General features: G+C 43.9%; 1 protein-coding gene across 2 annotated transcripts; it reads right to left on the reverse strand.

Annotated features, from left to right (window-relative positions):
- Window positions 1–2,942: 2,942 nt before the first annotated feature.
- LOC147703686 (perforin-1-like) lies at window positions 2,943–58,748 on the reverse strand. 2 transcript variants are annotated; one of them, XM_086932044.1, is made up of 4 exons: window positions 58,630–58,719; window positions 56,775–56,854; window positions 15,227–15,821; window positions 2,943–6,083 (listed from the first exon to the last, which is right to left on the reverse strand). In XM_086932044.1, the coding sequence occupies exons 3-4, from the start codon at window positions 15,748–15,750 to the stop codon at window positions 4,961–4,963; spliced, it is 1,647 nt and encodes a 548-aa protein (XP_086788170.1). In that variant the 5' UTR covers window positions 15,751–15,821; window positions 56,775–56,854; window positions 58,630–58,719; the 3' UTR covers window positions 2,943–4,960. The 2 variants fall into 2 exon arrangements, with proteins under 2 accessions (XP_086788170.1, XP_086788169.1); XM_086932043.1 differs by lacking the exon at window positions 56,775–56,854 and having other exon boundaries at window positions 58,630–58,748.
- Between the last annotated feature and the right edge of the window lie 13,341 nt (window positions 58,749–72,089).

The raw sequence follows: 72,089 nt of genomic DNA on the forward strand, positions 1-72,089 counted from the left end.
TATGAATCTAGATCTCATGTTTTGTTTACACTCCACAAAGTCCTCATCTTTGCTACAATTACGTCTTGCTCGAGTAAATTCTCCATATGGAATGGATTGAATTTGATGTCTTGGATGGGAGCTACCAGCATGTAAAAGGGAATTACATGATATCGGTTTTCTGAAAAGTCTGCTATGTATTTTGTTATCTTCAATAAACAGTGATAGGTCTAGGAATTCTATTTGAGTAGTACTAATAGAGTGAGTCAATTGGATACCCATCAGATTTGAATTTAAATAATCACAGAATTCTGTTAGATTATTCATGTCTCCAGCCCAAATCCCTTCTTGTGATTGACCTTGTTTCTGGAGAGCCAGGACGTCTGTTTCAAGATTCTCGGTGCGTTGTTCGACCGAGGCCATTCTATCTGAAATTTCCAAACATGTTTGGCCTACTTTACTGATAGCCCCTTGTAGTTTCTTGTTGTCAGCTTTAACATCTAGTTGAAACTTCTTTATTGAATTAAATACGTCTACCAGGGATGGTTCACTAACCATCATGTCGTCGCCTATTGATTTTGGTTTTGTTTTTGAATGTAGCTTGGTCGTAGTGCGTGGGGAAGTGTTCCTGTGTTTTTGATCAAGCTGATAGACTAGTTCTACGTTACTTCCTTGGACTGTTGTATCTTCGTCCAACAATTTGTTTTGTCTCCTTTGTCTTCTTTTTTTCTTTCTTGTTTTTTTTTTAATAGCACTGTTATCTTTAGGAGAGTTGTTCTGTTTTTTGGAGCTAGAGTTGGAGTTAGATAAATCAATAGAGTCTGTGTGGATTTCTTCATATCGTAATCCAGGAGGTTCGCTTGAGGTTGACATCCCTGTCTCATAGATTTTGGACTCTGATATTGATTCAGGCTCAGATTCCGGGTCTGTTCCCGGCTTGTTTATATTAGAGATGTTTGAGTTTGGGTTTGGCTTAGAATTTAGGTTTGAGTCACTTGCATCTTCTATATGTGCTAGGCTATTTGTCGCTATACTGCTCGCATTTATCGATGATAATGCGTCGGGGGCACAATAATCGGCAGACGAGTCATCTTCTTCGTCCACTTGTTTGCCCTCTTCGAAGGTTTCTGTTTTATCTTTAGAATCTGAGAGTCTGACACTCGTAGTACAATTTGGGGTGCACAGAGATCCATTCTTGATACCCGCCTCTGAAGTGCCCTGATGCTCACTTGAAATATCTATATTCCTCTGGGTTTTAGATATATTGCTTTCGTTGGTATCTATTTCTACCGGGTTCTCTTGGTAGGCGGGCTCTTTAGAAACGGGACAGAAGATTGTTGAAATCCGCAGCTGGGAATCCTGTGACAACCCACTTGACTTCGCAGCCGATTTTAGGTTTCTAATTGCCTGCAATCACTTTGTTTTTTTGCCTGTAGTTCCAGTTTGGCCTGCGTCAGTTGGATTTCCAGACCATTTTCTTGTTCGTCGTCTTTATGTTTACTTTTTTCTTTTTCTTTGCCTCTTTCACTGGCTTTTTCCTTTTCCTATTCTTTATCTTTCGGTCTATCTTTCGGTCGATCTTTTTCCTTCTCTTTCTCCTTTATTTTCTCCCGGTTTTTGTCCTTTTCTTCTTTGCTTTTTGCTTGTATTATTGGATTTTTAATAGTTCCGTCATTGTCTAATTCTGTTTGCCCTCATGAGGGCTGTTATTTTTATACTGTATTATTTTTTTAACATGTGCTTTCATTTGTTTTTAATGCTTGAATACAGCATGTATTTAGGATGCCTTGAAGAAGGTACCAGTAAGTGAGGTTATTACTTAGACTGGGAGGTGTAAAGGGAGGGGGTGTTCTTCACAGGGTGAGTGCAAGACCAGGCACATACTCAAGGACCTTTCAGAAGGTAAACAACATTTACCAATAAACTTTTTCCCCGCATGGAATCAAAACAAGGTAATTACAACGACTGTGTTTTAATTCCGCATACCATTTCTCAGCAAGTCGGAACAACGACTTGCTGAGGGGGGAAGGTGTTGGATTTAAAATCCAACACCTTTCCTACTGTCCACACAGACTGGTGGGTAAAAAGACTGCGGGATAACGACACACATTCCTTTTAGAATACTTAATGATTGGCAGAGGGGGTAATTTCAACAACTGGAGTAAGAACGATTGTCCTTAGAATGTTGGTGGTTTGGTGGTGCAAGGCAAGGACATATCAGAGTACAGAGTTCAGTATAACATAGGATCCTCTTCAGCTTCAGGGCGCTGGCCAGGCATCTATAAAATTCACCCTCAAAATGTGTTGAATTTGGCAGCCAGAAGAGTTGTCTCATCTTTCCTTGCTCAGTCGTGAAATATTTCAACACATGTATCCCTAAAAACAAGCATTTCTTCCCTCTGGATCACTATATCTCCAGGTTTCCTCAAAGAATTCATGTGTTTCCCCCTAAAGTCTCAATCTCTTTAGCGACATCATCAGGTGATTGGTGAAGTAAGTATGGAAACACTATTACTAAAACTCTGCACAGAACTCATATAGGTATCTCCATGTCTTCCTTGATGACAAGCAACTCAGTTCTCTGCTGCAGGGTGGAGCCCTCCACCACTGAAAACATGCAAGTTCTTTCAGGCGGCACTCATTTTGGGGCCAGGCACTTACTGTTCATTATCACTTGAACCTAAAGTAAGAGAGAAGAGGACAGAAAGGGGAGAAAGAAGGATGAAGAGAAAGATAGGAAAAATGGGAATAAAAATAACCCCCAGGAATGTAATAAAGAGAAAAATAATGTGAGTGTGGTGAAGGAAAGATTTATGACATGGAATCAAAATTAGGCAGCTTTGGTACTCAGGCATACAGCTGTGCAGGCGGCAGACTCCTAAGAAAAACTGGGCGGAATTTAAATTCATTTTAAAAAGGAAAGAAAAGGTTGCATGGAAGAAAATGGAAGCAACTGAGTCTTTCCTAATCTTTATTGGGAACTTGAAACTGCAACATGTGAATAAACAGTACTTGATAACATATAAACAATAGGAAAAAGACAAGGCAAATTTTTAAAAGATGAATGATTAAGGGGTGCATAAGAAAAGTTCGTAATATTTGCCTTTCACAAAGGTTGCAAAGGTTCCTAGTTTTCCTTCACCAGCTTTAAAAAGTGTCCTCAGCACAACAAGATACTTCCACACTAACTGAAGGCATCGCAGCCCAAAAAGGCCCTTGGAGTGCAAGTCAGTTTATTTGCGAATTTGTGACTTAATGACATTTAGGGAAATGCATGCAATATTTGTCTTCGCACATTTACATTTTACTGAGCCTTTCTATGCAGTGGGGCATTTCGGCCGCGAAGAACATGTAACCCCTACTTATGAGTGACATGAAGGAATTGGAGATAATTATTGCCCCTGATTATATCTGATACCCCAGGGTTGGGTATTTATTGGGTGTGTTAATTATTACACTTCGGCATCCCGTCCAAGGGTAAGAAGCACTACACAATTGCAAGCCAAATTAACACCCATAACGAGTTTGGCCATTCAAAATGGATTATAACAAGCACATTTTTGTGCTTTCTTTATCAAAATGTACATTATATGTTTTACAAGCCCCTTTTCAACCATTAAACAAAAAGTGCATACAAATGAAATGTTTATAGAAATGAATTTGATAATCAAAGAAAATAAAACTAGGTTAAAACAAGCTTTCAGGCACACATAGTGAATTATGCTTTTTACATATGGCACTTGAAATGCATTTTAAAGCCTTTCAGTCCCCATTGTAACATATTAACCAAACATAGGGCCCCATTGCGATGGCGGTCTGATCACCGTTCCTGCCCACGGTCTGATCACTGTGGGCAGGAACTGTCCGGCAATGAGTCGGCGGTCCGGTCCTCCCTATTATGATACAACCGCTGTGCAGGCAGCCACAAAAGGCTTTTTTATAGGAAGGCTTTTGTTGCAGCACAGGAAAAGAATGTGGGCACATCAATGCACTGTGTGTCAGATGTGTAGGGGGCACTACGTGTGCCACCCAGGCCACTAAGCAGTGGCCCACAGGGGACGGCCCTGCTTCGGGCCCACAAAGACTCTTTCCGTAGGCAGCCCTAAAGAGATATCCTAATCCCTACGGTGGTGCCTGCGCAGGCACCATCTCCATTGTAGGGATTATAGTCTGGGCACTGCCCGAAGCCTGTCCCCCCGACATAATCGCTCCGACCACAGGTATTGTAGCCTGTCCCCCGACTGCCATCGCAGTGCCCGACAATGAGTCAGTGATCCCATCCACCCAATTAGGATGATACCGCTGTGCGTCTGGCCACTGCCCGAAGCCTGTCCCCCCGACATAATCGCTCCGACCACAGGTATTGTAGCCTGTCCCCCGACTGCCAGCGCAGTGCCCGACAATGAGTCAGTGATCCCATCCACCCAATTAGGATGATATCGCTGTGCTGGTGGTCATAAAGTGCTTTCTTCTATTGTGACTTGTGCTGCATTCCAGGAAAAGGGCCACAGCACAAGCCGTAGTAGAAAAAAGCACTTTGTGCACATTCATGCACTGTGTACCAGTTGACCGTCACATGGTGCATGGACGTGTGGGGGGCACTACATGTGCCCCATGGCCACTTAGCAGTGTCCGATGGGTGACAGTGGCCCTGCTACGGGCCCCCAAAGTCTGTTTCCCACTCCTATTTCATGCCGGTCGGACCACCATGAAAAAGGCAGTCAGAAAGGCACATCCTAATCCCTATGGCAATGCCTGCACAGAGACTGTCTCCATTAAAGGGACAGATTTCCGTCTGCCGCCCGAGGCGATCTTGGATCATGCCGGAGGTGGTGGTCTTTTCCCTCTGTCAGTGGCAGTCCCACCTACATCATAATTAGGCCCATTGTTTGGAAACTGTGTTCTGGTTCATTCTAAAGAAGGCCTTAGGTCTTCCTTTTCTTTACACTAAGTAATGGTCTCTTCTTCCTCACACTGTCCCTTATGGGGGCGACAACTCGCTGCACTTGGAACCACCTAAGCCTGGATAACACTCTATCTTGTATTCATAGCGAATGTGCCCGCCTTTTTTGACGTAGCATATTTGTGAGATAAATCCAGTAGACGCACGGTCTAGTTTTATTTTACATTCTCCAGTGTTGCGGGACCAGAACCAGTCCTGGTCATACACGATCAGCTTCATCTCCAGATAACTAAAGAGGCTAACCGTACCAAAGTGCATTCTGTAATACCATCGGGGGTTGTTATTGTTGTCAATTGTTGGGGTACGTTGGCCAGATTTACCCGTTACATATACGACAACATAGGCATCAGAATGACCATTCCAAAACCAATTACTGTCTCCACGGAGACCATTCCCCTCTCTAACATACACGGTTAGCTCCCCCAGGCCTTTTTTCAATGGACAGCACTCGCTGTTCATGAAGCTGCTGCTTGGACAGCTGCAGGTGCACTGGCGGCCTCGTCGTGTGACACGACTTCCTCGAGGACAACTGGGGCATTTATCCCTAGTATGTTTTTCTAGAATGTACTCTGAGATGGCTGCTTTGAGGTTTTCCCTGACTGGACCTTGGGAACACATCACCAGGTGTAGGGGTGACAGGGTGTATTCTACGACATCTGGGTTCCCTTTCAAACTTGTAATCCACCTCTGAATACTTTGCTTCCGGTTGCCGCCATTTTGATTTGGAAACAAGAGATCTCCGTTCTTATCCCCACTGCCACCAATCACTTCAGAAAACCTCTCCTGGAACACCTCTGAAAATGTGTTCCTGTGGAACCGACTCCTGGCCAGAGACTGGCAGCGTGACACAATGCTGCTTGTACCAAATGAAAACTTGCCAGCCCTGCTCGCACTGGCCTCAGCATTCAGGCAGTCTTTAACGTCACTTTTCGTGACTCCACTTAAGGTCACTTCGCACGTCTTGATTGCAGTCACATCCTTGATTCTTCCTCCCAAGGTCACCTGCTTGATGTGATGAGTCCCGTAGACGTTTATGAACTGACGGAAGGCTGCCTTTGTGTAAGAGTTGTACCTGCTCGGCAGAGATTTCAGCGTTTTGTTAAATTCATCTGTGACCTCAGGGCAACTTTTTATCCGGTATCTAGAACAAACAGAGAATGGTTTTAATATATGTAGAGTTTTTTGGTTTGCAAAACTATGGAAGTTCTTTCGAAACAAAACATGAGTTGGGGCCCGCAATACAATACAAAACTCATATTTCGAACCATGGGAAGAATTTTTTGTTTTAATAAAATGCAGCCATAAAATGCTACAGTTTCACAATGCCAAGTGCACTGCAACTGGAATATTAGCAACTGGGCTAGAGTGTAAATAGTGCTTCATGTGTGCTGGTGGATGCAGGTGGTGCACATCAGCGCTCATTTTTGGAGACTGGGGCATATTGGATGTCATCATATGCGCAAGAGAATGAAAGGTAGGAAAGTGAGGAAGAAGAGAAAGAAAGGAAAACAATGACAAAGAGAGAAAGCAAGGTATAGTGACGTATTGGAAAAAAGATTCTTGAGGTGGAATCAAGACTGGGCATCGCTCTTTTTCAGTAACACTGGCATCCGCTGGCAGGCTCCCAAGAAGAAAGGTCTTAGCGCTTACTTATTTGCTTATTTATTTAATAATTCGTTCTTTAATTCATATAAATTAAGCACTAGGGCGACATAACTCCAAAATTAGTAATGTCCATAACAATAGTATGGGGTGAAGTGCTGAAAAGGTAATTATTATTTCAAAAGTTGTAATGCACGTCTCAACTGCCATTGCAATATTGCAAAATTAATACAGTTAACCTGGACTCGGCTTTTTGTTCGGTCGTTCAGGTAGTTGGACAAAATATTGAGTTGTGAATATCTAGAGACAGAAATATCAGAAAAAATATTGCATTATAAAAATATCATGATGCAGAAATATTGTTGTCAGGAATATCATTTTTTTCAGGTAATATCGTTGTTAAGAACATTTTCAAAAATAAAGTTGTACAAAATATAGACTTTTAAAATGATTTTACTGTGTTTTATTTTGTCTATTAATTTATGTGTTACTGTTGTCTGTATAATTATTATTTTTTGTAACTATAATTTGTAATTTTAAGTGATTTTGAATTTTTTATTTAATTGCTAATAGTTATTGTGTCGCAGCAGGTTGTTATGTATGTAGGGGAATAGGGTGGGAAGATAATTAGGTACAAATTATTTATTAATTAATTAATAATTTTCAAATAAGTATGTGATTGATATTATTGATGTATGTTATATGTAATACTGATTTATTTTACTTATATTTTAGGTGTGGGTTACTATGTTTGTAGGGGTATAGAGTGGGAAGTTAATTAGGTAGTAATGTATTAAAATTAATTATTAATTATTTAACTGATTATTAATAATAACAATTGTGGAATAATCATATAATGCAGTTATATTTTTGGTACGGGCTGCAGGCTTTGTAGGGGTATAGGGTGAGAAGTTAAGTAATAATTAATTATTACCTTATTATTAATTATTGAGTTGAGTATTAATTATATACATTTAGGGTTTAATTACGATACAGTAGGAATGGTCGGATTCCTTTCCAACCGACTCCATTACAATGGGTCGGTTGGAAAGGAATGCGAACGGTCATTCTGACTGGCTTCTGACGGGCTTGGAGTGCATGCTCCCATTGCCAAGTATACGAGTGCGACCGAACAGTGTTCGGTCACATCCTAATTAGTCGGTCAGGACCTCTGACCGGGTGTCGGTCAGTCTCTTGACCGAGACGATGTCAGGTGGAGGAAAGTCCGCCCGACATCGAAATGATGCCCTAAGTAATACTGATTTATTTGAGCTATATTATAGTTGTGTATTGCTAGGTTTGTAGGGCTATGGGGTGAAAAGTGAATTAAGTAATAATTAAATACAAATATTTATTCATGTATAATTCAATATTCAATTGATCATCAATTATGTAAATTGTGTTATATATTTTAGTTATATTTTAGGTGTGGGCTGCTGTGTTTGTAGGGTTATAGGTGGGAAGTAAATTGAGTAATAATTCATTAAAAAATAAATATTAATTGTTCACTAATTAGGTTATTATCAATTATGTAAATTGTTTTGTACTTATTTATTTTACTTATATGGTAGGTGTGAATTACTAGGTTGTTAGGGATAAAGGTTGCCAAGGTAATTGAGCAATACTTAAAGAACCATTTAAATTAATTGAAAATTAATTATTGCATTGTTTGTATTTTGTAAATTAATTGTTTTTTTATCTCTTTTACGTATTTATATATAAATATTATATTAAGATAAGTAATAATATATATTATGTTAACTAATAATGTTTATATTAAGAGTTTTATATTTGTATCTAAATGAATGGGTTATTCAAATATGTAATGTGTTTGAAGTGAAGTAGTTTGCCTACTGCCGCTTTAATTGGATTGGGAATAGTAAACTTAGCCCCTCCGAAGTCCAACACTTTCCCTACTATTGCACAGACTGGAGTGCGAATAGTAAATGTAACCGCTCCCAAATCTAATGCTTTCCCTACTGTTGCTTAGACTTGAGTGGGAATAGTAAATGGGGTGAATAACTCCAAACCTACTGGAAAGATTAATCCAAATTACAAACATGCACTATTTCTGGACCAAAACATAGCTTTCTGCCAAATTTGGTGTAATTCCGTCCAGAGGTTCAGGCTGTAGTGTGTTTAAAATCCCTATGGGAAATTGAAAGGGGCAAATTATTTTTTACCCCCCCCCCCCCTTTCTTGGCCCCCACTGGACAAATCACCTGACAGTTTCCAAATAGCTGCTGAAGTGAGTGGGAAACAAGTTTTGAATAATGTGTGACGATTTGGTAAACTGTACCAAAGTTATTAGCTAAACAGCAAATGCTAGGAAACCAGGTCCTAACTATAACTACCTACTGGCAACCGTATATGCACCGCAAAGAGCTTGATTATATACCAGGTAGAGAGAATTTGTTTCATTTTACTAGAAAATGGAAATTGAAATATTGATAAAACACCACAAATTATCAAGTGGTGGACAGTAAAGATATGGTACATGGGATATCTAATGTGATGTTTAGTGACCTTAAGAAATGACATACTCTTGCAGAAGTTAATCTAATTCGGAAGGTGTAATTGACCCTAATTGAATTTGGCAAAGTTGGGCTGCAAATAGATCTTAGATGCCCCAATGAGTGCAAACCCAAGTCAGTGTTTCTTTTGCTGTACAACACAATCCCATCAATGTTTTTGAGAAGGGGGTAATCACAGAATTGAAAAGATTAAGGTATATGAGGTCAGAGGGCAGACATAACTTGACGTATGACCAACAAAGAACAGTAAGGCAACTTATGGTGAATGTTAGCATTGTAATCCAAAATTGGGACAAGGAAGGCAATGTGATGTCAATAGGTACAGATATGGGTGTGGCATTCTGTCCAGGAGGGGGGTGTTAGACCCCTCAGACGTCTAACCCTTTCCTTACTGTTGCTTAGGCTGGAGTGGGAATAGCAAATCTTACCCCTCCAAAGTCCAATGTTTACCCTACTGTTCAAGATACTGGAATGAGAATATTAAATATTACCTCTCCAAAATCCAACATTTTCCCAACTATTGTACTGTTTAGAGTGGGACTAGTAAATCTAACCCCTGCAAAAACCTTTTCCTTTATTGTGCTGTTTGGATTGAGAATAGTAAATTGAATCCCTTCACAGTGCAATACTGTATTACTGTGGCCCAGGTTACAGTGGGAATAGTAAATCTAATCCCTGTGAAACTCAACACTTTCCCTACTGTTGCACTGTTTGGAGTGGGAATAATATATTTAAACCCTCTGAAGTCCTACACTTTATCTACTGCTGTGAAACTTAAGTAGAAATAGTATATCTATTACTCCCAGACTCCAATTCTTTTCCTAATATTGGATAAATATATGTATTATTAATATTTCTTTATAATTGAAATTTTATATTTTTATTTGTCTTTATAAACAGTGTAATTTTTTTGTAAATCTCTGGTTTTTGGCTATTAATTTTTTTATACTCTATGTGCTTGGTAATTTATGAATTTATTTAATGTTTTGAAATTAAATTGTTAATATATTTTAGTTGTGGGCTTCTGAGTTTGAGTTTGTAGGGATATAGGGTGGGGAGTTAATTAAGTAATAATTCCTTTTTTGTAATTGGGTAATTGATTATCATTTATGTAAATTCAGTTGTACTTATTTATTTTAAGTATATTTTAGGTGTGGTTACTAGGTTTGTAGGGATATTTATTGGTAAGCTAAACAAGTAATATTATTGCATTGTTTATGAATTTTGTAAATTGGTTAATTGTTTTTTATTATTTTAATTAGAAATATATTTTATGTTAAGTAATAATGTTTATATTAAAAATATTATATTTTTTCTACATTAAAAGGTTATTGATATATGTAATGTGTTTGAAGAGAAGTAGTTTACCTTCTGCTGCTTATACTGTAGTAGGAATTGTACATGCAACCTATCCAAAGTCTAACGCTTTCCCCACTGTTGCACAGACTGGAGTAGGAATAGTCAATTTAACCCCTCTGAAATCCAACGCTTTCCCTACTGGTGCACGGACCGGAGTGGGAATAGTAAATCTTACCTCCCCCCCCCCCAAGTTCTACACTTTTACTAATATTGCATTGCTTGGAGTGGGTATAGTAAATCTAACCCCTCCGAAGTCCAATGCTTTCCCTACTGTTTCACTAATTGACATGGGATTAGTAAATGTCACCACTTCAAAATCTAATGCTTTCTCTACTGTTGCTTATACTTGAGTGGGAATAGTAAACCCCACAGAAGTCTAACTTTTCCCCCCCTGTTTCATAGATTGGAGGGGGAATAGTAAATCTTACCCCTCTGAAATCCAATGTTTCCCATACTGTTGAACATACTGCAATGGGAAGAGTAAATATTACCACTATGAAATCCAACACTTTCCCAACTGTTGTACAATTTGGAGTGGGAATACTATATTTAACTCATCCGAAGTCCTACATTTTCTGTACTGTTGCAGAAATTGGAGTCTGGGTAGTATACCTATTATTCCCGGACTCCAATACTTTTCCTAATATTGGTCAGATATATTTATTATTAATATTTCTTTACAATTTATCTTTTTATTTGTTCAAAAAGAATTACAATATTTTTTGTTAATGTCTTTTTTGTTTATGTAATTTGCTTAGTAATTTATTAATTTATTTAATGTTTTAAAATTAAATTGTTAATATATTTGAGGTTTGGGCTGCTAGGTTTGTACGGTTATAGGGTGGGAAGTTTATTAAGTAATAATTCATTCACAATAAAATATGAATTGTTAACTAATTAGGTAATTTATGATCGATTATGTAATTTGTGTTGTGCCTGTCTATTTTAGTTTTATTTTAAGTGTAGGTTACTAGGTTTAGGTTTATAGGGATATAGGGTAGCAAGTTAACTAAGTAATAATTAAATAACCATTATTTACAAATTAAAAATGAATTAATACATTGTTTATGAAATCTGTAAATTGGTTAATAGTTTTTTTAGTTTTTATTTATAAATATATATATTTTATGTTAAGTAATAATGTTTATATTAGGAGTTTTAGATTTTTTCTAAATTAATAGGGTTATTCAAATATGTAATGTATTTGAAGGGAAGTAGTTTACCTATTGCCGCTTAGACTTGAGTGGGAATACTAAGCTTCCAAAAGTCAAACGTTTTCCCTACTGTTGCACAGACTGGAGTGGGAATAGTAAATCTTACCCCACCGAAGTTCAACACTTTTCCAAATATTACGTTGTTTCGAGTGGGAATAGTAAATCTAACCACTGGGTAGTTCAACGCTTTCCCTACTGTTGTGCAGTTTGGAGTGGGAATAGTAAATCAAACCCCTATGAAATCTAATTCTTTCCCTACAATTGTACTAACTGGAGTGGCAATAGTAACTGTAACTGCTTCAAAATCTAATGCTTTCTTTACTGTTGCTTGGATTTGAGTGGGAATAATACATTTAACCCCTCAGAGGTCCAAACTTTTCCTTACTATTGCATAGACTGGAGTGGGAATAGTAAATCCTATCCCTCCGAAGTCCAGTGCTTACCTTATGTTGCACAGGCTGGAGTGGAGTTTTGAAAATACTGGAATGGAAATAGTAAATATTACCTCTCCAAATCCAACACTTTTCCTACCCTTGCGCTGTTTGCAGTAGGAATAGTAAATCTAAAACCTCCAAAGTTCACCCCTTCCCCTACTGCTTGCCTGTTTGGAGTGGGAATAATAAATTGAATCCCTCGATGTCCAACACTTTGACTAATGTTGCCCTGGTTGCAGTGGGAATAGTAAATCCAGTCCCTCCGAAACCCAACACTTTACCCACTGATGCGTAGTTTGGAGTGGGAATAATGGGCCTGATTTTCAAAGGTAAACGTACCCATTTGTGTAAGTGTATGATTGTTTGCCATTCGCAAAGGGATTTCTGAATAATATCTTTGCTAGTGCGAAGTCTTCGTACATCAAACAATAGGACTTTTTATGTGCAGAGACTCTGCACTCGTAAGGATACTACTTGTAAATCTCTTTGTTAATAGCAAACAATCGTAAGCTGCTACAAAAGTGTAAGTATACCTTTGTTAATCAGTCCCAATATATTTAACCCCTTCAAAGTCCTACACTTTCTCTACTGTTGCATAAAGTGGAGTGGGAATAGTAAATCTATTATTCCCAGACTACAATACGTTTCCTAATATTGGTTAAATGTATTTATTATTAATATTTGTTTATAGTTATCACTTGTACAAAGCCAGAGAAATTTAGCAGTTAGAGCTATCTGAGCTAACTAAAACTTACACCCCTGCAATGCACTGCTTATGACATCATTGATGTCATCTCAAATGGCATCACGTATACAGTTACTGAGACAAGCACTTACAGTATGTGCTTGTCTCAGTAACTGTTTAAATGAGTGAGTACATATGTTAATATATCTATTAGTAAGCAAGTGGGTGTGTGAGTGACTGTACGGGTGAATGAGTAGGTTTGTGAGAATCTGTATAGGTGACTGATTCAGTATGAGAATGGCTGTATGGGTGTATGAATGGGTGTGTAAGAGTCTGCATGTCTGTATGTGTGGATGTGTGAATAGCTGTGTAGGTCAGTGAGTAGCTGCATGAGTGGCTATATATGTGAGTTAGTGGTTGTATTTGTGGCTGTATAGGTGAGTTGATGTGCTAGTGGCTCTGTGGCTCAGGGAGTAAGTGTATAACTGTTTATATGGGTCTGCGAATGGGAACGTCAGAGGTTGTGTGGGAGTGGGTGTATGAGATGTTGTATGGGGTGTAACTGGGTGTGTGGCAGGTTCTGTGGATGATGTCATCAAGTAATGTAATTTGAGATGTCATCAGTGATGTCATTTCAGATGTCATCAGTGATGTCATGAGTGATGAAATATGTGAGGTTATAAGCAGTGCATTGCGGGGGATGAGTTATAGTTAGCTCAGCTGACTCTAACTGCTGAATTTCTCTGCTTTTGTACAAGTGAAACGAGCCTAACTATACCGTTCCTGTGGCCTTTGTTTTTTATCAGTGAATTTCTAAGGTTTTTTAAATTCTATTTCATAACTCTAACGTCCCTGTAACCTTTGTTGTTTTCAGTTCATTCTATGTTTTTTTAAATTCTATTTCCTATCTAGTGGAGAAAGGGGGGCAGGCTTTCAATGACATCTCGACAATTCCAGTGAGTGGGGTTTACTGGAGGTAACAGGAGGGGTTCTTGGCCCCCAAGGACGTTCAGCATCCAAGGAGGCTTCATCCCCCAATTAGTAGTGCACCTAGAGTATCTTTTCAGAGTAGTGGAGAAAAGGGGCAAGGCCTCTGATGAATTCTCAGCAATCCCACTGTGTGGGACTTCCATGGACGTAACAGGAGGGGTGGTTGGCCTCCAAGGATCATCAGAAATCAAGGGAACTTCACCCCCCAACCAGTAGTGCGCCGGTAGGCACGTTTGGGTGAAAGGGGCGGGCCTTCTGCAAATTGCTGGGCTGGCTTTAAACATTTTTATAATTTTTATATCAGGGTAGGGGGCGATGTAACCCCCCTTCCCTGGTCTGATTCCTGGCCTTTTTGGAATGGGCAGAGGGCCCGCACGACCCCCTCCAAAGGCGGATTTCAACTCTGGAGACCCCATTGCCCTGCCTTTTTCTTTTTTCTTTCTTACAGTAGGGGAGGGGGGCCGCTCTGCCCCCTGGGCGGATTTTAGCCCTGGGGATCCCACCCCCCATGGCCTGGCTTTTTATTTATCGATTTTTTTACAGTAGGGGAGGGGGCCATGCAGCCCACCTCCCAGGCCGATTTTGGACCCAGGCACCCAATCCCCAGGGGCCCGGCCTCCTGCCCTGGTGTCCATGGAGGGAGCCATGGTCCCATGTAGGGCGGCTTCAGCTTAATGGGCATGGAGCATCCGTACATCCATCCAATAAGCAAAGAAATTCTGAAGACAAGTTCAAAGTTCCTAATGTTTTATTTTCAACAATAAAAGTGACAGCGTGCAAATCATTCATAATCCTGATGCATTTCAGCTCTAACACGAGCCTTGGTCACAGGTGTAGCAGGTCTCTGAATTAGGTACCCATATGCTTTTAAATGAAGGCTGTGGTATGCCTGTAGTCCTGAAATACTACATCAACCAGCATGCACTAGTTCAATACTGAAGGTCATACCATTTTCACGGTGAAACGCATCAGGATTACGAACAATTTGCATGCTGCCATTTTTATTCTTGAAAAAATACAGTAGGGACTTTGAAATTGGCTTCAGCATTTCTTCGGTTGATATATGTATGTATGTATATAAGTATATGCGCTCATATAAGTTTTTTATAGATATATGTAAAATTTAAAATTAGTGATATTTATTGAATTAACCCTCTATTAATGGTATATATTTAAATATTTAAGAAGTACTACTTTAAATTAAGAAACAATATTTTGCATGCTTTTTAACAATATTAGCCTGAAGCAATATTTGTTCCCTATATTTCTGTACTTACCATTCTAAGGATAGGGACACAATATTTTTATTAATGATATTTGTGACACAATATTTGTGTATACACACCATGGTTGATTTTGATATTGTGCTACTGATTCATCTTTCAGAAACACAGCATGCCCGCCTTTACTTCGTTCCCTCAGCCATAACAATTGCACTCCACAATATGGATGAACTCCCATCTCACCTGTAATGTGTGCAGGACACTTCCTGGCTGATAAAGCTGTACCTGGCAGAGTTTGATTTCCTCTCTGCAAATTTTGACAAGCGGGAAACGGAACCTGCCATTGCAGTGTAGCTCACTGAGAGTCCAATTTTCCAATTATTGTTAATGATTTCAGTTTGCGATTGTTTTAGTGAGGTGCTGGAATCATGAGGTTTGGATATAGTTTTGATGCTGTGCTTGCTGATGATGCGCCAATCAGCAACTTGCTTGGGTATCTTCTGGTATCTGTTGCCTTGCAGTGGGTTCTTGCACAGTTTACAGCCTGCGCTTCTGTTTCCTGTATCCATTTTGATAACATAGGCTCCCTTCCTTTGCAGTTTGGTGACGTCAAACCCTTCGCCGCCTAGGTTGTGCCCAGGCACAAAGGGAGCTGTTTCACATTCCTTAGTATTGCCATGACGGCAGCCAGCCTCCACTCTAGACAACTTAGGAGATGTCAGGCCGAGCATCCAGCAACACAGGAGCAATCCAAAATGGCTTTTCATGGTGAAAACAGTGCAGAGCGCTGCCTCTCTGGGAGGAGCTTCGAGCTTCAGCAGAGTGCTCTGTATGTCTCCTGTTGGTGCACATAGAAATGTATCATTAGAAATCATGGCTACATTAAAAAAGATATCTATATATTTATAGGCAGCCAAAGACATGTATAATATTCACTACAAGTATTACAAGAACCGGCCAAGTCAGTAGGACTTGCTCACATTTTGAGTCCTGACTACAACTAGAAAAAAATATTGCTGCAATGGAAAATGAAGCAAAATGTATTGCTTTCTGTGTATGATTCACTCACCTTCACAAACATCTATCCACTCAAAAAATAACAGCAGGAACCTCCTTTCTGGCTTAGCCTATCTCTAAGAGCATGCCCATGGGCATGACTCTGTGGTGTTAAAAGGACTCTCACCCACTGGGATTCCAAATGACATACTTCATCATAGAGTCCTCATCCAGATACTTAGGGCCCCATTAGGAAGTCGGGCGGATCGCCACCGCCATCCGCCGGACATCCGCCCTCGCCTCCACCCATTTCCCTCCCGCCATATTACTATGGTGGGAGGGACCACGGTGGACGGAAAGACCTTCTGCCGCTTTTCCGCCCAGTCAACAAGTTGACCGGGCGGAAAAGAGTTTAATATGGTGGCGGTATCAGTTAGACACCACCAACCATATTATGATGGGGGGCTGACACATGCGGGAATCACTTGCGGGGGCCAGTTGTGGGCCCATAGGGATTTTGGGGGGTGGGGGGGTGCACATGGGGGGGTACCCCCTTGCATTTCAATATATAAAGTGGCAGGCACCGCGTGGTGCTTGTCACGTTGTACATTGAACTACTTGACGTGCATGTTTAGAATTGAGGCGGGCGGTGCTCTCAGCACCGCCCGCCGCAATGTTAAAAATACGGGATGCGAACAGAGCCGCCCGCCATCCTAATGTGCCCCTTAGTGTATTTGGACAGGCTCAACTTTGGTAGCCAAGGGAGCTCTTTAGTTATTGGATAGGATCCTAGATTCGCAATAGTCAAGGGTGTCCTGAGGGTTAATTTTCTCATTAATTATCTCTTTCTTTCTCATATCGAAAGAGACCACATAGATCGGTATGTAAGGCATGTATGAGTATAGTGAAAGTTTTGCAAATGAATGCACACAAATAGGATACTAATGGAATCCCTGTGAGGTCTTGGTGAAAGCCAACTAACCGGATGAGGCACTGGTCTGATGACAGAAACATTTTGGCCCAGGGATACAGAGGATACTGATTACCTTAGTGCATCCCCACCTGTTTGTAATTCCGTAAGGGTGCCCCTTGAAAATAAAATTAATCCTGAGGACACACTAGACCATTTTTAATGTAGGATCCCTCCCGATGACCATTGATCTCCCTTGGCACACAGGTTGAGCCCATCCAGATACACTAAGGGGCCCATTAGGATCATGGGCGGATCGCCAACGCCTGCATGACGGTGGTGATCTGTCCGAGATCCGTCCCCGCCCGCCATCCATTTCCCCCGCCATATTACTAAGGGGGGTGTCCGCGGCAAACTGAAAGACCGTCCGCCGCTTTTACGCCTGGTCAACAAGTTGAAAAGAGTTTCATATGGTGGCAGTGTCTGTTAGACAACGACAGCATTATTACTATGGGGGCGGAAACACGCCTTACCGTGGCGGCCACAGAAAGGCATGTGGGAATCGCTTGCAGGGGCCCAATGAGGGCCCCCAGGGACTCTGGGGGTGGGGGGTGCACATGGGGTGTACCTATGGTACCCCCTGCAGTTCCATGCACAATATGGCAGGAACCGCGCATTGTGACATTGTGGCGGGCGGTGCTGAGTGTAACACCCGACACAATGTCAGGAATGCAGAATGTGCCCGCCACTGTGGTGGGCACATCCTAATGGCCCCTACGGAACCCCCTCCCTTATGGCGGGCGGTCCCATTTCACGATAGGATGGCGGGCGGACAAAGTCGGCCCGCCATCCTAATGACCCCCTAGGTATATGGAAAAGACTCTATGAAGAAGCATGCCACTTGGAATCTCAGTGGGTGAGGGTCCTTTTAACACCACAGGGTGAGACCCTTGGGTTGACACAGAGAGATAGGCTAAGCACAAAAGGGGTTCCCGTCTGTTATTTTTGCATCTTTAAGATAAACATTCTACCATACATTTGAGATGTACAGTTATCTGTTGTGTATTTTATTGGCAGAACTCCTTGAGATGGAATATTACAGCAAACTGTCAATACTGTGAAATACGATGGACAAATTCCTCTGGGAGGAAACAATGCTTAATTTGTAAAAGAATAAGTGCTGGGGCACCAGGTTTTGCACTGAAGCCTCTGGCTGGCAGTACAGATTGCAAGGGGTAACAAATACCAAGGCTGCGTAGTACAGGTTCCACCTCATACCTCTTTCATCCACCACCAGACACTGACTCCCGCTTTATTTGACTCTTGCAGGATCTTTTGCATCCCTGCTGTCTCCCTTTTTAAATGTTTTTTCCATTTTCTTTGTTCTTTTCACCCTTTGTGTTTTTCTCTCTCTTGCTCTTGGTTAAAGTCTGATGTGGAACGATATGTGGCATTCCCCAGTAATGAGTTCCAGAGGCCCCCACCCGCAACCAATGTCTCAAATTAAGCACTGGGAGCAGGAAAAGCCAACATTATGTATATTTTAAAGAGTCAGTAATCATAGGTTCTGCAGGCAGTTGTGCTGTGAAAGCAGACCTAGAAACAAATTGTGAAGGCTAGACTTGACTAAACAAAGAGATCATTCAAAACCAAAGATGAATAATGGACAACTGAAAACTAGGTAGACCAAGGTCAGGATCATTTACAGGGCAATCTGGCTGTGCTGAAAGGGCTGGTCTGATAGGTTAGTGTGGACTGATTATTTTGATTTTTTGTGGGACTGTTTTATGGTCTGGTGAACTGATTTGTCCTAATGATTTCCCTGATATTACCACAAACATTGCCTGTAGCAAGCACAAATGAATGCAGCCTCCCATACCATGCAAAACAGTTATACAGTGTGTCTTTACAAATTCACAAGTATCCTGATTTGTAAATGTGCACCACTTTTTGATCTATTTGATTTGCTAATGGGGGCCACTTTTATTTTAGTGCCCGGGCCAATTTTCTGCCCCAGTCCAACCCTGAGACTGGCTACATGAAGAGAGAATACCTGGCTAAGAGTTGTAACCCCTCTTCCACACACTAACTGCGACAACCAGTCAAAGTACCAGTTACGCAGAAGACTTCCCATTAACATCTTGTGTAGCCCAAATTTCACTTGACCCAAATGGAATGAAAAATACGATTTTGCAAGAAGTCAACTAGAATTTCCAGTAGGGTTATGCAGTCTGCATAACCCTTGAGGTAGCATGGCAGTTTCTGCAACAACAATCAATTACATTTGTCATAAACAGTAAAGCATGAGGTGTGGTGAGAAACTAGAAGCTACTCACCATGTGGACTTTGGAGGATTCTTCAATAGTCAATGAGGAGAGGACTGTCTGACTGTTTTGCTACACTCTCACTGCCAAGCATGACAGTAGAAGTGCAGCGGAGTGTGTGCAGACAGGACAGACTGGCACTGCCGAACATAACAGTTCTTCCAAGGCTGAGGGAGATATATTGATTCTCTATGAGCTCAAAAGGAAAATGAGCTCAGGCCCCAGCATCCTGCCCCTTCTCTCTTTGACCACTCAGTGAGTTAGCCAACGAAAGCAGAAAGGCCTCCAGGGGAAGAGATGCTATGTGTTTTCAAACCTCAATGCTGCCTTCCATCTCCACTTGCGTATCCACTCAGCCTTCCCCTGCAGCCTCCAATCTGTTTGCTTTCAGACCTAGACCTGATCAGCGGTGATTACTCCTTTAGGGTGGAGGGGCATCGCCTCCCTTCCCACTGAAAGTGTAGAAAGCACGAAATATAAAATGATAATGAAGATATTTTATTTTTCAATTGAGCCAAGCAGAGTGGCAGTGCTGGGTGGGCCATATTTGTTGATTGGCATCAAGGAGAAGTGTTGCTGCTTCAGTTTGAACTGTGCATGTCACTTTGGCCGGCTATCTTGTGATAGCCAGCCTGAGATGCCAATTTTAAACCTCTCCACTCAGCTGTCTTAGACTGCTCTGTGGAGAGCAGACACAGGCTGCCACTGCCTGATGGAGCGTCGAGGCATCCCGCTCCATGCCAATGTCGGTCCTTCCATCATGATGCCTAACATTATCAGCAGCATGAGAGCAGCACCAGGATTAGTTAGGAGAGTGGCTCAGAGACTCCTTGCTGCCTTGGAGATTTGGACTGCAGCAGGACCGAAGAGGAACAAGAGGAAAAGGTAGTGGGTCAGTCCTCTATTTAATTTTTTAATAAAAGTGCTTTCATTTCCACTTGCAGGTAGTGTGAGAAACTCAAACTTCCTTGGTTCATACTCAACAACCATAGCTCTCAATCATAATCCATTGTAAACACTGTTTATAACAGAGCACAATTGAGAGATGTGCGGGTTTCTTACAGTGCCTCTAAAAAAAAAAAGTTTGTCTTGCCATTTTATAACGTAAGCTACTGGGCCTGGTCATGGCTCAAGAGGTGGAGCTTAGCGATGCACTGGATGTCTCTATATGGAACTCTGAGTGAACATTTCTCTATCTCCAGAGCGCTGTGGAGGCCTAAAACCATGTGGTTACGAGCTGAAGCAAGCAGTTTCCCCTTATACTGCCACCAGCTGCTGTTGCGTGCTTATCTAGGTTCCTGATCGATACTGTGACCTTATGCCCCTATTCTGCTATAAATCCATTTATTCCCTATATTGGCATAACCGTTCAAGTGCGATTTTCAGAAAGTCATCTCTGGCCTCACACGAACAGAGCCACATTCCAGCATAGTTCTCTGCCACTTCCTTTGCAACCAATTAGTGCAATGACAGAGCAGAAGTCACTATCTGATATTCCTAGATTAACACTCCGAGTTCTTCAACAAGATAAAAACTCAGCAAACCTGGAAATCCCCGCTTGCTGTGTTTTGATTAGTAATGGAACTCTAATGAGCAACTGATAGCTATCACTTCCTAGTGACATCTTTAATTGACGTCTTATATCCAGCAAACTTGCGTCAAACCCGGCACCTGTCAGGTATAAATACTACCAACGTTGCCTTAAGCAATTGCTGTTGTGCTGTCGTGCACCCTGTTGTGCATCCCATTGCTGTTGTATGCTGTATGCAGTACGCTGCTGCTGCTGTCCCCTTGGTGGTGAAGCTACTGATACCATTATCGCTGCTAAAGCGCGAATGATGGTGTGGTGAGCTTAGGAGCTGAACAGCCGTCCCTCTGCGAAGAGCCCAGCAGATTCCAGCTGCCGCGGACGCTGTCCCCCGCCTCCTCCTCCCGACGCGCTGAGAAGAGAGCCGCTGCCTTTCTCCTGCAGAGAAATCCAGCTCCAGCGTTTCCGGTCTGCCCTCGCGGGTGACTGGGATATTGAGTGCCCCTGAAGGAAATACCAGACTTCCATCATTCTATTCAGAGGTATGGTGTTGACTAAACCCTTAGATGAGAATTCTTGAAGCAAACCTTGGCAAAACCAACTAAACTTAAAGCTACTTACTTACTCCCCTTCCACGTGTTAGGCTTAGGTCAGGCACACTGGGGTAGGCTTAGTTAGAAGCACCAGTTGAGTATGTTAGCCTAATGTATATATGAATGTATATATGTTTTATTACTTTTAAACCATTGTATGGCTAAGAAACCATATCAATGCTTTTACAGTTTTATTTCGCAATTCTTATCTTACTGTACGTACTTTTTATAATAACAAGTCTTGCAATTGTGGCAATACATTTCTCTTGTACGAGAAGAAAGACTGTTCAATAAATGTTAACCCTTTATTGACAAACGCCCGTCTCTCTATTCTCTACATATCGTGAAAGTAAACTGCACTAATCTGACTGAGTGAAATACATGTCTATTGTTTCACACGACCCTAGAGATTGACTCTTGATCTGAGGAGCAAAGTTGTCATGTTGCACGGTTGTTGGAAAACTGAATCCCTTCTTGTCTGTGCCAGGGAAGCTGATCACTTCCTATGCAGAGAAGAAAGTTTCCAGTGACCTCTGAGCTAGTTGGTAACACACCCAATTAAGTTTAGCATAGTCAGTGGAGGCCTGGAATATCCGCAGTTCCACGTCAATACTACTGTTTATGTTATTCCAATGCGCAGGGCCTAGTGGGAAACTAGGAACTACACTACATGGCGCCCAAACGTTTGGTAAGGCGATAAACTAACGCAAGACGTTAGAGTAACTCGGTCGTGCATATTTCACACCCCTTTCTCCCGTAAATACTCCAATAGACGTCTGGAGTGGGTGAAAGGTTAAAATCCGCCCGACCTTAGTAGGAAGAGATTCTTATGTAAAGCTCTGGTTTATTCAACGTTGAAGGATACAGTGTTCCAAAATATTGTGCACCTAATCTTTGTCTCCTTGGAGACCTACTCTGCAAAGCCTGCATTTATAAAAATGACAGACAGTGAAGAAGAAAGGGAAACAGTTAGACTGGCATCCCTACTAATTGAGGAGGACTCGAGTCTCCTACAGACAGACCCGGATGCTATTATCATCCCACTTAAGAAAATCTATAACTTTAAAACTTATAGAGAACGGACTGACACCACAAGGTGGTACAGTAATTTTCGTGATAGAGGCTCACGAGTATCGGCAGACAGAGGTATTCTATTCATGGATAAACTTTCCAGCGGCAAACGCTAGAACAAAAGAGTTTCACTATTACAAAATAGAGAAACCTCCGGAAGAGTACGCTCCTTTCGAGGAGATTGAAATTCCACTTAAATTTCAAGAGCACCTGCTCTGGTTTAATGGCGCCCTAAAACACAATGATCACATTACCAGGCTCGGTCCACTAGGTAGACCAGGAGCAACGTGGCCGGTTCTAGCCAGCTACACACCACATCCGGACATTGTAAAAATGTCTAGAGAAGAGCTGTTAGTACAGCTAAACACATTAATAAAAATACATAGGCAATTAGTCCAATATGTAATGCGGACTGCAACAGTCCAGCCAGCTGTTAATGTACCACAGCTGACCCCTCATCAGGGGAACACTAATAAAATTACACCACAGAACATACAGTCATGTCTTGGTAAAACACCCGTAAAACGGGAACAAATTCCTTTCTGGTTAGCACAGAAAATCACTCAAATAGAGGCAGTATTTCCTGATACTACCCCTATAGAGAAACACAGAATCTTGACCATCTGCCTTCCTATGGGAATCGCACCACACGTGGAGGACTGCGACACTTGGGGTACAGTCTTTGCTTCCATCTACACAAAAACACACGGTGTTCCATCTATGGCGGTAATACCAGAAGTGCTAAAACAGATTCAAAATGAATACGGTCCAGAGCCCGCTTTAACTCTAGGTATGAAATTACTGAAAGACTTCAAGCAGGTCTCGGCTATATTATTAGCCAACATAAAAGGAGAAGCAGCATCTGTGGCGATTCGCCAGAAGTTGAAGGAAACAGATATAAAAGATCCTGTTGAGCTTGCAAAAATCATAGAAAAATGCTATGAAGAATTAGGTAGAGACAGCTTGGGTGGGAAACCAGTAAAGCCCCAACTGCTCGAAAATCCTGAAAAATTATTTACTAAAAATAATTTAAACACTCCTAAAAAGAGCTGGGATGGAAATAAACAATCCACTCCCAAGGAAAAAGTTTTCCAGTCCAGAGGAAGGTCTCCTCGACGGAGGGAAAGAACTCCGACTCGAGAACACCAGTCTCCCCAGAGGGAGCCCTCTGAGAAAAGATATAACCTAAGAAATAGGGATAATCTGCAAAAACCTGATAGATATCAAAGTATTGATACACGTCCCTCTCGATCTTTTCCACAGAATTCGGAAAGAAGAGGACGGTCAGACCCAGGAGAGCACACCAAGTCCAAAGACAAGGAACCGGCTCAGAGTAAAAAATCTCAATTTCAGAAAAAGAAGGTAGCCAGTATTAGAGTTATCAACCATGCCGAGAATACTGAGGACACAGTTGAAAAACGGGGAGTGGGCATTGACAATGTTGGACAGTGCAGCAGAAATCAGTATAGCGCGCAAGATCTTGATGAGTCATCTGGAGACAGTGGACACGAATGAATACATTCAGGTTGAAACTGCCGACACCAGACTTAGCGAGCCCCATAAAATATACGAAATAACATTGCGTATAGAGGGTGATAAGACTAGGAAAATAAAGGGTCTATTTTGGGATAAGCTCTCAAAGGGCTATGATATTCTGTTAGCTGAAAAAGATTGGCCCCCAGAATTTGTCAGGGAGTGCCCTCGTGGTGAAGAAGTGATTATGCCTGCCTTCTCGAATCACATTCCGATTCACAAAAAATATACTTATGCAAGGAAATGGGCAGTAGCCCAGGCACCTGCATTATATAAAAATCATGTAGGATGGGATGAGGATTCACCTCCTCACAAAATCCAATTAAAAAGTGAACCAACTGCCCAACGGCAGTATCCCATAAAGCAAGAAGCTAAAAAACAAGTCAGGGAGATCTTAGATCAACTTGAATACCAGGGGGTGATTGAAACATGCACCTCTCAAATGAACAATCCTTTGTTTCCTGTCTCCAAGCCAGACAATTCATATCGTCTAGTTTTGGACTACAGACATCTTAATGCATGTTGCAAAACTTTTGCAGTACAAAACTCGCATAGTGCAGCCCTAATGAATAACATAGTTAGGAAAAGATATAAAACGACATTAGACATATCTAATGGTTTCTTTTGTCAAAACATTGCACCAGAAAGCAGATATTTGACCGCTTTCTCTGCATTTGGGTCGCAGAAAAAATTCTGTCGACTCCCACAGAGGTTCAAGAACAGCCCAGGACTATTCTCAGCTAGAGTAACAGAGTTACTACAAATATATGATGATGAAGCATTATCTTACGTAGATGATATTTATCTCACAGACGACGACTTGGATACTCACTTGAAAAGAGTGAACACCATCATACTTGGGTTCGCAGCAGAGGGTTACAAATTCAACTTTAAAAAGTCTCGAATTGCCCATCTGACAGTACTATTTTTAGGGTACGAATTATCAAGTGAAGGGAAAAGCCTAGCGGACAACTTCTTAGAGAAGTGCGCTGTACTCCAAGCTCCAAAAACGCTGAAGAATTTACAATCCATTCTAGGTTTTCTGAATTTCGGAAGAACTTACATTCTAAATTACGCAGAGAGGGTTAAACCTCTCTACGAACTAATAAAACCTGATTTTAAACAAATCAATTGGACTCAAAAACACACAGAAATTTTGAGATCACTGCAAACAGACATGTTAGCAAAAACAAAATTAGATACACGTGACAATACACGCGATCTTGTAATCCGAGTCATCCCAGGAAGATGCGGATTCACGTACCTAACCTCTAATGAGGGAGAAAAGGTACCAATTTCAATTAAATCTCACTTGTACACACAAGCAGAGGAAACATTCAGTCACACAGAAAGAACTGTGAAAGCCGTGCAAATCGCATTAGCAAATGAGCGAGAACTAGCACACGGCAAACGGATTAATATCCTTACAGCGGAATCCGCCTTCGAAGCGCTATTCAGCCCAGTAAACCTGCCTACTGTGTCACTGGATCCGAAATGGATACAGTGTATAGATTCTCTAGGAGCGGAAGATGTGAAATACTATTTCGCCCCACAATTCGAAGAACTGAATGATTTAGAATATGAAGAAGAATATCCTCTGCCAATCGAAATTCTGCCTCTCCCACAATACGCCTGTATAATCTATACAGATAGTTTTGTACAGCATTTCAACGTAGAGAGCAAATCCTACAATACAGCATGTGCGATTATTAAAGGTCGTTGGCTGTGCGGTAAATTCAGACCGAAAGTAACAAAAACTGAATATGTAAGAAACTGTTCGGTTCAGAGAACTGAAATCAGATGTTTAAAGATGGCGCTCGAAAATGCAGAACGTGAATTCCCGACACTTATCTTGTGCGATTCTCATTTTTGCGTCAACTCTTACAACAATAAACTGCAGAGTTGGATTGAAAACGACTACAAAGATGACACAGGTGCCACAATAAAGCATAAATTGCTCTGGAAACAGGTAGCTCTTTTACACAAAGAACTACAAAAGACTCACGTGATTCACGCACAGAGTCTTCAACGTGATGGCGTTCACGTTGCAGGGAATTCATTGGCTAATACAGCCACAGCTGAAGCAACTAAACCGGCTTCCGTAGCCACAAAAAAGCGTACAGATAAATACATAGACGGGGAAACCATGCTGGCAGTAAAAACGACCGTAAAAGGCGACTGTGCAGCGCTACCCGTAAACTATCCACTCAATTATGCATACGTAATCGATGCAAACTCCGTTCCTTTTGCTCGAATCCCTGGAGTGGGGGACAGAGTAATTCCAAACATGAACAGGAGAATATTTTTAATAGCAGACGCACAAATGGGTTTGGGTCCTAGGCACAGAGAGATCAAGGAATCACTGACTGAATTACAACCAGTATTCTGGTGGCCGGGAATGAGTGTAGAACACCAAATATATGCAAAAAACTGTGAAAACTGTAATAGGGATCGCAGTAGCGAACCTTGCTACCGGCTACCAATCAGAAAGAGCGTAACGCTGCCTACACCCCATCCTGCGTCCTATTAATAGTTAAGGCTAAACACACTTAAAAAATGTGGCTCCAGCGCTCGGCTGACGCTAGAACGGTTATAAAAGATTTGCGAGTCTTTATCGGCACATACGCAATTACCACGTTCCATTCTGACCAGGGTCCTGCTTTCAGCTCTCGAGCTTATAGGGAGGCCATGGCTAGCATGGGAATTGGGTTGCGGTATTCTTGTCCGTCGCACCCCGAAGGGAAGAGTGTGGTAGAAAGAAAAAAACGTGACATAAAGCAATCTATAACAGCGAAGGTATTAGGTTCAGGCGCTGGGTGGGTCAAACATTTAATAAGTGTCCAGACTAGTCTTAATAACATGCCAAGAAATTCTCTAAAAGGTTTCAGCCCATACGAACTATTGTTCGGAATTAGAATGCGTATTCAGGACCTCGATAGTCAGATGTCAGTGGTACAAGAAGAAACAACGCACTTTGATGTAAAGGATCGTTTGGCTGTTTTACAGGAACTGAATGAAACAAGAAAATCCTTAAGCAACATAAAGTTAAAGCAACAGCCAACTACCACTGACGAGGCACCACCAGCAACAGCCCCAGCAAGGCCTGTCTGGATTCCAAAGATTGGGGATCTAGTCAGAGAAAGATCGCGGTAAAGAAGGAATTTGGGCCTTCTTACAGAAAAGCAGTACCTGTCTTGGCGGTCACTGGAACAAGATCAGTAGTACTACCGCCCCTTGCTGGTAAAAAGGAGAACAGAGTCGTGTCCATCGACCTGGTAAAACCACAAGCATGTGGCCTATAATCAACAGTAGGCCCAGTGGACTCCCAAGAAACAACAGAATACCCAAACTTGCAACAATCCAAGAGGTTCAAACTGAAAGACTAATCACATTCGATCAGCCTGCAGTGCACAATGAAGGACTATGCAATAATGCCATGGAACTCGTGCCTCTTGAAACACAGATTGAAACAGTTCGTCAAGAAACAACACCAGTCTACACTAATGTGGCATCAGAAAGTGCTACCGAGAGACAGATTGAAAGAACAATCCCATCAATTGACAGAACTGCCTCTGGTTATTTCATCAACTTCGACAACTTCTCTGAAGATCAAAACGACCCCGAAGTGATGCCAGAAACAAAAAAGTATTCTAAAGAAAAAGCAGCAGAACTCTTTCATCAACTAAAAGAAATCTACCTTATTTCCCCTTGGCTAGAGTTCTGGTTCGGTCTAGGTGTGTTTTTCCTCCTGCTTTGGCTCATCATGGTACTGTGTTTGGGAAAATTCATTGAGGGAAAATATATTACAATGGACACAGCAAGTCAGAACATCAACCTAGTCCTCAAACCACACAGATCATCCCACGTGAAGAAAAGAGAACTGTCAACAGTAAATGTCACAGCAATTCCAATACCTGGTGGGGTAGTATGGGAGAAAACTGACTATGAGATCTATGGTCCGGTCGAAATCCTGAAGTATCCTCATCAACTGAAGGTTTCCTTAAGTGACTTTGTAAAACCGAGTACATTCTCTGATGATTGGGACTTTAACAGTATTAATGACATGATGTCTGATTTAGTAATGTCAGCTAGATTCACAGATCATGATTATTTACAAGGTTCATCTAGTTATGAGCAGTTATTCTGTTACACACACTATGGTGATCATTACTTGCATAAATCTGCACAGCCTAGAAATGTTTTTATGTATAATCAATGGGAACATTGTGCTACACCACCTAAAAGCAGTTCTAAAGCATTTTTTGAGAAATTCAAATACTTCTCAGGGTTTAACACCAGTGATGCAGAAACGTTTTATTACAAACTGTTAGATAAAACAGGAATGAAAACAATGCTTACCAATTCAAAATTGATATATTCAGAAGCATTTTATGACAAAATGATGAAATTTGGTTTTGATTATTGGAAAAATAATATTGAAACGAAAACAATTTGGGGTACAAAAGATTGGCAGGTACAAGGCATTGAAGCACTATTTAGAACCTGCATGATACCAGAACAAATGTTGTTTTTAAATGACACAATACACCAAACATCTTGTCTTGGCCTAGCTAAGATCAAAGACCTTAAAAAGCCAATACCTGAAAATGCAACTGCAGATATTGAGTTAGACGTGTCACAAATTTTAAATTTTAACAGAACACATCCTGATTGGAAAAAGTGGTTAATCTGGCCTACTGACACAAACAGCTGTCAAGATAGATTCCTGAATAAAACACAGGGGTTAAAAATGACCAGATTAGACCCGAGATACTCCCAGAGACAACATCCAGGGATAATAACAACATACAGTGTAGGGAAACTCTGCCTTGAATGGCTAACATAATCCACACTGGCTGAAATTAAGCAACACTTGTCTTTACTAAAAGATGGTGCTGATTTGCGCGATTTCATTCTTGGACCACGGAAACGGCGTCAGAAGCATATCATAGCGACCAGTATCTATGCTGCTTACAACGAGGCTTGGAAAGTCAAACAAATTGAAACTGCTGAAAAAATACGAGAAATTGATCGTATTAATTTGGAAAAATCACTTTCTGTAGTAGACAATGGGTTAATGACTCTGTCTTCCAGAATATATTCGTTGGACAAAATTGTATCCTCTGCCTTTGATGTGATAGATAGAGACTTGCTAATGTTACAACATGGCCAGTCGCAATTGCGTTCTATTATAGAATTAGGCTGGACGCTGCAAAATCTTTGTTCAGGCTATGTGCCTTGGCGTTTAATCAACACAACGTCATTATTTTCCATTTTTAACCTTACTGATAAACAGACTATACAATCCTGAGCATCGAAAAACTTGAGAGATTACCATTGACAATGTCAGAGAGTCCTGTCATTGAATGGATAATACACGGAATTATCACAATTCCGATAACAACTTTCCGATTTAAAAAGTACCTTGAGTACATACCTGCTGACCAGTATGAACAATTGGGTAAAGGATATGTAAAATCAGAATGGAAATTACCATACACACATTCTTGCTATAGTGACAGCGACAAAAATGTATTTCTTAGTGGTGACAACTGTAAACATTCACTAAGTGGTATACTTTTGTGTCAGGGTATTAATTTACACGGAGCATGTGATGGAAATTCTAACAACCTTTCATGCCACCAGCTAGTCACACCTGCAACTCAGATAGAGCCCTTCTTTATGCAACTTGCAAACGGGAGTTACATTCTTAGAACGGATCACAGATGTTGTGGCCTTGTGCCAGGGAAAAGTTATCTAGTAAGCGTAACATCCATGGTCAAATGCTGTATGCAAGCATTGTTCCCGAGTGGGCCTGCAGACACAGTGACTCCCATCTGGCCTCGTCTGAATCTCTATTCTATACGAATTGATACTTTAAGCAAAATGAAATCTGTACTTTTACAGACAACAGTGCCTATAACGTCATCAAAAGAGACGTATGATCTTCTAGTTGCAAGGACAGCTACTGAAGTTCATGACCTTTTATCAACAAATTGCCCCGTGCATTTCGTACAAATACTTAGCCAACTCCTTAACATGTCTAGTGCCACAAGCATCCCAGGCATATTTAAGACAGTCTTTACGGGACTGCTAACACCCTTCCAGGCAATTTTGGGAATCGTTCCTAATTTTGTACACTCTGTTTTTGGCGGCATACCATTATTTTTGGGACTTGTAGCAGGGATTTTATTTTTGACCCTCCTGCTTCGTTATGGCAAGCCAAAGCTCAGACATAGCTCCCATGGAAATGGAAGAGACAATCCTAGCAATGCGCTACCGGGACAGGATAACTAACGTCCTTGGATTGGCCAGGCTGAGAGATCTAAACATGACCTGGTTCCTTTCATTCAGACCTATATGGCAGAACTGTATCTTACCGGTACTTCGATGTATGCTATGCGGAGATGAGTGCGTGTTGGACATCTGTCTTTCACTTCCATCAGCAGTACCAATGGACGTCGATACTTTGCTCAGTCCGATAAAGGCTCACGCATTGTGTTGTCCCCAGCGGCTACCAATCCTGATGACGGCATTTGTTGAGACTCCTGTGCTACGACTAGGTGGTATCAGTGGAGCAAGTGACAAAAGCAACATCACCCAGGTACGACGATCTGTGAGCATTGCTGCTCCTGACTATGATGACAGCAATCATTCTCACACCTGCCAAGTTACAGCACTATCGAATTTGGTTGAACTGTCACCTGATTTTGTAGACCAATTCTTTGAGAGCCTGTCTGATACGATGTTCTCACCCGTACAGAAACAATAACTTTTGAGAAGCTTTCCGACACACAGCGTTCCCATGAACTCTGAATTCGGCCTTCAGTTTTGATCAACAAAAACTGCTAACAGCATTGGAACTCTACTTCCCCGTTCAAGCAATAATTCTTTTGAATTGAACATTTTTTTAATATTAACCCTTTTTTGGCACGAACAATTCTTTGCTTAAGGTAAAAACTATTCTTAGAGAACAGAAGCTTCACACTTCTATTTCTAAACACATCTAGAGACATAACAACCTTACATCAGCCTCTAGCACATGTTATTGCAATGCATTTATATGTGATGATTTATCTCGCCCTTCTTCTGTCAGAGATACTTCATGTGTAATTCTTTTTGCATAATCGTTCATTGATTTCATATGCAATAATTTTTGAATGATTTCTATGCTTCAAAAAACGTACAGTACCTAAATTTCACGTATTACAAATACGCCTATTTCGAATGCATTTATGTATTTTGGGGTGGGCAATGTTACACATGCATCTAATTGCTCTAGTTTTAGTAATTTGATGGACATGAAAACGTGGAGTGGGTGTTGCGTGTTTATCTAGGTTCCTGATCGATACTGTGACCTTATGCCCCTATTCGGCTATTAATCCATTTATTCCCTATATTGGCATAACCGTTCAAGTGCGATTTTCAGAAAGTCATCTCTGGCCTCACACGAACAGAGCCACATTCCAGCATAGTTCTCTGCCACTTCCTTTGCAACCAATTAGTGCAATGACAGAGCAGAAGTCACTATCTGATACTCCTAGATTAACACTCCGAGTTCTTCAACAAGATAAAAACTCAGCAAACCTGGAAATCCCCGCTTGCTGTGTTTTGATTAGTAATGGAACTCTAATGAGCAACTGATAGCTATCACTTCCTAGTGACATCTTTAATTGACGTCTTATGTCCAGCAAACGTGCGTCAAACCCGGCACCTGTCAGGTATAAATACTACCAACGTTGCCTTAAGCAATTGCTGTCGTGCTGTCGTGCACCCTGTTGTGCATCCCATTGCTGTTGTATGCTGTATGCAGTACGCTGCTGCTGCTGTCCCCTTGGTGGTGAAGCTACTGATACCATTATCGCTGCTAAAGCGCGAACGATGGTGTGGTGAGATTAGGAGCTGAACAGCCGTCCCTCTGCGAAGAGCCCAGCAGATTCCAGCTGCCACGGACGCTGTCCCCCGCCTCCTCCTCCCGACGCGCTGAGAAGAGAGCCGCTGCCTTTCTCCTGCAGAGAAATCCAGCTCCAGCGTTTCCGGTCTGCCCTCGCGGGTGACTGGGATATTGAGTGCCCCCTGAAGGAAATACCAGACTTCCATCATTCTATTCAGAGGTATGGTGTTGAATAAACCCTTAGATGAGAATTCTTGAAGCAAAGCTTGGCAAAACCAACTTAACTTAAAGCTACTTACTTACTCCCCTTCCACGTGTTAGGCTTAGGTCAGGCACACTGGGGTAGGCTTAGTTAGAAGCACCAGTTGAGTATGTTAGCCTAATGTATATATGAATGTATATATGTTTTATTACTTTTAAACCAGTGTATGGCTAAGAAACCATCTGCCAGATTCATGAAGCTACCATTTTGCGATTAGCAAATAGCCAAAAATTGCGTATCGCTATTTGAGAATTGCAAAATGGCATTCATGATAGAAAGCGCGGAAAAAATGCGATTCGCATTCGATCGCAATTGGCGATTGCGATGTAGCCGCAAACGCCAAATAATCGCAGTTTCAGCTATTTTCCATGCCGAAATAGCGACATCGCAAATAGCGATATCGCAATTAGCGATCTCGCTAACAGCGAGATCGCAAAAACGGGATGGCGCATTTCGAGCCCACTGATGACATCACAACCAGGAAGTAGGCTCACCACACCCACAAACCGAACACAGAGCCAGGGAGTGGCAGCATTGAAGTTTGGAGCTCCTAAAGCAAGACACTGCAGCACCCAAGCCTGAAGGAAAGTGCAGAAAGATGGCCCAGGAAGCAGCAGCAGGGAGCAGTGGGCATGAGAGGAAAAGAAAATTGAAATTTTCAGAGGCTGAATTGGAGTATGTCATTGAGGGGGTGTGCAATGACTATGGGAAGCTGTTTGGCAAAGACTCTCGGAGGGTGCCAGAGCCCGAGAAGCGGAGGATTTGGCAGCGCATCCGCGCCCAGGTCAATTCGGTCGGTGTCACCCAGCGCTCCATCGACGACATTAAGAAGCGCTGGTATGACCTGCGAGGACGTTCGAAGAAGCGGATTGCTTTGCGTCTTGGAGACCAACTGGGCACTGGTGGAGGGGAAGCACAAGCCACACCTAACACCCCCTTGGAGGACATGATTGAGGAGACCATAGCGCCAGCAGCCTGCGTGGGGGTCGTTCACCTGGACTCCTCACGACCCGGCCAACAACAAAGTCAAGGTAAGTGCCATGCGACTGCGACCCAGTCCCCAACCATGCCCATACGTCCTGCACTAGCACCATGACATCCCCAAATATGCACACCAAGCAAGCCAAATAAGCCCCATTGCATTGTGGTACTTGTAGTGTAATCATGAGCCCGCAGTCTGCCCAACAGTGCCAGAGCACTCATTGCTAAGTCTAAACAAAACCCTGTCAGGGAAAGCAAGGCTGCGTGCATGTGTGACATTTTCTTGTGCAATACACATAACATTAATCATCCACCCTTTCACATTACAGGTGCAGGGGATCAAGGCAGCACCGATAGTGATGCTCTACACATTGCAGAGAGCCCGGAGGACACTGAGGGTGAGGGACAGTCCTCCCAACAACCTGCAACATCACATAAAGCAGCATTGCAGCCTGCACCACTCACAGCACCAACACCCCGTGCCGACAGGTCCACCCCTGCATCCACTGCAGTGCAGCCAGCACCAGCGACAGCACCAACACCCCGTGCCGCCACAGCAGTGGTACAGCCTCCACCACCAGCGCATGGGAGGCCGACGAGGCACACACCAGCTGGCAGGGCACAGACCATCGCTCAGAGGCGCCAGCAGCACCAGGGCCCAGCAGGCAGCGGCAGGGCACTAGACACACCAGACCCAGGCCTGGTCATTGAACGCCGCATGCTGGGGGTGCATCGCACGCAGGCACGCCACATGGCGGCAATGCTTGCGCAGATGCAGGCAAATGGGCAACATCTTGGCCAGTTGACAGCAGCTGTGAGACAGAACAACCAGCTGCTTGTCTCACAGCAGGACATGACCCGTAGACGCCACCGACAACTACTGGCCCGCCTATCGGCCTACACTAGGTCTAACCATGTTGTCGGCCACGCCACATCACAGCTGGCACGTCGGTCTCTCGCTATGCAGGCACAAATGGTGCAGTGTTGCCAGGATGTGGCCAGGTCCCTGGACCTCCTCACTGCAGCTGTGCTAGGCCGACAGGCCAGTGGCCGGGATGATGCAGAGGGTGGTGACGACGCAAGTGAGGCTGCGTCGACTAATAGCAGTGCCTCCCTACCACCGGTGCCTCACCTTCGCCGCAGCAGCCGCCCAACATCAGGGAGTAGGGCCAACAACGTCCCTGACAATGCAGAGAGACGACTTGGGGCGTCTCGTCGCCAACATCGTTGAGGATTGTAAGAACATGAGGGTGGCCATGCAGTCAAGTCCTGCAAACCCCCTACCCCAGCATGGGGAGGTATGGAGTAATACACTCCCCATCAGACAATTGTTTTTCTTGAAGGCCAATTTAATGTGACGTAACATTAAAGATGAAAGGTCATACTTCATACACACTCATGTCATTATTTTATCCGTCATGCATGGGTGCAGTGTTGTGATAGTGGTATGTGTGCACTAGAAACAGTTTGTAGTGATGTGGTTTCGGCGCCTCTGTCCCTCCGCAGGATCTTCTCCGCGGGCATGACGTACATGTGGAGGTGGACGGTCGTCCCCTTCAGATTCACTGCCAGAGATGTCGACAGGTATCCGGCGCTTGGTTGCCATGTTGTGTAGTATTGCGCAGACAGCCACAATGCGGCAGCACACTGCTGGACTGTAATACATGGCCCCACCTGTCTTGTGCAGTATGCGGAACCTGCTCTTGAGCAGGCCAAATGTCCTTTCTATGCAATTCCTTGTCCGTATGTGTGCAGCGTTGTAACGGCGCTGCTGGGGTGTGGCAGGGTTGAAGTAAGGGGTCAGGAGGTATTCACGGAGGGCGTAGCCACTGTCACCTAAATGAGAGGAGCAGATGGTGAGTGGCTGTGCTGCGCAGTTACTACATAGCAATGTGACATTGTTGACAAAGTGCACTTACCAAGTAGGTGTCCTTCACCAAACTCTCCCCTGACCTGTCGTGAGTGGAGGCCGCTGTGCCGGAATATGAAGGAGTCATGGGTACTCCCTGGGTACTGGGCCACAATGTCAGTGATGTATGACTTAGCATTGCACACCATCTGTATGTTCAGGGAGTGGTAAGACTTTCGATTGCGGTACATATACTCAGTGGCAGCTGGTGGGCAGATGGCGACGTGGGTACAATCTATACATCCAAGTACATGGGGAAAATGGGCAACATTGTAGAATTGTAGCTTTGTCAAGTCCAATTCCTGTTGGCTCATGGGAAATTTGATGTGACGCTGTAGCTGGGTGAGCATGGCGTCAATGAAAGTGTGGAGGCAGCGTGACATGGTGGGCTGGGATATCCCCCCAGCAGCCGCTACTACCCCCTGGAAACTCCCGGAGGCCAGGAGGTGCAGGCTACACAATACCTGCACATGTGTAGGCACCGCATTGGTACGGCTTGTTGGGTGCTGCATCAGGGGGTCAAGGTCCTGGATTAGCTGCATTATCATTTCCCCAGTCAGCCTATATTTGGCATATATCTGCTCTCTGGTTTGGCCCAGCAAGGTGACCCGCTGGAGGAAAATTCTGTCCTGGATCCTGCGTCTCCTCTGTGCTGCTCGCTGCAGCCTTCGACGCCTCACCACCATGTACAATCCTGGCATTGTGGCACTCCACATGCTGTTGCTGGATGTCCTAATGTGTGATTGGTCAGGCCTGAACCTGTTGCTGATTGGCCAACAGTTTTTCAAAAGTGATTTTTTCATGGCTTTGATGGTTACCACCTGGTTTGAGTTCTCCTTAATTTGCGCCGCGCAAACGGCGATTTTTGGGTTTTTCTCTATTTGCGATTTTTAATGAATGCCGATAGCGATTTTTTTTGCGAAATCGCAATTTTTTTTTGCAGAATCCATGGTTTGTCGCAATTTCCGATTCGCTACCGGGATTCTGCGATTTTTATTGCGAATTCGCTATTATGTGTTAGCGATGTCGCTGTTTTTATGTTGAATGCCGATTTCGTCAATTGCGCCCGCAATTGCTTTCTCGCAGCGATTGCGGGCGCAATTTCACTTCATGAATATGGCTGTATATCAATGCTTTTACAGTATTATTTCGCAATTCTTATCTTACTGTACGTACTTTTTATAATAACAAGTCTTGAAATTGTGGCAATACATTTCTCTTGTACGAGAAGAAAGACTGTTCAATAAATGTTAACCCTTTATTGACAAACGCCCGTCTCTCTATTCTCTACATATCGTGAAAGTAAACTGCACTAGTCTGACTGAGTGAAATACATGTCTATTGTTTCACACGACCCTAGAGATTGACTCTTGATCTGAGGAGCAAAGTTGTCATGTTGCACGGTTGTTGGAAAACTGAATCCCTTCTTGTCTGTGCCAGGGAAGCTGATCACTTCCTATGCAGAGAAGAAAGTTTCCAGTGACCTCTGAGCTAGTTGGTAACACACCCAATTAAGTTTAGCATAGTCAGTGGAGGCCTGGAATATCCGCAGTTCCACGTCGATACTACTGTTTATGTTATTCCAATGCGCAGGGCCTAGTGGGAAACTAGGAACTACACTACACTGCTGCCTGAGAGGATGATGCCATTGGGAGGAAATGTTAATAGAGCTACCAAGGTGGAATCACTGTCACTGCCCAGGTGGTAAACAGTGGGGATAGAGCAGGGGTCAAAAGGCGAATGCCTTTGTGTGTGTTTATGGGTGTGTTTAAGGTCAGAAGTGGGCAGGGTTGGTAGGCCTACGCATGAATTGGCTCAAGACCAGTCTGTTTCCAGTCCACAGAGATAAGTTTGAACCTCCCAATGTGGGGGAGATGAGATAGGAACCGCTAGTAATGTGATATCTGGAGATCCGAGTTTATCGCCAGCTCCCTGAACTTGTGAATGGTAAAATAGGGATGGCAGTGACAGCCTTCTGATCGAGTGTCGCATTCTGGAAGACCCTGCCCCTATCGGTGGCAGGCCGCATAGCAGTGGGCCAAAATGGCGGCAATGCCTCACTTCCTCTATTTTGTGATTCTTTCACTAGTGATACCACAAGCTACATTTCAGGAATTGGACTCAATCCTAATTGATTTAATTTTGAACAAGTGCGGGCGATGGGTGGCATTGGCCAAACTGCAGCGAGCACCCTCGTGGTGGGATGAATGTTCCTGACTTCAATTCCCATTACCTAACAGTGCAGCTACAGTTGGTTGCTTTCCAGGGCAGGAGATACCCGCATGTTGAGTCTCCCGGATCCCCCGGATGAGTCACAGTTGTGGTCTCTTCTACTTCGGCCGCAGAGATCTCCCACAAGGGGCGACATGATTAAAGTTTGCTGGCATAGGGTACTCAGACGGACACGAACAAGGGCTCTGTATTTTCTGGATATCCTGCTTCAGGCCCTTGTTGCTCAGTCAGTGTGAGTGGGCGTAGGCTGCCTACAAGACCGGGAGACAGTGGGACTGAACACAGTAGGTGCCCTATATACAGATGGTATGTTGTGGCTGTTTGAAGATCTGCCTACATACTTTGACCTTCTGGCTGGTTTCTACTCTATGTACCCTGACTGCAGTGGAGAAGAGGGACAAAGTCGTATCTACTCTGGAGCAGTCAGTTCATCTGCGCTGCCACCGACACGCGCCAACTGGGTTGAGGACTATATAGCGCTCTGCATGGGGACCTATGCTCTTTCCTTTCAGTGCTGCTTAAACGCTGGGAAACCGACCTGGGCTCCCCCCTGATGGAAGGTGACTGGGCTCAGATGAGGGAGGTTGCGTCCAAGATCTCTCAAGTTTAGAAATTCACAATTTTGCTTTTGTCTTTTTAAATTTCTCATTGCTAGCCTGAGTAACAACAAGCATTGGAATGTTTTAGGACATGTTAATGTTTACTGAGAATGAACGAGGCCCAGAGGGGGTTATTTACAAGAAAATGATGCACCTGTAGAGATGCATAGGTTTTTCTGCGCCTGCATGCGCAACCCTTGCGCCATGACGCAAGGATTAACAGATGCGTCTGAAATTCTGGCGCATCTGTCGGCGCAAAATTCATGCATTGCTGTAGTCGTCTCGTAAGCATGACTCACAGTGCCATAACGACATTTGACAGGGCCCCCTGCGAGATGCATGGGGGAACCCCCGCTCTGAACTTTAACAGGAACTCTCGAGTGAAAGTGCTATGCTGAGGGGGCCCCCTGGAGCTCAGCCCCCCGCAACACGGGGGCTGCCGGGGCCTGTGTTACGCCCCTTTTGACGAAACACCAGCAACGCATGGGGAGACATATTCCTAATTTACTGTGTCATTCCTTACGCCTGCTCCAAGCAGGCGTAGGGTTTTGACACAGTGGCGTCCCAGAAGTTGCACAGTGAAATCTTGTAGATTTCACTGCATCACTTCTATGAGGCTTTCCTGCATGGGAATGCCCACTCTGCATTGATTATACCTTACACAGGTATAATGTGGCGCAGGCCTTTACAAGGTGACACATTTCCCTAGATGCATCACGTTATAAATGGTCTGCAATGTGGTGCATTATTTACACTGCCACTGCGTAACAAAAAGTGTGGCGCGGAGCTTGTAAATCTGCCCCAGAATATTTAATAGCTGTACTGCTGCCCTATTTGTAATTGAAAAGAGGGCACTGGGCCAGCTCTGAACGGCAATGAGTGCAATTCTTTTTTCAGGAGGGCAAATCATCGCCACACCCTTGGACAAGAAAGGGGACTATAATTCACTGCATTTAGGTAAAGCAGATGGTGGAAATAAATACGTGAAACTTAAGCAAGGTAGCAGAGCTGAAACAATACACCCCATATGCAAAGCAGGGACAAGAAGACACAGAGAACCCCCCTCCCCTGGACAGAGGTAGGGAAAGACCACAAAATAGGAGTAGCCGTTAGCAAGATTTCTTGGGCTACCAAATACCACCTCACACTTTCGAAAAGAGATGGTAAAGAATATAATATATTCCAATCTTGGGTGACAGCCCTTCTGCACCCATCCATGCTTGGACCGTCCCAGTGAGCGGCACCCTGGTTCTACGCCTATCCACGGCTACCCTGCAAGATCGCCAGGCAAGACCATCAGAACAAGCACAGAGGTGGAGTCACCCTCATATTCAAAGATACTATCAGCTTCACCACTTATAAGGGCACCCTCTCTAGCTGACATAGAACACTACCCTTTCAAGATATGTATCACAACTACCATCTTCTTGGGCAGAACCCTTGCATATGGGCCACCAGGGCCCAGCACCAAATTCACCAGCAACATTACAGACGTCATTGCACACATCATCATAAATGCCAATACCTTAAATTACTTGGAGAACTTAACATTTACCCAGACGACCAGACCAATCTAAAATCTACTGCACTTCCACAAAACCTTGCAAACTTTATCTTCACCTAGCATGTTCCAGACCCCACCCACACTGTTGGAAACTTCTTGGACACGATTTTCTCCGCAGTCTGCAAAATCGTAGTCGACAAGCCAGCAACTATGACATAGGCAGGGACTTATGACGTTACAATGCAAACTATCACAACGCATGCTTTTATAACGTAGTTTTAAAAACGCAAGCTCTATTACAACGCTTGCTATTACAACACAAACCATTACAACGCATGCACCATTACAATGTAATTTACTATTCTAACACCGCCGGGTGGTTATCTCAGGGAAGGAGCTGGGCAGCATTGCATTGGCATGAGTTGTAATAGCATGTGTTGTAATGGAGCTTGCATTGTATTGGCTGTTTAGTAAAGGCATTGCATTGTAATGCCTGCGTTGTAATGGATGTTTCCCCACGGGCAGACCAAATAATGCCATTATCATTTTTAGCATACCCACCCTCATCTCCACAGACCTACCACCACCTAACCTGCCTTTTGCAGCTGGATAAGTATCACAGAAAAGTAGTGGGCTTCTGCCCTCTCTGAGCACCGGCCCAACCATACCATTAACATGCTGAAAGCCAAAAAGAACCTCAACAGCTGGATCACTGCATGCTCCAACACCTTCGCTCCCCTCAAAGCCAACTCACCTGCAAGTGCACTATCACAGGCCATATGGTACACAGGGGAACTCAGGCTGACGAAACACCACTGAAAGCAACTGTAGTGCATATGGAGAACAAGTCAAGATACCACAGATAAAGACTTCTTCAAATCAGCCCTAAGACGCTACCACCAGCAGATACAGAATACCAAGATCACGCCGCTTACAGATTGCATCTATGCTAGTGCTAACAAGGACATCTTAGCCATCATCAAAGATTCACTGTGCCTTCTGCTACCCCCAGCAACATCTCCCTCTCACAAGACCTTTGAAACAAGCTCTAGGACTTCTTCTCTAACAAAATTACCTCCATATATGGCAACTTTGACCCTCACCTAGACCCTGTCACTATCACAACTCAGCTTCCCATCAAGGCCGACAAACAAACCCCAGGCCTATTTGGCCACTGTCACCACGTCACAAACACAGCTGTCATGAAGATCTTCTATCTGACCCTTGCCTCTACCATGCTTTCCCCAAAGGATTCCTACCAATCAGCGAAGCACTAACACCCATATTCAATGCCTCCATTGTCTCAGCCACATTCCCCGACACCTGGAAACATGCCACTGTCCCACCCTTGCTTAAGAAACCATCCTCTGACCCAGCCACACTTTCTAACTACAGACCAATCTCCCTTCTGCTATCCTGGCAAAGTCTTAGAGAAATTATTTAACCAACACCTCACCGACCAACTTAGAAACCTCCAACTCCTCAATGCCAAACATTTCAGATTCAGGCCTAACCGCAGTATGGAAACAGCACTCATCACCACCTTAGACAATATCTGCATGCTCCTTGACAGAGGAGACAAGGCAACCCTCATTCTCGTGGACCTCTCTGCAGCATTTGACATGGTCTGGCACTCCGTCCTCATCAGATGCCTCCCGGAGTATGGCATCCAAAGCATTGCTCTCTGCTTTATCTATTCCTTCTTAACAGATAGAACACAAACTGTCACCCTTGCCCTTTTTTCCATTGAAACCCACAAACTAATCTATGCATTGTCTCAGTATTCACTGTTTAGCCCCATCATCTTCAATGCATACAGGATCCTCTTGGCAATGCCTTCCACGCACATGACATCAATATCCTTTCCTATGTTGATGACACTCTCCCTCTCATACAAGACATCCGATACAACAATCAATGCATGACCGAAGTCGCTAACTGCATAAAACGAACTGTCCAAAGTTGTACACAGACAGGACAGAAGTAGTGATCTTTGGCAAGAAAACCTCAGCATGATACTCCAATCTGGAGACCAGCCAAACTCGGGCATACACCTAGTACCCAAGCAAGAAACCGAATAGTTATCTACAGCAAACTGGACATGACAGCGCAAATCAATGTCATCACTGTATCCTGCTTCCAGACCCTGATGATGCTGAGGAAGGTCAAGATATGGCTCCCAAGCAACACTAGAAAATGTGTCACTCACACCCTAGTCACCAGCAATTAGGACTATGGGAGCACCCTCTATGCCGGTATAACCAAGCAACTCACTAGAAGTCTACAAACCATCCAGAACTCGTCAGCCAGGCTCATCCTGAACCTCCCACACAGAACTCACATCCCATCACACCCTCAGAGCGCTCCACTGACTCCTGATTCACAAGCATGCTAATTTCAAACTCCTCACAAACACATTTAAGGCACTCTTCAACGTAATGCAAAAAACACCGTAATGCGAAAAAAACGTTGGCCCCACCCACCTGTACAATCACATCCCCTTCAATCAACCACCCAGACACCTCCATTCTGCAAGACTCCTACTCGCACACATCTCAATCATAAGCAGAACCATATCAGGAGGACGATATCTATTACATCGCTCCTAAAGCCTGGAACAGCCTCCCACTCCACAGCCGAGCCTCCTATTTTCTTCTAGAATCCTGCAAGAAGCTGAAGAACTGGCTTTTGAATCGAGCAACCTACCATATGCAAGGTTAGGCACATTGGACTGCTCTGTGCTAGGATACCCTTGTTGGTGAAAGTGCTCTTTACAAATACACATAACACCAGGAAGTTGTAAGATATTCCATTTTCTTGAAGAGTTAGTGCATGGGACATGACATGCCACCATCCCTGGGCAAGGTGGGGCCATAACAAATTATTGTGAGAACCAGGATATGTGATACTTAGCCTGGAACCCAGTTTGCTATTGCAAACAGGGTGGCAGTTTTTCTAACAACTTTCACATCCCTCTTCCATCTTCAGTCCATGGTCACACAATGGTGTGAGCCATGGAAACAAGGCTATTATAAACAGGGTGCTGAGGCAGCTGTCTGATGATCCAGGCCTCCTTCAACCTTATTGTTTCTTTATGTCAAAGTCACCTGGAACAGGTGACAGCTGACCTCATGCCCTGTTTGCAATTAAGAATGGGGCACAGGTAGCTGCCCCAGTTATCCATAACCCAGAGCATTTTTAGGCCAAATGCCCATTGTAACTTCCAGTGGTATCTTGGCATTTGGCGAGAGCTGTGTAGCTGCCCTGGTGCCATCTTTGCAAATGAAAATATGATGTTAGGGTACCTTTCAAAATCCATGGTGTTTTTAAAAAAAAGCTTTTCATACACAACCTTCTCTTGGGGAATTTTCCACGTGAAGGACAATATGTGCTCCATGCCATTAGGAAAGGCAGGGAGAGGATAACAAATAGCCCATAACCGCCTCCCTTCCCAACATTCAAACAGTTTTTTTCAGTCTCACTCAGCATTTCTCAAACACTGGGATTGTTTAAAAAGAATCTGCTTTGGTACAATATATTGCAAACTATAACATTTTATGTTAAAAACGTTTACTCCTTCACCCTATGTTGTGCCATGCACCATGCACAAGGGTGGGTGTATTTCCAGATCTCACCCCACTGCAAGTAATTGTCATTGGGTTATTTCATGCATCTCATCTTGCCCAGGAGGGGGGTCCTTGGTAATCTAATTCTTTCATCCTAAACTAAACAGCCCCTGACCATTACGTCCTGGGATGCTGCTACCGTCGAACTCATCAACGCGACCATGAAGAAAACTCACTCAGGATCCCCAACAGACCCCTGCCCACTGCACATATTCCTCAGGGCCACCACCATCATCGCACCCCAACTTGGACACACTATCAATGCCTCCCTCAGATCAGGCATCTGCCCAGATGACTGGAAACAGGCGGAGATAAAACCCCTCATGAAACCTTTGGCCGACCCAACGGACCTGAAAAACTACCGGCCTATCTCTCTCCTCCCCTTTGCGGCCAAGGTCACTGAGAGACTCACAAACACCCAGCTGACAGCCTTCATTGAAGAGAACTTCATCCTGGACGCCTCCCAGTCTGGATTCCGCAGCAACCACAGCACAGAGACCGCAACTCCTCGCCGCCACTGGCGACATCCGCGTGCTACTGGATCAAGGACACACTGCGGCCCTCATCCTTCTATACCTCTCTGCAGCCTTTGACACCATTTCACATCACACACTCGCAGTCAGACTTCACGACGCAGGAATACAGGGAACCGCCCTCGACTGGATCCAATCCTTCCTCTCCAAACCCACGATTATCAACTACGTAGTAACTTAGGGATCATCACTCAGCCCCACGCTCTTCAACATCTGCATGGACCCCCTTGCCGCCATAGTCAGACAGCATGGGCTCAGCATCATATCCTATGCCGACGACACCCAGCTCATCCTCTTACTCACAAAGAACCCCGAAGACACAAGACTCTGCTTCCAGGAATGAATGAAGAACGTGGCAGCCTGGATGAAAGACAGCTGCCTGAAGCTAAACTCAGAGAAGACCGATCTCCTCATCCTCGGACCCTGCACCTCCGCCTGGGACAAAACATGGTGGCCCTTCACCCTCGGGAGCACACCCACCCGACAGACCGCGCTCGGAACCTCAGCATCATCCTTGACTCCGCCCTCTCCATGAACCGCCAGGTCAAAGCCGTCGCCTCCACTAGTTTCAACTGCCTTCGCATCCTCCTTAAGACCTTCAAATGGACCCCCCCCCACACTGCAGAAGGACCGTCACCCACGTACTCATAACCAGCATACTGGACTACAGCAATGCCATCTACGCCGGAATCAACAAAACTTTTCTACCCAAACTCCAAACCATCCAGAACGCCACAGCCAGACTCATCCTTGAGACACCGCATCACAGGCACATGACCCAACACCTATGAGGCCTCCACTGGATCCCTGTCGTGAAGATGGTCACTTCCAGAATCCTCACTCACGCCTACAAATCCCTCAACAACATCGGACCCAAATAGCTCAACAACAGAGTATCCTTGCACATACCCAAGAGGAACCTCCGCTCTGCCGACCTCGCTCTGGCAGAGGTCCCCCGCATCCGCAGAAACAGAACCGGCGGAAGAGCTTTTTCCTACATTGCAGCCAAAATATGGAACAAGCTCCCTGTGAACATCAGATGCTCCCTGACCCTGCTCACGTTCAGGAAGGACCTCAACCTGGCTCTTCAACTGATCTGGAGACGCTCCTCCCCCTGTGCCTTGAGACCCTCATGGGTGAGTAGCGCGCTATGTAAATAAACCCCCTGATTGATTGATCTATACATATATATTTCTCAAAAGGCAACCCCTGTCATTATTTTGTGTGATAGGGAAGAGCCCTACTACTCTAACATATATTTATAGACAAAACCAGTGACCCTGTGTGATACTTTTGCTAGGCTCAGTGACAAAGGACGTCGACAACCGTACAGTTTAAAAGGTTATGTATAAAAATATATAGGAAGTGCCTCACATAAGCAACCATCAAGAGCCTGTTGGCAGTTACTCACCAGCTGGCTCGCTTTCTCATCATTGGCAAATTTCGAATACAAATCAGAGGAACCACCACAAAGAGTGAATCAAATAGTGCTATTTGCGTGCACCCCTTTGAAGTCAACTACACACATTAGACTCCCTAGGCACTCATAAAGGAAGAGATTACCTGTTTTATTCCATGCCCATACTCATAATTAAAACCAAGTTACATGTTTTGACCATTATGGTAGGAACGGCCATACATTAACTTACAGGCAAATTCATCAGGGCATGAGGACTAATAGCCACCCATCTATGCACCTGTCCTGTAATAACAAGGAGTGGACAGACAACAGAAAAATTAGCTATATGTAGATTATGCCCCTCAAATATTCTGAAAAGGGAAATGTAAACCAATTCTGCTGTGAAATTCTGACATTTAAAATAATTACCACTTAGCCTCTGGGTGAACGTCTATCAGTGGGCCATAGGCAGAGCATAACTGGAATGGTGTTCCACTTAAAAATGGGCCGACAAAGCGCACACAGTTACATTGTGGATCAACAGAAATTATGCTTTCAAGAGTAGGCCTGTAATCCTCAATTGATCAATTTTTTCAAGGACTCTCCATTTAAAGTCCTGTGGACCATACTCCTGTTCCTGAAATGTTTCACTAAGCAAGTTGTGAGTTTTCCTCATCTAAGGATACTGATGTGCTCTTGTATCCTAACTTTAACTTTCCAGGTGGTGAGACCGACTTACTGCAGGTCAGGGCCAGCTAAAGCGCTGGTGGAACCCAGTGTGACAATCATTTTTGGCACCCCCAGACCACTTGACTGCCTCCTCTGATTCTCTGACTACCAACTGCATAAGTGCCGCTAATCTCTCCAAGTAATTGATAAGCACAGCGCCCCTTACCCCCTGCTGAGATCAGTGCCCCCTCCACAGGTCAGCGCACACTGCGGCTGAATCAGTCACACTGCACTAAAGCTGACCCAGTTACAGGTCAGTCTGTAAATAAAAAAACTGGAGTTACAGTTACTGAACTTGTTGTGGTATCAAGTGTGGCCATTGCTCAACACAATACTGTGAATTTACAGACTTGCATCCCCCACATAGGAAGTGCCCAGATGGTAGATTCAAGGAATTTCCTTTTTGATCTTTGGGGCGGGAATGAACAAGTCTATCCTTTAACTCTTTCGATGCTGATGACGGGACCCCTCCGTCATCAGCTGCGGTGGCGCTGTGCTGATGACGGAGCGGTTCCGCCATGGCCCGCTCGCCGCGCCTGCGCGGCGCGGATTTCGTGCCTGCGCTGGGCGTTCTATTGAGCGGGCGGGGCCATGACGGAACCGCTCTGTCATGAGCACAGCCCAACCGCGGCTGGTGACGGAGCAGTTCCGTCACCAGCATGTGCCCGCCGCGCGGCCGCCCCGCCCCCTTAGCACTGCGGCGGAATAGCCGCCGCAGCGATGTGGCTAAGTTGGGTGCCCGAATGAATGGAAACCATGTTTTCAGGATTTTCATATTACCCACAAATAGTAGGTGCCATTTTTTTGCGAATTAGGTGAATGCAAGCTGACAATAGATCTAATGTCGAAACCACTGATGTCCAGCGTTGTTGCTTTTTATGGTTTTCCCTAAGATGGCTGAGCAGGGAATATTCAATTCTCTTTTGCAGGCCTGGTTGACAACCTTGTTTGGGTAGGCCCGTTGAATTCTCAAACTTGCCACTCTTTTTTCTCCAGCAGCCCCACACACCAATGTGACCTCCTGTTTTGAGCGTGTGGACAATGTTGTGGATTGATTGACGGAGGTTTCCACCTCTGTGGAATTCCTTGGGTGTCTAAAGAATTGCCCCACGGGCATTCCTCCACAACAGAAGTAAGGTTTTGCAGAAAATAATGCCCCAGCACATTCGTTTCGGTTGCAAATATAACAATGGAAGGGCTCATCAGTGACATGTTTGTGGCATTATTGGGGACATTCTGGCTTTCCTTGACATTTTGGTGGTCCATCTGTGACCTACTCGCGAGCGGCCTATCCTTTACTAATAAGGGCCTATCCATGATGCAATAAAACCACTCTTGGCAACACTCTGGCAGTCTTTTGTTAAACAGTGCCTAATCTTTGGCATATCATGGCCATTTGTGACTTAATCCTGGCTATCCCTGGCATAATGGGGTTAAATAGTGTTGCCATGTGACATCCTTGGTATTTGATGATGTTAGTAATTAAGCATGTAAGGCAGAATCTATCCATATTTTATTGTGGTGTACTTGAAGGCTTGATAAAAATAAAAAACTGATATTTGGTGATCACAAATGTATTTTGTAGAAAGGAAAATCTGGCGTCCAGACAAAAGTAAGGTTTTTCTCGTGGCATAAGATAAGCTTTCGAATTGACCTTCTTTAACTAAAATGAAAAGCCTGAATTTCAAAGTAAAATGTGCCTATATTTCTAGGAACAGCAAGCTGGTGTTTGCATAAAATGATTGCCATTACGAAATTATTAAAAGCTCATACTTGTCATGTTGACTGGTGTAGCTGTGTGGTTCATTTCATTCTTGGTGCCAGTAGGTATTTACTACTTTGGTGACTATTTCATGATTTGCATGGGAGCATTTCATTATCTATATTGCTAAAACTTTTTGGGTATTACTATTACTGCTTTTTAAGCTCTCAACATATAAGAGTTGTCTTAAGCTGTCTGATCCTCTGATCTCTGTGAACATGAGTTCGAGCTTTGCTGTATTCAATTCTGAGAAGTGTCATGCTCTGCTGTCCATGGCCTGTGATGATGAAACTGTTGCACATTTGGTTTCTCCACCCTATCTCTTCTTTGCAGAGTCTCCAAAGTAACATATAGACGAGAATCAGCTTTCTAGGGGCTGGAAGTAAAAATAAAGTGAAGAAAAATACCAAAACGTTTTGAAAAGTGATGTTTTCTTGTCTAAGCAATCTAGTTCTTTATCCACTTTTTCTGGGATATCAAGTTTAGAAATTCACAGTTTTGCTTTTGTCTTTTTAAATTTCTCATTGCTAGCCTGAGTAACAACACCACTGGTAAAAAGAAGGCCTTAATTTGACGCTTAAAAGTATTGGAATGTTTTAGGACATGTTAATGTTTACTGAGAATGAACGAGGCCCAGAGGGGGGTATTTACAAGAAACTGATGCACCTGTAGAGATGCATAGGTTTTTCTGCGCCTGCAGGCGCAACCCTTGCACCATGACGCAAGGATTAACAGATGCGTTTGAAATTCTGGCGCATCTGTCAGCGCAAAAGTCATGCATTGCTGTAGTCGTCTCGTAAGCATGACTCACAGTGGCGTAACGACATTTGACAGGGCCCCCTGCGAGATGCATGGAGGGACCCCCGCTCGGAACTTTAACAGGAACTCTCGAGTAAAAGTGCTGTGATGAGGGGGCCCCCTGGAGCTCAGCCCCCCCTGCACCACGGGGGCTGCGGGGGCCTGTGTTACACCCCTGATGACGCAACTCCAGCAACGCATGGGGAGGCCTATTCCTAATTTACTGTGTCACTCCTTACGCCTGCTCCAAGCAGCCGTAAGGTTTTGACACAGTGGCGTCCCAGAAGTGGCACAGTGAAATCTTGTAGATTTCACTGCATCACTTCTATGAGGCTTTCCTGCATGGGAATGTCCACTCTGCATTGATTATACCTTACACAGGTATAATGTGGCGCAGGGCTTTACAAGGTAACACATCTCCCTAGATGCGCCACGTTGTAAATGGTCTGCAATGTGGTGCATTGTTTACACTGCCACTGCGTCACAAAAAGTGTTGCGCGGAGCTTGTAAATCTGCTCCAGAGTATTTAATAGCCGTACTGCTGCCCTATTTGTAATTGAAAAGAGGGCACTGGGCCAGCTCTGAACGACAATGAGTGCAGTTCTTTTTTCAGGAGGGCAAATCATCGCCACACCCTTGGACAAGAAAGGGGACTATAATTCACTGCATTTAGGTAAAGCAGATGGTGGAAATAAATACGTGAACCTTAAGCAAGGTAGCAGAGCTGAAACAATACACCCCATATGCAAAGCAGGGGCATGAAGACACAGAGAACCCCACAAAATAGGAGTAGCCGATAGCAAGATTTCTTGGGCTACCAAATACCACCTCACACTTTCAAAAAGAGATGGTAAAGCATATAATATATTCCAATCTTGGGTGACAGCCCTTCTGCACCCATCCATGCTTGGACCATGCCAGGGGCGGCACCCTGGTTCTACGCCTATCCACCGCTACCCTGCAAGATCGCCAGGCAAGACCATCAGAACCAGCACAGAGGTGGAGTCTCCCTCATATTCAAAGATACTATCAGCTTCACCACTTATAAGGGCACCCTCTCTAGCTAACATAGAACATTACACTTTCAAGATATGCATCACAACTAACATCTTCTTGGGCAGAACCCTTGCATATGGGCCACCAGGGCCCAGCACCAAATTCACCAGCAACATTACAGACGTCATTGTACACATCCTCATAAATGCCAATACCTTAATTTACTTGGAGAACTTAACATTTACTCAGACGACCACACCAATCTAAACTCTACTGCACTTCCAGAAAACCTTGCAAACTTTGTCTTCACCTTGCATGTTCCAGACCCCACCCACACTGTTGGAAACCTCTTGGACACGATTTTCTCCGCAGTCTGCAAAATCGTAGTCGACAAGCCAGCAACTATGACATGGGCAGGGATTTATGATGTTACAATGCAAACTATCACAACGCATGCTTTTATAATGTAGTTTTAAAAACGCAAGCTCTATTACAACGCATGCTATTACAACACAAACCATTACAACGCATGCACCATTACAATGTAATTTACTATTCTAACACCGCCGGGTGGTTACCTCAGGGAAGGAGCTGGTCAGCATTGTAATGGCATGCGTTGTAATGGCATGCGTTGTAATAGCATGTGTTGTAATAGAGCTTGCATTGTATTGGCTGTTTAGTAAAGGCATTACATTGTAATGCCTGCATTGTAATGGATGTTTCCCCACGGGCAGAACACATAATTCCATTATCATTTTTAGCAAACCCACCCTGCATCGCCACAGACCTACCACCACCACAACTACCTGTTGCAGCTGGATAAGCATCACAGAAAAGTAGTGGGCTTCTGCCCTCTCTGAGCACCGGCCAAACCATACCATTAACATGCTGAAAGTCAAAAAAAACCTCAACAGCTGGATCACTGCATGCTCCAACACCTTTGCTCCCCTCAAAGCCAACTCACCTGCAAGTGCACTATCACAGGCCAGATGGTACACAGAGGACCTCAGGCTGACGAAACACCACTGAAAGCAACTGTAGTGCATATGGAGAACAAGTCAAGATACCACAGATAAAGACTTCTTCAAATCAGCCCTAAGACGCTACCACCAGCAGATACAGAATACCAAGCTCACGTCGCTTAGAGATCGCATCTATGCCAGTGCTAACAAGAACATCTTAGCCATCATCAAAGATTTCACTGTGCCTTCTGCTACCCCCAGCAACATCTTCCTCTCGCAAGACCTTTGAAACAAGCTCTAGGACTTCTTCTCTAACAAAATTACCTCCATATTTGGCAACTTTGACCCTCACCCAGACCATGTCACTGTCACAACTCAGCTTCCATCAAGGCCGACGAACAAACCCCAGGACTCATTGGCCACTGTCACCACGTCAAAATCACAGCTATCATGAAGATCATCTATCTGACCCTTGCCTCTCCCATGCCTCCCCAAAGGATTCCTACCAATCAGCGAAACACTAACACCCATATTCAATGCCTCCATTGTCTCAGCCACATTCCCCAACACCTGGAAACATGCCACTGTCACACCCCTGCTTAAGAAACCATCCTCTGACCCAGCCATACTTTCTAACTACAGACCAATCTCCCTTCTGCTATCCTGGCAAAGTCTTAGAGAAGTTAATTAACCAACACCTCACCAACCAACTTAGCAACTTCCAACTCCTCAATGCCAAACATTCCAGATTCAGGCCTAACCGCAGTATGGAAACAGCACTCATCACCACCTTAGACAATATCTGCATGCTCCTTGACAGAGGAGACAAGGCAACCCTCATTCTCGTGGACCTCTCTGCAGCATTTGACATGGTCTGACACTCCGTCCTCATCAGATGCCTCCCGGAGTATGGCATCCAAAGCATTGCTCTCTGCTTTATCTATTCCTTCTTAACAGATAGAACACAAACTGTCACAGTTGCCCTTTTTTCCATTGAAACCCACAAACTAATCTACGCAATGTCTCAAAAGTCACTGTTTAGCCCCATCGTCTTCAATGCATACAGGATCCTCCTGGCAATGCCTTCCACGCACATGACCTCAATATCCTTCCCTATGTTGATGACACTCTCCCTCTCAGACAAGACTTCCGATACAACAATCAATGCATGACCGAAGTCGCTAACTGCATAAAACTAACAGTCCAAAGCTGTACACAGACGGGACAGAAGTAGTGATCTTTGGCAAGAACACCTCAGCATGATACTCCAACTGGAGACCAGCCAAACTCGGGCATCCACCTAGTACCCAAGCAAGGAACGGAATAGTTATCTACTGCAAACTTGACATGACAGCGCAAGTCAATGCCATCACTGTATCCTGCTTCCAGACCCTGATGATGCTGAGGAAGGTCTAGATATGGCTCCCAAGCAACACTAGAAAATGTGTCACTCACACCCTAGTCACCAGCAATTAGGACTATGGGAGCACCCTCTATGCCGGTATAACCAAGCAACTCACTAGAAGTCTACAAACCATCCAGAACTCGTCAGCCAGGCTCATCCTGAACCTCCCACACAGAACTCACATCACATCACACCCTCAGAACGCTCCACTGACTCCCGATTCACAAGCATGCTAATTTCAAACTCCTCACAAACACATTTAAGGCACTTCTCAACGTAATGCAAAAAACACAGTAATGCGAAAAAAACGTTGGCCCCACTCACCTGTACAATCACATCTCCTTCAATCAACCACCCAGACACCTCCATTCTGCAGGACTCCTACTCGCACACATCCCAATCATAAGCAGAACCATATCAGGAGGAGGGTATCTATTACATCGCTCCTAAAGCCTGGAACAGCCTAGCCTCCTATTTTCTTCTAGAATCCTGCAAGAAGCTGAAGAACTGGCTTTTCAATCGAGCAACCTACCATATGCAAGGTTAGGCACATTGGCCTGCTCAGTGCTAGGATACCCTTGTTGGTGAAAGTGCTCTTTATAAATATACACAACACCAGGAAGTATATTCCATTTTCTTGAAGAGTTAGTGCATGGGACATGACATGCCACCATCCCCGGGCAAGGTGGGAGGATAACAAATTATTGTGAGAACCAGGATATGTGATACTTAGCCTGGAACCCAGTTTGCTATTGCAAACAGGATGGCAGTTTTTCTAACAACTTTCACATCCCTCTTCCATCTTCAGTCCATGGTCACACAATGGTGTGAGCCATGGAAACAAGGCTATTAGAAAAAGGGTGCTGAGGCAGCTGTCTGATGATCCAGGCCTCCTTCAACCTTATTGTTTCTTTATGTCAAAGGCACCTGGAACAGGTAACAGCTGACCTCGTGAACAGTTTGCAATTATGAATGGGGCACGGGTAGCTGCCCCAGTTATCCATAACCCAGAGCATTTTTAGGCCAAATGCCCATTGTAACTTACAGTGGTATCTTGGCATTTGGAGAGAGCTGTGTAGCTGCCCTGGTGCCATCTTTGCAAATGAAAATATGATGTTAGGGTACCTGTCAAAAGCCATGGTGTTTTTAAAAAAATGCTTTTAATACACAACCTTCTCTTGGGGAATGTTCCAGGTGAAGAACAATAAGTGTTCCATGCCATTGGGAAAGGCAGGCAGAGGATAACAAATAGCCCATAACCGCCTCCCTTCCCAAGCATTCAAACTGTTTTTTCAGTCTCACTCAGCATTTCTCAAACACTGGGAGCGTTTAAAAAGAATCTGCTTTGGTACAATATATTGCAAACTATAACATTTTATTTTTAAAAACGTTTAATCCTTCACCCTATGTTGTGCCATGCACCATGCACAAGGGTGGGGGTATTTCCAGATCCCACCCCACTGCAAGTAATTGTCATGGGGGTTATTTCATGCATCTCATCTTACCCAGGAGGGGGGGTCCTTGGTGATCTAATTCTTTCATCATAAACTAAACAGCCCCTGACCATTACGTCCTCGGATGCTGCTACCGTCAAACTCATCAACGCGACCATGAGGAAAACTCACTCAGGAGCCCCAACGGACCCCTGCCCACTGCTCATATTCCTCAGTGCCGCCACCATCATCGCAACCCAACTCGACACACCATCAACGCCTTCCTCAGATCAGGCATCTGCTCAGATGACTGGAAACAGGCGGAGATAAAAGCCCTCAAGAAACCTTTGGCCAACCCAACGGACCTGAAAAACTACCGGCCTATCTCTCTCCTCCCCTTTGCGGCCAAAGTCACTGAGAGACTCACAAACACCCAGCTGACAGCCTTCATCGAAGAGAACTTCATCCGGGACGCCTCCAAGTCTGGATTCCGCAGCAACCACAGCACGAGACCGCAACTCCTCGCCACCACTGGAGACATCCGCATGCTACTGGATCAAGGACACACTGCGGCCCTCATCCTTCTAGACCTCCCCGCAGCCTTTGACACCATTTCACATCACACACTCGCAGCCAGACTTCACGACGCAGGAATACAAGGAACCGCATTCGACTGGATCCAATCCTTCCTCTCCAAACCCACGGATATCAACTGCGTAGTACCTTAGGGATCATCACTCAGCTCATCTCACCTTTACCCAACAGTGGGGTGGCATGAAAAATAATAAAGCGCACACAGTTACATTGTGGATCAACAGAAATTATGCTTTCAAGAGTAGGCCTGTAATCCTCAATTGGGGTCAACCCCGAAGTTTGTGCCACTCAACTAACTCATTTCAGGTCGGTATTGTCTGTCTGTTCTCTGATCAATTTTTTCAAGGACTCTCCATTTAAAGTCCTGTGGACCATACTCCTGTTCCTGAAATGTTTCACTAAGCAAGTTGTGAGTTTTCCTCATCTAAGGATACTTGTATCCTAACTTTAACTTTCCAAGTGGTGAGACCGACATACTGCAGGCCAGGGCCGGCAAAAGCGCTGGTGGAACCCAGTGCGACAATCATTTTTGGCACCCCCAGACCCCAAGACTGCCTCCTCTGATTCTCTCACTACCAACTGCATACGTGCCGCTAATCTCTCCAAGTTATTGATAAACACAGCGCCCCCTTACCCCCTGCTGAGATCAGTGCCCCCTCCACAAGTCAGCGCACACTGTGGCTGCACCAGTCACACTGCACTAAAGCCGACCCAGTTACAGGTCAGTCTGTATATAAAAAAACTGGAGTTACATATACTGAACTTGTTGTGGTATCAAGTGTGGCCATTGCTCAACACAATACTGTGAATTTACAGACTTGCATCCCCCACATAGGAAGTGCCCAGATGGTAGATTCAAGGAATTTCCTTTTTGATCTTGGGGCGGGAATGAACAAGTCTATCCTTTAACTCTTTCGATGCTGATGACGGAACCCCTCCCTCATCAGCTGCGGTGGCGCTGTGCGGATGACGGAGCAGTTCCGTCATGGCCCGCTCGCTGCGCCTGCGCGACGCAGATTTCGCGCCTGCGCTGGGCGTTCCATTGAGCGGGCGGGGCCATGACGGAACCGCTCCGTCATATGTACAGCCCAACCGCGGCTGGTGACGGAGCAGTTCCGTCACCAGCAGGCCGCCCCGCCCCTTAGCGCTGCGGCGGAATAGCCGCCGCAGCGATGTGGCTAAGTTGGGTGCCCGAATGAACGGAAACCGTGTTTTTAGGATTTTCATATTACCTTTTTTAGTCAATGTTTGAGGTTTGCAAACTCATGAGAGCCACACAAGTCACCCCATCTTCTATTCCCCCAGGTATCTAGTTTATAAAAATATTTATGTTTGCTAGGTTCCCCTATATGCCACCTGAGTTAACCCCAAAATTCACATTTACCAACTTTGCAAAAAACAGGTCAGTTTTGAGTGGTAAAATGTGGTGTATCCATGTTGCATTTTGGGCCATTTCCTGCCTCAGGCACTATGCCTACCCATACAAGTGAGGTACCATTCTTATCAGAAGACTTAGGGAAATACTGGGTTGAAGAAAATGTTTGGCTTTCCACAGATTCTAGAACTTTCTCTCACAGAAATATGAGGAAAATGTGTTTTTAGTCAACATTTGACATTTGCAAGAGATTCTGGAGAAACCAACCTCGTAAGAGCCACACAAGTCACCCTATCCTGAATTGCCTTAGGTGTCTAGTTTAAAAAAATGTACAGTTCTGCTAGGTTTCCCTAGGTGCTGGCTGGGCTAGGGCCCAAAATCCACAGCTACCCGCTTTGCAAAAGAAAGGGTCATATTTCAGAGGAAAAATGTGATTAAATTATGTTGCTCAGTTTGGGATCTTTCTTGATACTGGCATTAGGTCTACAAACACAAATGAGGCACCATTTTTATCGGAAGACATGTGGAAGCATAGAGTATTAGAATGTATCTCTAAATCATATGCTTGTACGGGTACCCACAAATTTAGAGATGTACAAGCTCCATTACTTGTACCCATTTCAGAACTACATAGATTTCCTTGATACCGATTTTTCACTCAACATATTTCACCATATGAATTGGTCTATACTCCATTCACAATGAAAAACCATTATATGGCACAGCTCGGTTGTTGGCTCTGGGTACCTCAGGTCCTTGGAGAACCTAAAAATCCTATATATCCCTGCAACCAAGAGGGTCCAGTAAACGTAATGGTGCATTGCTTTTGTAAAGCAGCCATTGTAGCAAAGCTTTACAAATGAAAAAATAGTCACAAATGACTCTTTACCTTACTTCTTTTCAATATTTCCTTATTTCAATAATTAGTTTCTTTTGGAAAGCTTGAGGAATCGACACTTATGACCCCTTGCTGAATATGTCTACTTTTCTGAATATGTAGCTTCCATGGCTCACGCATGGGTGTCACACTCTTTTCAACCACATACTGGAAGTATGGTGGAAATCACACAAAAATAGGAACAATTGACTATTGCTTGAAAAAATGCTAACACTGTTGTTAAAATCAAGTTTTTGATTTTGCTCTGCAACTTCTTGAAAGCCAGAAAGATGGTGACTTTATCACAGCAAACTGTTGATGCCATTATTAGGAAAGAAATAGATACTTTTATCCAGAGCACTTTTTAACAATTTTTCTCACAAATGCACAAAATGTACCAATATTTTGGCTATTTTCTCAGTTTCCTCCAGGGAGTCCACAAATCCTGGGTACCTTTAGAATCCACAGGTTGCAGGAAAAAAGGACACACATTTAGCATGGATACCTTATGTGGACAAAGCGATATGGAGGCCTAAACTCAACTACACCCAAATAGCCAAAAAAGTGCTCAGCACTAAGGGGGGAAGCCCAACAGTCAATGGGTTAATATCATAAGCAAAATATTGAAGACAATATATCGAAAAGTGAGTGTATATAGAGAAGTACATATTTACTAATCTTAACTCCAAATCCATGTACCTTGCTACACGTATATCATTAAGGTACATGTAGGTGGAGTTTGGTTTAAAACATCTATACATATTTACCTGTTGACCTTTTTCGATCCCTATATTTTATCTATAATTGTTTTGTTTTTCTATATTAAGGTATCACAATATCCCTGCTTGATATTCAACACCCTACTAGACCAAGGAGCAAGTGTACCACAGGCATTACAGAGTTTGAATAGGGCATCCTTTGTTAGTCTGACCTTTACCTATATCATCAGAAGGGATTGCTACTTACCTGTATTTCCTCCACCCTGTGGCCCCACAAAGGTGGGATAAGCTCCTCTCACTGATACTTGGATGCTGTCAGTGCAGTTTCTGTAGTATACAAAAAGAGGGGTCCCAGTGAACCGTTATAAACTCATCACTTTTAATCACAATAGCATAAAATACATATACTCATCAGAGCGCATTGCTAATCAATCACAATGAGCTAAATCCACAATACATTAGAAAACAATAATGGCAAAACACTCATCAGAGTGCCCAATGGAAAGAAAAGAAAGAGTAACGTGAAAAGAGAGAGAAAATGTGCGAAGAAATAGTTAATGTGACCACAAGTTATTTCAAGATTGACATATAAAATAAATTGGCTTCAGAGCCCTGAGCCAAGAAGGAATAAATCATTTCCAAAAGTTCATCAAGGATCATGTATATGACGCTGATATTCAATATCCAAAATAGGGGTGGCGTCAACTGATGTGTAAGGAAGTAGCCGTCGACGTTTTCGACCCCAAAACTACAACTGTAGGCGTGGTTAAAACCTTACACCGGGGTCTTCATCAGGACAAAAACGTGAAACCAAAGGGTACACTATGGGGCATATTATCAAGCCTGTGCGCTAAAATTATCGCCGCTTTATCGGCCGAAAACGGCCGATAAAGCGGCGATAATGGGCTTGATAATATGCTCTGTGGAATTCCAATCGAAGCCCATGTTAGATGTCTTCACATCTAACATGTGCTTCGATTGGAATTCCATAGAGCATATTATCAAGCCCATTATCGCCGCTTTATCGGCCGTTTTCGGCCGATAAAGCGGCGATAATTTTAGCGCACAGGCTTGATAATATGCCCCTACGTCTTCATGATGGGTGGAATATCTAATTGCCACAGGTTGTTAGATCAAAGCTTCAGTGCAATAAATCACGTAGCTTCCTTGTCATATAGATGATTTCAAACTCGTCAATTCTCTTAGGACTGGCAGACAGTTCTTGTAATCAGTAGATATCAGGACTAAGAGAACACCTCGAGACCTAATCTTGAGGGGTGGTCCCATTTAGTTATTCCAACGAAACCGTCACCTTCATTGAGGGTATTGTCCGCCGCATCTAACAGTAAGCCAACGCTCCCGGGGTCAGTCACTGGAGTCCAGTTTCTGGCACATCTTTTGAATAAGTAGGAGAAAAGGAAGGTCTCAACAGCACCCAGTGTTAGGACAAGGATTACGCTTGACATCATTGACCACCACTAGAAAGATGGGCAGTGAATTGGAATAAAATATAATATTACCAATTTATGCTGCCAGACCCTGAATGCTGCCATCACCTTCAAAGGGACAACATACTTAGTTGCTCAACATTGCAGTGGTTTACGACAAGAAATGTTTGTAAAAAAAAAACTCACAAACATTGCAGTTTAGAAACTTTACCTTTTACCTCTGGGCATAATTTTCCATCACTAGCTTATTTTTGTTTCACTTCTACCATTTCATTCATCTCTCGTAATGCACAATACCAAAATGACTCCAATACGCCACATTGAATAATTTTGAGTATGTTTGGGTAAAAACTGTCATGGGAGCATGGGAACAACACAAATGAACAGAATGTGAGTGGCTGTTGTTCACAACAAATGTGTTTTATGAGCTTCTTTTGGTGAGAAATGCTTCCTCAGATCCAAATTGGACACAATCACGTACTTCACGCTAAAAATAGTAAAAAATGCCAGATTTTTATTTTTGTTTAATTTCACATTAATTTCACATAATGTTTCTGATTGTTTTCATAATTATGCATAAGGAAATTACATGAGCTTCACACCCCCTTTGTTTTACCGTATAGTAGCTTATATAACCACCACCATTAATCTTACCGTTCTTGTGTCTCTCTCGCTGGTGCTTCTTTCTATATGTACTGGGCCCTCCAGTTCTTCAAGCCAAGCTGTGTTCTGCTCTTTGTGAGGTACTGCGAGTGAACTAAGCAGCTGTGGATGACCATTCCTCATAAGGCTGAAAATCGAGTGTCACGTGTCGGGTGTATTTCGTCCTAAAAGTACTTCCTCGAATAGAACCCAACACATCAACCACACATTAATAGCTAGCAGATAAGGCCATCAGACTCACATTGCCTTATCTGCTGCTACACCCTGCCCTCAGCTGCTGTCTCCCTTAAAATGTATGTAGAAATTGTGAGAGCACATACATCGGGGTACAAATAACAGCTGTTCTATTACTTGGCTGCAAAATCGGCCCTGTAACAAAATCGGCCAAAAACCAGCCCTGGCAAAGAGCTCGGCAGCACCCACAATCCCCCGGTGGGGGGGGGGGGCACTTTGCCAGGGCCAGTTTTGGTTCCCAGTCCGGCCCTGAGTAAAGTTAGATTTTTGGTCTAACACCTTAGGGCCTGATTCACAAAGGTAAAGTTAGACCTAAGTTCACTACATTTTGACTTTAACAAAGGTAAGTTACTGCTAGTAACTTTCCTATTAGTAATTGTACTAGTAGTAAATGTATTACTAGTAACTTTACTACTAGTACGTTTACTAGCAGTAAGTTTACTAGTAGTAATGTAACTTTGTGAATACAAAAAGTAGTAAAGTTAGACTTTTGGTCTAAGTTAAACTTTTGATCTGACTTTACCTTTGTGTATCGGGCCTAGTATCTGTTTCAAGTGCTTGATAAATTCAGCATTAGAAGGATTATGATTAAATGGATGGCTTTTATATGCTAAGACATCCAGGGTGCACACAGGCAGAGTTATCTCTGCCTCTTAGCAGGTAAACAGAGGTGGCACAGCTGCCTGATCCCCTATTGTTTGCCCTGACAATGGAGCCCTTTGCTGTCATGTTGACAGTAGAAAGGATGTATTGGGGAATCCTGCTGAAGTGGTTAGGTGGGAACACTCAGTGTTATCCTTTGCGTATTACATGTTTTTGTTCAGTAGAGATGTGTGAGTGGATCTGCAACTGATAGCTAAGTACTCAAAGGAATTTTGAGACTGAGCTCGGTTTAGGCATCAACTGGATCAGGACCTGTTTAAATCCCAACTACCCTGGCCAGTCCCAGTGCTCCGTGCTTTTGGGAGGGTGAGGGGGTTGTGTGATTACATGGGGATCCAGAACCTTCTGATAATTAGGGGTGAATGTGATGCTATTAGGACTTTGATACGCTAGATGAAAATGCAAGGAAAGGTATAACAGCATTAAGAGCACAGGTTTCTTTCAGAAAGATGCTGCCACTGTCAGTAACAGGGTCAATTGGGTTGGCTAAGATGGTAATGCTTCCCCCTGTCCTTTACTGTTTAACTAACTTTCGACTAATGCTGTCAAAAGCAATCTTCCAAAAGTTAGATGTGCTCTAGTAGACATAATTTATGATTCAGGCAGGCAGAGGGTTATACTGATGACTTTGATGACTCAAGGTGAGTTAGGAATGTCAGTGTGAGGGATTCGCCCCGACCCAACCCAAGATGGCCGCTGGGCTGAACCCAAAAGGAAGTGGAGTTGGCGTTCCAGTCATCCAGAAACAAGCAGGCCGAGCAACGTCCGCTTTGTGGACACAAATAGCCGAGTACGCAGAGCCGAAGAGGAAGGAGCATGAGTGAGAGCCAGGCGAGCGAGAGGAGAACAGCGAGGACGCCGCGAGGAGGAGTGATCAAGGAGAAGACGCCGACAAGCGCGAGGAGAACAGCGAGGACGCCACGAGAAAGAGCGACCCAGCGGAAGACGCCGCAAAGACCCCAGAGAACGCGAACGAGACCGGCCCCCTGAGGGAACCAGAGGAGGCGGGATCTCACGATACCACGGTCACAGGGGACCGTGGCAACAGGCGAGTGACGGGGGAGACCGGGTATTTGTTTAAAGGGTGGTGGACGGGCCGCCTGAGCACCTCACTGCATCGCTAGCACGATACTCCCACACTTAGACACTCCACAGTTAGGGACCGGTATATGGTGTGCACACATCCCCTTCCCTGAGTGTACAGAGCGAACACAGAGACCCTAACGCTTGTGTTTTCTTTCCTTTCCTTTTCTCCCCCCCCCCTCCCCCCCTGGTTCTGGAGGCCGGTCCTCATCCTCAACTCCGTGAAGCAAAGCCCAACCCGAAGAAGGGATCAAGAATCAAGACCTTGTTTGAGATACCTATTTCTTTTGCACTGACTTCCCTTGTAGTACATGGACTATTAGTTTGTTTTCTTTCTGATGCAGTGACTATACAACTCAATCAATCAATCAAGAAATTTGTATAGCGCGCTACTCACCCGGTGGGTCTCAAGGCGCTTGGGGGAGAGGGGTCCGCTACTGCTCGAACAGCCAGGTCTTGAGTTGCTTCCTGAAGGAGAGGTGGTCTTGGGTAAGACGGAGGTGGATGGGGAGGGAGTTCCAAGTCTTGGCTGCCAGGTAGGAGAAGGATCTTCCTCCCATGGTGGCTCTTCGAATGCGTGGGACGGCGGCGAGGGCGTGGCTGGTCGATCGTAGCTGGCGGGTGGGAGTGTAGAAGGTCAGGCGGTTGTTGAGGTACCTGGGGCCCAGGTCGTGGAGGGCCTTGTGTGCATGGGTGAGGAGTCGGAACGTGATTCTCTTGCTGACGGGGAGCCAGTGCAGGTCTCTCAGGTGTCCGGAGATGTGGCTGTGTCGGGAGATGTCCAGGATGAGTCGTGCGGAGGAGTTCTGGATGCGTTGGAGTCTTTTCTGCTGTTTGGCTGTTTTTCCGGTGTAGAGGGTTTTTCCGTAGTCCAGTCGGCTGCTGACGAGTGCCTGGGTGACCGTCTTCCTGGTTTCGGTGGGGATCCATCGGAAGATCTTTCGGAGCATGCGTAGGATGTTGAAACACGATGATGAGACGGCGTTGACTTGTCTGGTCATCGAGAGGGAGGAGTCCAGGACTCCTCCCTCCCTCCCTCCCTTCGTGCTTGTGTAAAGGGTGTTACTTTGTTCATGAGCCAGCCAGAGCATGTAAAAATAAAGAGATGCAATAAAGCTGGTAAACCCTACCCCCAGACTCGCTCATATCTCCATTTACATAGAGACCGGGACGGAATCCCCGACAGTCAGATTTTGAATTGTATCACCTGGCAGCCCAGCGGCAATGTGCATTGAGATGGCTCTGTGGTAGTGTACTGTTTGGGGATGATGCCATGAGTACTTGAAGTCACCCTGGGAAATTCTGACATCTCTGCACCAACAAACTGGGTATGATTGTCCACAATAATGTTCCAGGAAAACCCTGTCTTGTAAAACATTTTCACAAATATCTTCAGTTTTTTAAGTTGCTTTACTGCCAAACATGAGCAAAGGCAATTGACTATAAAAATCTACCTTCACCAGTGAAAACCACGAGTCCTTATAAGTAGATTGAATTGTCCAACCAGATCAAGCCCCACTTTTTCCCATGGCGAGGATTGGAGCGTTATGGGATGGGGAGGTCGAGAAGGTATTTTTAAAGTACAGTCACGATTACCGAATATAAAACACCCTTTAGATGCCAGATCAAGTTCTCTATCCATACTGTTTGGTCATTATACAACCTAAATGTCCCTCATGTGACTTGGATAATATGGCTGCTCTCAAACTGATTGGAGGTACGAACTTATCATTTCTCATGGCAGGACCATTTTCTAGAGTCCATTCCTCAGCAATTCCAACAAATGGTTGAAATCTTAGATCAACATTTCTCTCTTTTGATCATCCAGACTAGGTGAACCAAATTACATTTTTTAAGAATCAGATCTTCACTCAATGTCATACACCAGTCTTTTTCGGAAATGCACTCACTTGCACAATGTCCTTATCTGTCACAATGCTACACTCCATATCTTCTGAAGAAACCTCCTTGATTGGAAATCTTGACAAATTATCAGCACAAATGTTCCTATCACTAGGAGTATATTCTGGTAAGAAGTGAAACTGTAAGAGTTTAGTTGATAACCTAGCAATGTTAAGAGTAGACCCTTTCACATTTTGACCACTTAGAATGAAAATTAAAGGTTTATGGTCGGTCTGAATCATGATTTCTTTCTCCAGAGATGGTTGTGAACTGGGGAATGACCCACCAACATGCTGGCAATTATTTTTCTATTATTGAGTAATGAACTTCTGTATATTTCATCACTCAAGATTAACATCAACTCATCAATATCCCCCCCCCCCTGATTTGAGCTCTTCTTCTTTTCCCACATTACTTTCATCCACTTTTAAAATGCATAGTTAAGATCATTATGTCTCAATGCCTTTGAACTAAGTAACTGATTTTTAATCCACTTAAAGACGCCCTGACATTCAAAATTGCAGCTGAAAGGCATGCCCCTCTTGTGCATATTTGACAATAGTCAATTTGGATGCATATTCTAGGATAAAGCAAAAATTAAATTTGCTAAGCCCAAGGATTTATTTTAGGCCAGCCTTGTCCTGGGGAGGTACAGCTTCCACAATAATCTTTTTTTGAACATAGATCTTTATTGATTTTACACCAATGAACTTTTTAAAGTGCACGCAAGTTATCATAGTTTATAGTATGCTTTATAGACAGTAATGCAGGTAATTTTAAAACATTTCCAAAATTACATCTTTGGGACTCACAGTGGGATTTACACCCTGTGAGGGGGCACCAAGGGACCTCCATCCATTCTGTGGAACTTCAGGTCAAATGCAGCACTCCCCACTTTGGGGCGGGTGCAGATGAGTCGTGTCTGCCGCACACTACCATTAGTACATGCCAACCTGTAATGTGTGTGTAAACGAACTGAATATTTCAAATAATGAAAGTTGCTGACCAAAAATCGTAATAGATCGCAGATTTGAGTGTCTCTAATTGTGGCAGTCATGTTTCAGAGAAAAAAAGGGCACAATGTTTTAACGGTTTTGGCATTTTTTTATAAGCAGCAGCTCAATGCAAGAGCCAACCAGACAGCAAGGATCAAATACTTTGGCTTTAAACGAATCACAACAATAGACCGAGACAACAATGGCACAAAGCAAGACTCTTACAAGGGTTTTTCAAATTGCAGAAATTTCTTATAGCTCCGAAGTTGAGTTCTAAGCAAAGCATGCTCAGCTTGATGGTGTTCTACTTTTAAGTATCCTTCACTTTAATCCCCTGTAACTATATCCAGACATAAAAGCAAGGCTTCATACTATGTGCATATTTCTTACACACTTTGGGCACGTTTTTTTATTTTATTTTATATTGGCCCAGTGTAAACATATTTTTCGATTAACATGGTTTCGCTGGCTGAACCCGGGCCTCCCTTTTTATATTTCACTGGAAGTTTTTAGGAAGTGGTAGAACAGATGAATTTCTGTTCTTTGGAACAATATGCCTTAGAATGGCTCAACACATCATACTTTGGGATGGAATATCAACTTGGGCCCAATTGAGAGATTGTGTGTTTTATAAGTATATCAAATATTTTCAGCAAATTGCACTTTATCGTGAGAAGATATGAGTTTAAAGAAAATATTTGCTCTACTTTGGATTAATCTGAATATGTTTCAAAAAGCATTAGCCTTCGAAAAACATTGCATCCTTAAAGCAAAGAGCTGTTAGAGACATTTCTAAGATTTGGGTTACATTGAAAATGTTAATGTAAACCAAATGCTTCCTAGTGCATGTGGCAAAGTACCATGCTTGGTCTCACATACCGCGAACACTTTTGTAGCTGATTTTTTGTAATGCATATTGACTAAGATATTTGATTATAGTGTCTCTGAATTTAAAATATCACGAGAAAAAAATTCCCTGGAATACACATTCTTCTGAACAGAAGTACAGACACCTGAGATGGAAATATGGTGTTTTGACAAGAAACTCTCGGCTGATCTGGTCACAGAACTCCTGTCCCCATGTCCTTGGCCATGATTTTAAATGCTTATATGTAATTGTTTTTTGTGTATGTACTCCATTTTGTAAGTAGCTGTAAGTTGGCAATACATTTCACCAGTGTGCATTTCGTTTTCAGTATGTAAAGGATGTGGGTTGTGTTAACTCTCTCAACTCCTCCGAAAAACACCAGTCTTCTATATTAGAACAGATCGTTCACACAGCCTGAAATATTCTCTGTAAAAGGCTACTTTTTGAGAAATATTGATGTTCTTTAGTTTCTTAGAGCCAGATGTACGACCCTATTTTGCATGCGCAAAACGGGTTTGCGGCCCGTTTGTACATGGGGCCGTGTGCAATTGCCAAATAGCGAGTCGCAATTTATTTGCAAGTCGCTATTTAGGAATTTTGAGTTGCAATTAGGAAGGTGTGTTCCCTTGCTAATTGCATCCGCAAATCAATGTATGAATGTTTTGTGACCGCAATTGCAGTCGCAAACCACTTACAAATTACCACCCTCTTCAAGAGGGTGGTAATGGAGTCGCAATTGGGAAGGGGTCCCCATGGGACCCCTTCCACTTTGTGACAGTCTCTAAAAATATTTTTTAAGGCCAGGCAGTGGTCCCAGGGACCACTACCTTCCCTTAAAAAATGTAACGAAAAAGTATCATTTTTTAAAAATGCTTTAAGGAAAACTGGCTGCATTTAAAAAAGAAAAAAAACTGCTTTATTTAAAAGCAGTCCCAGACACGGTGGTCTGCTGAGCCCAGCAGGCCACCATACCTGGGAGGGCCTGTCATTTCCGATGGGCTCGCAAATTTCAAGAGGCTCATTAATATTAATGAGCCTCGCAATTTGCGACCCCATTGGGAATTGCAAACAGTGTTAAACACACTGTTGTACACGGCAAATTGCACCTCGCAAATTTTGCCGGTTGTACATCTGGCCCTTAATCTGTTCTGGTCCCCTCATTTGTGCGGAGGTGCTGCCTGGGTCACTTCTATTTGTGAGATCGTTTTTAACACTACAGTTTATCCAATTCACCATCACATTTCAGCTTCATGGAAGAAGGTGTGAGTTCATGTGCAAAGCAGAAACAGAGAAACCTAGCACTGAGATATTTGTGTACGTGTTTAGACACTAAATCGAGTTAAAAATGTCAGGAGACATAAATATCGGAATTAAAATATCTTGACCTACAAATATGGTGATGCACAGATATCATTGGCAAGAATATCTTTGTTTGAGGTAAGTAATATTCTTTTAAAGAATATCAATGTATTTAATGTCATTTTCAGTAATACAGTTGATAAAACCTTGTTTATTTATTTAACATGTTTTAGTTGATATATTGATTTTATGCGTTACTATTGTTTATATAAATGCTATTTCTCGTTAAAATATAGCTTGTAATTTTAAGTGATTTTTTTATTTAATTATTAATAGTAATTTATAGGTTTGTAGTGGGTTGGGTTGCAGGGGTGTAGGGTGGAAATCTAATTAGGACATTTAATCATGAACTATTTATTACATGTTATTCAAATGTATGATTAATATTTATTATGTAAAATACATAATGCTGATTTATTTTCTTTAAATGTTATCTGCAGGCTATTAGGTTTGTAGGACTATAGTGTGGGAAGTTAACTAAGTGATAATTCATTAGTAATTCATTAATCATGAATTATTCAATTAATTTGTACTGATGGAATGTATGGAATACTTATTTTGTTCACTCATATTTTAGTTGTGGGCTACTAGTTTTGCAGTGGTCAAGGGTGGGAAGTTAATTAAGTATTAACTAGTCAACAATGTACTGGTCTAGGGTGGGAAGTTAAATAGGTGATAATTAATTACCAATTAGCGCCATTAGCATCCTGATCTGCGCCATCAGTTGTCCAGACAGTACACAGGGACCCTTCAGATAACCAAGGCCGAAGTGCAACGTTTCTAAAGTCACAAATAGGTATCCCTACCCCTGGGTGTGGAGGGTCTTCTCGGATTCAATGGGGATCGCCACTGAAAGCCCTGCTTGGGCCGGCGGGTGTCATACAGCAGCCATAAGAAGGATACTTATGTTGAAGAAGGCATTGCGACTCAGGATGAACCCATTCTGGCCCATATGTATGTGGGTTCCTATGATGGGCAGCAGCCAGTTCAACAGGACCTTCCCTAGGATTTTGTAATCAAGGTTCAAGAGCAACAATGGTCTATAGGACTGTATGTCCAGAGGATATCTGCCCGGTTTGGGGAGTACCACTATGAGGGCCTTCTGAAGGGAGTCCAGGAGGCGGGCCCTCTCCCACTTCTTGTTATACACCTTGAGCAGTCTGGGGGATAGCGAGACACTAAAGGCAGCACAATATCCTATAGGGAGCCCGTCCTTGCCGAGGCCTTAGAGCAAGCAATTGAGGTTCCGTGACAATTAAAGTGGTGTTTTCGACTCGCTCGAATATGGACGAGTTTGGTATCTATGAACCGCAAATGACGAGTTTAGTAGGTGTATGCATTTTCGCTACGCTAACCTGAACTGTTCATCTTGTTCGTGGGTTTCTTCATCTGAACCCACGGGTTCCATTTTAGATACGGCATCCATTTTGTCTCTTGCCCTCAAGTAGCCAGCGAACGGACGCTGTCCGCTTCGTGACCCTGGGATTCCCAAGCTCTTGCGGAAGACACGTGTTCCTTTGAGGGTGTCTTTATGACGAGGGGGATGACACTGCAAAGGCAGATGGCCTCGCTCGAGGCTCATCTTGCCGCGCCGGTCTATTGTTTCAGCCGTGCATTCATTAGGCACGTCTCCTTTGATCCTGCAATCGTGTTTCCGATATCACCCCCTTACACACTTTTCCATCTGTTGACTATCTTTGTCTTCCCTTGCACCTGTTTCTGTCTTCTTCTTTAACTCGTTTACAGCCGGAATGGAATGTACTCATGGTGGGATAATGTACTTTTACAGTTGGGAACCGGCGATGCCACTGTAATTATGTTCCGGGACCCTGAATACATGAAAGCGACCCTTTTTGACTTTACTGTGGGAACTGAGTCGTAACCTTTTGTTTGCCATGTTGTTCTATGACAAAAAAACTGTATAAAAGGAGCGATCCACAGTTGCAATTTGAAGCAGTCTCCTAGAACCTACACACGTTGTACTTCTTGTGACTTCTGTGTTCCCTGCAGTAAATAAACCTCGATCTTTGACACCGAAGGAAGTGCCCCGTGTCTCTGTCATTTGTACGCCGGAACAGGTAACCCACAAAGGTTTCAGGTGTTGTCCCCTGGCACCGCTGGGCCTTAGAAAAGCCCAGTCCTTCAGTTGGCGCCCAACATGGGGCGACATCAGCGGTACCGGTCCAAAGCCCGACGATCGTGAGGAACTTCGTGTGAAATCTCCGAGGGAAGGTGCACCCCCTTCATCGATCCGGTTGTCGAAACAAGTGGCCCGAAGACTTTTCCCGCGAAGATCCCCCGCCTCCTGACGGCTGCGACGGACTGATGCCCTGACTGTCGACCTGTTTTGGCGCCTGGCGTAGACCTTTGTACAGCGAGACGATTGACGGGCCTTCCTGGTGACGCCATTGTTCTCTCAGTTAAGTATTTGTGGGTCGCTCCCAGAGTCCTTAGTTGTTGTTGGTGCTTAGTTGTTGCATGGTTCCATTGCATTTGTGGTTCTTCATACTTTGTTCCTAGTTGTTCTATTTTGACGACTGCAATCGCCAAAGACCAAGGGTCTTGCATTTTTGTGAGGATATCGTAAATCGATAACCCTTGAAGTTTGTGAAACTCGGTTAGTGTGCACGATGCCTGGCCGTAGTACTTTGTTTAGTTGCTTTAAAGGTTGTGGTGCGGATTCCCGATTGGAGGACTCATGTCCGATACCTCCAGTTGGAACTCCGGTCTATGAGTTATATAGTCGCCATGGTGTAGGTCCTATCGCATATAATGAGTGCTGGGTCCGCTACACTAAAGATGACGGTGTCCTTAGTTGGCCACCTCATGGTAGTTTCGAAACAGCAATTTTGGATAACCTAGAAGCAAAATTGTTTAAAAGGAAACCAAGGCCGGCCATGTTCGATTCCTTTCGGTTATGGCCTAAAGAAGCCAAGCAGAAAGAAATCAAACAGCTTAAACGTAATAAGAGGGAAGGTATCGTTACGACGATGAGAAATGCAGAGCAGTTTCAGCGAGACAAAGACGAGAAGGAAAAGGAAGTCTTTGATAGATTACAACGTATGACGGTGGATAAGTGCTATCCCGCTCTACCATCGAGTACTGATAAGAAGGGAGAGGAAGCAGAAGAGGACCCTTTGCTGTCCTACCTACTGAAGTCGCCACCTCCATATGCGCAGGATACTACAGCTCCTGTGGTTCCCCCTGTTCCTCAACCTGTCGTTCCGGCAGCTGCTGGTCAGCCTGTCGCTGGTCCTGTTCTTGTGAATCCTCTTGTTCCTGTTCCTCTACCTGCTCCTGTTCCTACTGCTCCACTGCCTATACCTTCTCAACTTGCCGCTCCCGCTACTTCTGCTCTTGTGGCTACTCCTACCACTCCTACTGCTCCTGTATTTAGACCTCATATTGTTGCCCCTGTACTTTTCTACTCTTCTCCGTCTGTTCGAAGACGCATTCCTAATGCTGTTGCTAATCTTTACTCCCCTTTTGGACCGCTTCTTGGGTCCGATGTTTCTGATGTTCCCCAACGCCGAAGCCAGCTTCCTGGTGGTAGGGAACGTGAGACGTTAATCCGGATGGCGCGTAACTGGATTAGGTATCCCCTTAAAAAACCCCGCGCATAATTTTCGAGACCTTTTCTCAATTCAATGAGCCCACACAGAGATTTGTGTTTGACGAAATGTGCAAATTTTTACGTGAAGCGATATCAAATGATGAAGTAAACGAAGTACCGATCGATGTAACTGAACTTCAGCTTCAGTTTTCGAGTGGTATGATTGTGGGTAGCAATGTTCGACGTGCTGTAGAACATCTTCTATCTTTTCGTCCTACTGTGATACCTCGAGCATTGTTTAAAGATGAATCTGAGGAGTGGATGGCAACGCCTGGTCAGTATCCCATGCGTGAAGTTCCCCCAGTGTGGATGCCAGGTGATATGACTGTCAATCCTGCTATTTTGCCTCACTTCCAGAGAGTGAGGATACACCTCCCATGGAAGCGATCGGAAGTCTTGCAGGTTAAGCAATCTTTGCCTGACCCCCGCAAAAATCCTGCAGGATACTATAAAGAGTTGTCCCAATTAGTGGATGCTACGATCATGAATCTTGCTGACATCGACATGTTGTTCGGCAACGTAGAACCTCAACCGGTTTGGGCGAAAATACGTCAAGAAGATCACGCAGCTGAGTTAGGCGGTGATTGGGCTGCGCTTACAGCGGCTGACGGATTGCAGGTTGGTGGGGCTAAGCCTGAGCAGTTAATTACGGCTCTGCCTCAAAGAATAATTACCCTAATGAAGACACTTATGCCAGCTATGAAAGTCAATTGGGATAAACTGTCTGCGTGTAAGCAAAAGAAAGACGAGAGTGTCTCCGATTTCTTTACGAGATTTGAGGAGTCATTCATTGATCACAGTGGTCAGGATATGAGCACTGAGGGAGGTCAGAGGTTGTTCGTAGATAAATTTGTAGCAAATTTTTTGCCTGACCTTAGCAACAAATTGAAAAATTCTGAGAGTTCATGGGCTGTTTCTACCTCCGCTCAGATATTGGCCACGGCTCAGTATTACGAAAATAGGGAGAAGGAGGAAAATGATTGTGCGGATAAAAAGACGAAAGATCTCAAAACGAAAGTTCTGTTACAACAAGCGTATCCTCCGCGCTCAAATCAGAATGATTCTCAGTAGCGGAATAGATCGTAATCCGCTAGGTCACAGTCGCGGAATGACTCTCCTACGCCGAGATCTATGCTCGGATACAATCAATGCACATATTGTAGAGGTGAGGGTCATTTGAAGTTTGATTGTCCGGTTTTGCGCGACCGAAATAATGGTGGTTCATCTAGAGGAGGTCGTAGTGGTCCTCAGCAGGCTTCAAGAGGTAGAGGTTGTGGTGTTACTCAGAATCAAAATGAACGTTCTAATAATTCGTCTGATTCCAATAATTGCTTTGATCAGCGTGGTTCATCGTCAGGAAGATCTGCACAGTATCATGTGGACGATTTTTATATCGAGCGTGATATTGATGACGGTAACTACTAGGACAGCCACAGACAAAGAGAGGGAGTAGTATCAGTTCCGGTTGATCAGAGAGGGCCTTACGTCGCAGTTGCCACATCGGGCGTAGTTGAGCCTTTTCTGTTGGACACTGGTGCAGCGAAAAGTTCCATCATGCATTCGAAACTCCCTGGCGCACCTTTGTCTGGCTTAATGAATGTTTCCGTTGGATTCTCTGGCGCCCCTGTTAGCAATCCGGTTTCTAGCCCTTTGCCCCTTACAATTGGGCCTTGTGAGCTGAAAGCTCCTTTGATTTTGACTACTGGTTGTGGTGAAAATCTTTTGGGCCTGGATTTGCTGAAACGGTTATATGCGACTTTGTACTGTTCTCCTGAGGGAGTGGAGCTTACTTTGGGTCAGAGAGTGATCTCTCCCATGTACTTGTCATCTGATAAGCTCCCACCGGAATTGAGTTCTCTTCCTGCATCTTTGTGGGCAACAGGTCCCAATGACGTGGGCCTGCTTGACATCTCTCCTTATGTTGTTCAACTGAAATCGAATATGCGATTGCCACGTATTCCCCAGTATCGTATCCACCTTGATGGTGAACGAGCATTGTTAGCGATCATCTATGACTTGATCGAGAAAGATGTTATCGAGGAGACTCAGGGAAACATGTGTAATAGTCCTGTGTTACCTATCTTGAAACGCACTGATCCATCCAAGCCCCCTGTTTATCGTTTTGTTATTGATTTACGGGAGGTGAACAAAATTGTGATTCCACAATTTCCTGTGGTGCCTGACATTACGGCTTTACTGACTCTGATTCCAGCCTCTGCTTCTTGGTTCTCAGTGATCGATCTGAAGAATGCTTTCTTTAGCATTCCGATTGCTGAGGAAAGCAGAGATCTATTCGGCTTCTCATTAGGAGGTCGCAGCTTTAGGTTTAAATGCGCTCCTCAGGGCTACTGTGAGGGTCCATCGATATACAGCCAAGCCCTGAAGAGTCAACTCGGCGCATTTGTGTTACCGGCTGGTGCGGCTTTGATCCAATATGTGGATGACTTGCTGGTGGCTGCTGATACAAAAGACATCTGCAAAATTGCTACGGTGTCGTTGTTACAGCATCTCTGTGACTTACATCACAAGGTGTCCCCTTCTAAACTGCAATATTGTTGTCAAGAAGTAACCTATCTAGGTCACTTATTGTCAAAGGAGGGAAGAAGGTTGACCCCAGAGAGAATTGCAGCGATCGCTCGAATGACTGTGCCAACAACTCAGAGAGATGTGCGTGCCTTTTTAGGTATCACGTCATACTGCAGGCAATGGATTCCAAATTTTTCACTGCTAGCGA

This window comes from Lissotriton vulgaris, chromosome 7 (genome assembly GCF_964263255.1).
Source record: "Lissotriton vulgaris chromosome 7, aLisVul1.2, whole genome shotgun sequence".
Lineage (NCBI taxonomy): Eukaryota > Metazoa > Chordata > Amphibia > Caudata > Salamandridae > Lissotriton > Lissotriton vulgaris.

Excerpts from the sequence above, each read along its gene's own strand:
- LOC147703686 (XM_086932043.1), bottom strand. The coding sequence starts at position 15,750 with ATGAAAAGCCATTTTGGATTGCTCCTGTGTTGCTGGATGCTCGGCCTG. Across the intron at positions 6,084-15,226 it reads GTGTCCTGCACACATTACAG|ATACCGGATAAAAAGTTGCC; the intron begins GTGAGATGGGAG and ends TGTTTGTTCTAG.